This window comes from Pelmatolapia mariae, linkage group LG6, assembly GCF_036321145.2.
Source record: "Pelmatolapia mariae isolate MD_Pm_ZW linkage group LG6, Pm_UMD_F_2, whole genome shotgun sequence".
NCBI classification, from domain to species: domain Eukaryota; kingdom Metazoa; phylum Chordata; class Actinopteri; order Cichliformes; family Cichlidae; genus Pelmatolapia; species Pelmatolapia mariae.
The window spans coordinates 43971046-44038694 of NC_086232.1; the positions used below are offsets into that span (position 1 = coordinate 43971046).

The following is a 67649-nucleotide window of genomic DNA, read 5'->3' on the forward strand; positions in this document are numbered from 1 at the left end:
AATTGCTGCTGATATCCCATCAACAGCAGATGCTGCTGATGTTTTTACAGCGAGTGCTTCTTTACACCCGTCTGATGGGTTCGGTTCATTTTGGGCACTCACATTATTTCAAACACAGACACAGTGTGTACTTTGAAACATTTATCGTTTCTGTTTTAAAAAGCAGAGGCCTCGCACACTCTCCCGCCTCCTCTGCTGTTTATTTATTAATGTGACTGTCATATTTATCAGCGTACAGTGAATAAAGATCATTTGCATGCGTTTTCCATCAGGATGAAAGATTTCCTCGTGCGTGTCTCAGCGTGGCTGCTCTCCGCTCGCTTCTGTTGATGCACTCAAACATTTTGATTCATTTTCCTGCAGCTGCCAAAGAGGCAGATGAATTAAAGCAGCGCGGGGGTGGAAACTCTCCACAGGCGGAGGAATCATCTCTGAATGAAACATAAAACCTGAGGTGGCCTTCCATCTTCTGGCCGAGGGTGTGATTCAGTTGGAGGTTTAACGTTCGGCCTCACTGGAGTGTTTATGTCTGTTTTAAACTCCTAAAGTCACAAAAACCTGAAAACTTTTTAATCTAAACTTAAGATCCACAAGCTTCTTCCTCCAAATGTCAGCTGCATCTTCAGCTCTTCACATCGACGTGTCAGATATGGACGAAGCTTCGGGGCCTGAAAAGTGAACCTGCACTTTTTATGCTGGCCACCAGAGGGCAGTAACGTGGTTGCAAAGCCTATTTGATGTTTCCTGATGAGTTTTTGAGCTCAGTCTTTAGTTTTGGCTCAAATTTAAATCTATGATGATTCTTAGTCAGAAAGGTTCTCCGCCTGCGCTCATTGGTTCAGACCTTCAGGTGTCACACCGGCTTTCCAAACACGGAGACGACCGCGGCAAAAATGCTCGCTGTTGCCAAAACTGACATCACAGCTGCACGGGTACATCTCACCCAGTCTAAGCCACAGCTGTACCGCCGTGTCAGGCACTCAGAGGGAGGAGCTTAAACAGAGGAAGTTGGCAGAACGATGTCCCGACGGCTGCACGACTTCCTGTGACGAGCACTCGTTCTCTGCTCACCTGTTTTCACAGGTTAGAGCACCAGAGCAGTATGACATCACATTTGTCTTCCCTCCCTCGCTAACCTGTTGCATCAGAGGCTGCAGTTCCTCTGATGACCACTTGAGGCTCCAAACTTGAGTCAGTCCACTTGTGATGATGTTTCAATTCCAGGCGTCGAGGTTTCACTTTTACAAGCCAGTGTGTGACTATTTGGTCAAGGTTGCTACCTCCATCTTTTATATACAGGCTGTGCTTCCTACAGGCCCTCAAACAAACGCTCCACGTGTCGCTGTTCTTCAGACGGCGTGCACTGTGAGACCGAACAATAAAATACCAAAAGTCGATCCCGTCACAGCTGACTTACAGCTCTACAGTCCCATAAACCCCTGCAGGCATCTCTGAGGAAATTAACAGCCGACATCACAGGAAGCACTGATGTGCCGACGGCGATCAATAACCCTTCTCTGTTTAGCGACACGACAGACAGGTGGAGGCAGGAAAACAACTGGATGAGAATCTACAAGAACGCCGCACATGTTTAAATCACAGTTTTAATAAAAATCACAACATTGACAGAAACAAGAGGAAGAACTTCTACTTTAAAACCCAGAAAAATCCTGTTCTGCTCATTTCTATCTTAAGGGGTCGGGGTCTCGTCAGCTTCGTCGCAGAAACATCAAAGCAGAGAAAGGTTATCTTAAGGTAAAGCTTTGAACAGCAGCTGGCAAGGCCCGATGACCATATAAGGACAAGAGCTCTGTGACATCATACAGACCCAAGAGTAGAAAAAAACCCTGTAGTTTGAGCCAATCCTCCGTTCTGACACCTGTGCAGTTACAACGCATCTGCATGTTTAACCAGCCGGTGGATGGTGACACAGGTGGCTGAAGCGTCACCTGACCTGAGCGTGTTTGTACTGTTGGAGCCTTTTGAATGACATCATCTGACCAATAATATGGCTGTTGTGAGGTTACTGTACTAACAGAGGCGGAGCTTCAGGTTTGGTGAAACTCTTGGGTTTTAATTGGATGTTGTTGAGGATCAACTGCAACTCGGCTACGACAGAAATAAAACCTGAGGCTTTGCTTTAACAAGGTTTTCATATCCTGAAGACCCGAGACGAGCCGCCAGCGCTGCAGGCGTGAGCCAACCTGTCGGCATGACGACACGAAGCTTTGATCAATAATGTAAAAGCAGCCTGAGGTGAAACGCGGCGAAAACACACAGGCTTGAGTCGTCTCAGCGCTCACGTCTAAAACCACACAGGCTCAAACGCCGACTGGCATCCACGGCAACGCCGGTTGCTAAGGAGAAGAGTGCTCTCTAAACCCTCGTCAGATGACACCGTGACCTCTGAGACCTGTGGGGGTCAGAGCAAAAATGTGAGGCACGTTTATGAAAAATGATTTTATTTTACAAAATCAGGAGCAGCCTGTGGCGTTCCTCTCAGAAAATATACTTAAAAAAACCAAAAACAAACAGACGCCATAAGGCTGCGCACACCGTCAGACGACAGAAATCCCCCAAACCGCCAGCCCCGCCCCCCCTCAGTCTCTGTGTCCCGTCTCTGATTGGACGAGGCGACTACTTCTTGGCGTAGGTGATCTTCATGGCGCAGGTCGCCGTGATCCGGAAGCCCTGCAGCGCGTCCTTGGCCACGCCCGCCTGAGTGTCGCTTTCAAACTCCACGAAGGCGATGTCGTGTTTCCCCGGCACGAGTCGCACTTCTTTGAAACCCGGAAACCTGCAGGCGAAAAACAAATTTCCAAACATCAGGAGGCGGAGCACGTTCAGATCTCCCGTTAAACACTGACGTATGGAAACTCTGCTGGATTTTACCACAAACGTTTGAAATACGGACTTTATAAATACATAAATGAAGAAATGTTCTAACTTTAAACCTTTGATGTTTTCAGCTGAGCATAAATGATCAGATTTGTAAATCACTGCATTTTGTTTTTGTTCACATTTGTTTAATGTCTAAAATCAGGCGCCAAAGAGCTCAGAGCCTCACGGCTCCTGGATGCAGCTGTGTGGGTGGAGCAGCAGGTGTGTGTATGTGGCAGGACTACAGTGAGCTGTGCAGCACTCACTGGTTGAAGAGCATGGACAGCATCATCTCGTTGGTCTCCTCGGGGAGGTTACTGAGGAACAGGATGTAGTTCGGAGGGTTGTCTGGAACCTGCGAAGAGAATGAGAGCCGTATCAGCGCCTGGTCGCAGCACGCCGTTAAAAGCGAGTCACTCATAACTCTGACGTATCCCACAGGTGAGCCAGAGACGGGAAACAGGAGGAGACACGGGCCAGCGTGGGATTTATGTTCACTGCTTTCACTTTTCTATAAATTTTAACAGAAAATTTTAATTTTCTAAAAGTTATCGAGTTATTTTCCTGCTGTTAAAGCAGCAGCTGTTAGATTGCAACACACTGGTGTGGCCAGAAGGTGGCGACGATCCACTGTTTGCAGCCACATTAAAACAATGACAACAGAACGCAGGCTGTAGGCGGTGGGGATCAAACCACCGACGGCCCACAGCCTCCCACTGAGCCACGGCAAACCCAGAGGGGGCCATCACTCAACTTTGTTTCCTTATCAGGAAAACAAAGGTTTTTTCCGGCTCCTGTGGAATAACAGGACAGGCAAAGGCATGACAACGCTCAGATAAAACTTACCTGCACTGCAGGTGTGAGCGCAGGAGGGGCCAATCCCTGCAAACAAGAAAGAGGACAGAGGCGTTAAACTCTGAAACACATTTAAAGGTTTCATCTCCAGAGGAATGACGAGCAGAGCAGAGTCGGAAATGAATAGAGCACCGGGAAAACCGGGAACAACGAGAGGAGAAGTGAGCGCCGAGTGGTTCACAGACTTAGTTAAACGACAGAATAAAGGACCAGAGAACAGCAGCCATCCTGGTTTAAGGCTCGTTTACGTCCGCCGCCCGGCCCCGCTGCTGCCATTTCCTGTCGGAAACCCTGTTAGAGCGGCTGATGAAGAGGAGCCTGGCTGCTTCCACCTGCAGCGGCTGCCGATTTAGCCTGAAATGAGGCGGCTGATTTATATTCACAGTCCAATAAAGACGACTACAATGCAGCAGCTGGAGCGCTGCGACGGTCTCATGAGCTCATAAAGACACGAAGTGCAGCTTCAGCATCATCACAGCTGCAGGAGCATCTGGATGAAGTCGTTTACTGTTTATTGTTTGAAAGTACGCTGTGACCCACGTTAGACGGCATCAGGGGTTCACGCAGGACAGACGGGGTCAGAGTTTGGCCCCGAAGTCCAGGTTATAAACGTACAACATGAAAATGATCCGAGTGAGAGCGAGCACGTACCCACTACAGCCCGGCCCCCCGCGACCAGCCCGGCCCAAACGAGCACTAGTTTATTTACAAATACATTCACATGTGATCATACCCGGTATTACATGAAGGGTTTCTGTACACAGGCCCCGCCCACACACCCTCCCTCATGGTCCTCTCATTGTGGGAGGGCGACGCCATGTCTAACCATAAACAGCTACCCGTTAACGTTGGCGGGGTTGCCACAGCATTTGTGTCTCATAATGAGAACTAAAACGTTAAACGCACTTTTTCAAAATCTTAAAAAAATTTTTTTTTTAAATCTTTCAAAAACCAGAAAAAAAGTCAAACGTCAAAAGAAACGGCGCCCCCGGTGGTAAAAGCATTTTTCAGAGGGAACCGTCGCTCGGATCCACCAGACGAGAGATTTCTGCCATCGCTGGAAATGGCTTCCAACACAAACCGACTGACCAATCACAGCAGCCGTGGGCGAACAGCTCACTTGGGCTGTCAGGTGAAATCGCTGTTTTTGTGAATAGAGTCTGGTGAACAGTAACTTCCTGTCTCACAGCAGGTAAAGAGGTGAAATTGTCCTAAATATGAATGTTTACAGATTTGATGAAGGAGTGAGGGGAGACATTTTATTGGCTCGCTCACCGCCGCCGGTTTCTTCGTGGCGTTAGCCGCCAGCTCCTGAGCCTTCTTCTTCTCCTTCTTCTTCTTCTCCTTGTCGCCATATGATCCTTTGACCTTGGCGATGACCTCAGAGTCGGTCTTGGCGTACTGTATCCTCTGGGAAAAAAACAAAAGGGTTAAAGGCGCAGCTGCTCAGAGGGAGGAAGTCAGCGATGACCAAGACGAAGGTGGCATTCCGGCCTACCATGGGCTTGTTGTAGAAGGGGAAGCCCTGCAGCTGCCTCAGGGCGTTGGTGGCGGCGGCGAGCTCTTTGAAGATGACGAAGGCCTGTCCCCTCATCTTCATCGTCTTCATGGCCACGATGTCGATGACCTGCCCGAACTGGGAGAAGAGCGCGTAGAGCGAGCGCTTCAGCTCTGCGGGAGGAGGATGAGACGAGTTTAAACACCCTCACAAACATCTCGACGTTCATCCTGGAGTATTTTTATTTTTTTATTATAAGGAGGGTCAAAGGTCACAGGCAGCTGGTACTCCATCCTTGGTGATTAATCAGTTAATCAAACTTTAAAGTCTTAAAGAAATGATTCATGGATGAAGCTTCAAGAGAAGAATCAGTTCGAGCTGCATTCACATCAGAAATACCTCTGAGGAATATTATTACTGCGAAATCTAAACATTTGTATCAGTAAAACTTTAACTGTGGAACATTTGTTTTATTTATTTATCTTAAAAATGATTTGAACTGAGAAAATAGGGCTCGGAGTCTGGAACCACATCTGTGCAAGAACTTTCTAAAGTTTACATGATTACAACGTGTTGCTTATCAGAAGATTCCATTTTTAATGATCAGTACTGCCACTTCTGAACCAAATAAAAAAGAAATAAGAAGAAAACTGAAATGAGGAATTCATTTGACAGTTTTTGTCAAAACCTTTATGCTGAAAATGATTAAAACATGTTTTGAAACAAAGTTCAGAGTGAAGCCTGCAGAAAAAAGGCTCCTCGTTTCCTGCAATAAATTCAGCAGCACATACATAATGTTTGTTTTTGTTTTTCCTGCGATTGTTCCATTTCTCTGCACTCAAATAGCACACACACACACACACACACAGGTTTCTGTTTACTGAACTGAAGTTTGGATGTGTTGAGATGCGTTTAAGGTCATTTTATGTGATGTGGACTTTTCTCACTGAATGTCACAGAGATGATGACTTATCCCGACCCCGGCACTACAAAGCTACTACTAAGGTATTGTCCCTGATTTCCCCTGAAGGGGACGCTGCTGGCAGCATCTGACCAATCACAGTTACTGATAAGTGTACTGGCAGCAGATAAGATGACTTTTCAATGAAAGGTGAAACTACACATAATAAAGACTGAAAGTAGAAAAGAGTGACGATATTGTTAAAGTTTAATAAATAGAAAGAAGGACTTTGAGGCAGTCTAAAAGAATCCATGGTTAGTTGTAAAGATGTAATTATAAGGTTAGGGCAAAGTGGGCCGTGGCTACTCTGTCCTGTCTAAGCACCTTGAGGCAACTGTTGCTGAAACTGTTGGAAAGAAAGCCAGTAAAACGCCGACTGTGTGAGCTAACGGTTAAATCAATACCACAGCTCTCTCATTAAAACACGGAGCAGTCTGATGGATTATAATCAGAGTGTTTCATTAAGTTAATGCTTAGTTTTTATTCTTCCAGCCTTTGCGGTGTTTAATGTTTCTGACTGTTAAAATTAGATAATAATCAGCATTGTGATCGTCAGCACAGCAGTCTTTAATGCCGATTTCAGCAGAGACTCGCTGCTGTTAGCCATGCAGAGGAACAGCACCCACCTTCCTTCTTGATTTTATCGTTGATGTTGTTGATGTAGATGGTGTGGTTCGGTCTGATGTCCATGGTGGAGTCTGAGGAGACAACAGGAGAGCAGCTTCAGCTTCTTCAGTGTTCAACTCCACCTTTAAACCTCGTTTACCCGTTTAATACCTGCTAATGTCTCGGTAAACTCACACAACCAGAGCAGCATCAAATCGTTTAAGTTACACTTTAAAACTCGCTGTTTGAGGAGATCTGGCTAAATCAAAAGCTTCAGCTTGAATTCATTCAAAGCTTCCCAGAAACCTCTCTCACTCGGCTAATGTTAGCATGTGTTAGCTTAGCCCAGCTAGCCTTTAAACTAAATGTTTTTTTTCTGGCGTCGCTTCAACGTCAAAAATCACCTTTACAGATTTAACCTCCGCCCGCGCAGCTCCTCCGTTAAACCGCGGTCAGAGGAGCCTCGGATAAACGTTTTTAACATAAATATGGAGCTCACCTCCTCTCGGCTCACACCGCTCATGTAGTTTCCGGAAACACTCCGCTGTGGCGCCGGCTGAAGCTTTAACGACCTCTGCCCTCCGCCGCCACCAGCAGGCCAGGAGGAGAACTGCAGCTACCTGTGAGCTTATTACAACTCATTAAATCTAAACTAAAATCGGAATCAGAATACTTTATTAATCCCCAAGTAAATTATGTGGGTCACAGTTGCTCCAAGACAGTAACAGTAACAGACTAAAGTATTTAAATAATACAACATGTTACAGAGTTTACAAATTTAAGAAATCGCACTAATATATACAAATCGCTCAATTATAAATATTAAGAATATTACAGAGGTGAGAATATTACATGGGTGGAATATATATGGTAGACATTTCACTCTAACCTGTGAACTTTGTCAGTTGCTATTTTACTGTAGAGGGTGTGCAAAAAGGGTGTAACTAATGCAGTGTTTACAGTGTGTTAGATGGAGGAGTTGTACAGGGAGAAGGCCACAGGCAGGAATAATTTCCTGTGTTGTTCAGTGGTGTTTTTGGTAATCTCAGTCTCTCACTGAATGTGCTCCTGTGACTGGACAACATGTCATGGAGTGGGTGGGAGGTATTATCCAGCATTGTCTTTATCTTAAACAATCTCTGCCTCTCAGACACCACCCTAAGGGAGTCCAGCTCCATCCCCACAACATTACTGGCCTTGTTGATCAGTTTATTGAGTCTGTTGGCATCAACCTGCTGCCCCAGCATGCAACAGCAAAAGCTCAGACATGCAAGTGCTCACTGAAATAAAATGTTAGAAATAAAAAAAACAGCCCTTAGAGGTTTCTGCACAGGCCAAACTATTCCATCTTCCAATACAGCACTTATTTTCAGTCAGATAAAAAACAATGCTAAAAAAAAAAAATCTGAAGTTTTCTTAATTTTGCATTTTTCAAACTTTTTTTTTAAACTTGTTTTCGTGATTTTTCGCCAGTCTTCATCTCTTTAGGTAAATATGTGTGTGCAGATTAATTTCAGTCATTTAAAAACCTGTCAGGTATTTTTTTGGGGGGGGGATTTAAATCTATTTCTAAAATTATTATTAATCAGATTTTGCTTTCTGTATACTTATTTTTTCATATAAAACCTCAAATGTGTGTTTTTGTTTACCCCCAGTTATTAAAAGATGTACATTAAAATTTCTCGTGTCCTGTATTTCTTCTCGGGGGATGTTGGATCATTTCCCGTCCTTCCGGAGGTGTGTCCCCTCCTGGCTTCCATACATCCCGATGTTTTTACCACCTGATGCCGGCTAGCAGGCTAACAGCTAGCAGCGACCGCAGGTCTGAGGCAGCGGGACAGCGACTCGGTGTCAGCGGACCCTGATAGCATCCACTCCCTCCCGAGACCCCCTCCGCCCCCACCCGGTCTCCATCTGTGCCCTTTGGACCATTCTCCGCACTCCGCTTTTATCTGTACGACTTTTGCCCCGTTTATCCGCTCGCCTGTTAGCTGATAGCGGCCATAAAGCGGCTCCTCTCCGCGGAGCGGCGGACAGCAGCGGGATGAGCCATGGCGTCGGTCCGGGTGGCTGTGCGGGTCCGGCCCATGAACAGGCGGTGAGTGACTTTAATCTTATCACGGCTCATGTTCACGATTTAAAGGCAGGCTGACATCATCGCCTCACCCGTGTGTACCTGAGAGCCTCCGCGGACTCACCTGGCGGAGTCTGCAGGGATCGGGGGGAGGCCCACAGGGGCCCCAGGTTTACCCTACAGCACATCCGTCCCCGTCTCTGAAGTCAGGGTTAAAATGTGGGCTGGTTTCATTTGATTGTGTTTTATTCCGGGCACAGTCTGAGTATCAGGAGGTTTTTGATGTTTGAGTCTCAGTTTGGTTTATTGTGATCACTGAAGCCTCCTCAGGATGTCAGACAGATCTCAGCAAAGTGCAGTTTTGATTATTGTTGTCTTTGTTGTTCCAGCTGGTTTTATTCTTATTCGGTGGACATGATAACCTCGATCCTGACTCTTTGTGTTATTAGTCAGAGTTATTCTGATTGTGGGGATTATGGGCAGACCCTCCTCTGCAGGTTTGTGCTGACAGATTTGATCAAACAGAGGTTTCCTCTGTGTTTTTAGGTCAGCGTTGCTTTACTTCTTTCCTAAAGCAGAGATATTTTTATTTAGTTCCCACAGCAGCTTGGTTCATGTCTGTTGGCTGTTTTTAGTCGTAGCTGTGACCGTGACCCGTCTGCTGACATTTTGTTTTTGCCTTAGTCAGATTTAATAACCCGGATATCGACTCTCTGGCAGCCTGTCATTGTTCCAGCTTCATATTTTAAGTCTGCGGCTTTGCATGATTTTTGTGTGGGGCTGAAGGGTGCAGCAGGGTGGGGTGAGAAAAATCCACACCTGTCAGACTGCTCATTGAAAGATTACAAAGACACACAGGTCGTCTCTAATGTACGGAGGCCCAGAGGCGCCAAACTGACTGTCCTTTGTTGGAATATTCTCACGCATCCTTTCAGAGTCGTTTAGAAACAGGAAGTGATGTCATCAGTCTCCAGAGAATTTGTCATTCAAAACAAAAACCTCCACCTTCACTGGGAACTGAAGTGTTGTGTGTTATTCACCTCCAGGCATAAATATTTCAGTCAGAGTGTGTTAGTGACGGTGAAACTGAGAGGTCCGTGTGTGTGTGGATATAAAATCATTGTCGAGCTTTAAACTCGTGATTTGTGGTTTTGCTGACGGGCGTCTGAGAAACCTGACATGACACACAGCCACACAAACACACTGACACGCACAGATGTGTGAACCTGGGCTGTGTGCTGGTGTCTCTGACCTCATGACCAGGTACACATTATTAACGTGTTTACCTGAATCGTAACTACGAGAGACTGTGAACGTGTCATTTGGTGCTCGGAGGATAAAGATGCGTTTTAGTTCCAAAGGTTAGAAATAACAGGAGAAGCGTGTGCTGTGCAACGCAGCACAGACTCACAACTTTCATATTTCCAGTTCGTTTCTAACGTGGCATTCATACCTGTGCGTGGTGTATCCGCAGAAACCCGCGCAGGAAGGACCTGACGCCGCACATCTGTCCCCGAGCCGCTCGTCTTCTGGAACTACAGAAACAGATTAATAATAAGCCTTTATTGTTAATATACAGAAAGATTCTGGGAAGTAGTCTGTCCAATGGAAACATTTGGTGGGCGTGACACGTTCACTCTGACCGGCCTGCTCCTCCTGTCTGAGGGCAGCAGGGTGAACGTGTGCAGGCCTGGTTCTGTAGTGCAGGTTTTCAGGTGTTTGTGAAAGGACGACCTTGACGTTAATGTGGGGGGTCCTCGGGGGCCCGCAGCAGGTTACGGCCCTGCTGCTCGCCCTGTTTATTTCACTGCTGCAGCTCCAGGCTGGAAGCTTTAACTCCGAGTTTAAGCCAATAATCAGATTTCTGATCTACGTGCAGTTTAACAAGTATTTCTTCATGTTCGCCGAGTGTGGAATTACATTTCTGAACGGAGTTAGTCGTGGTTCCTGCTGCTGGATCTGCTGTCAGTCTGAGATTACAGCAGAAACGAGAGATTATTGTTTCAGTCTCCTAAGAATGAACCAACATCCTGAACTTCTTACTAATGTGAGCATTTCAAAATAAAATCTGAGTAAGATGAAAATGACATCAGTGTGAGAGCACGAGGTGGACGGAGCGTCCACGCAGAGGAAACATGAGAAAGCAGCCGACACGTTCACGGGAAAAGAAAGCTTCATCCGTGTGAAGTAACCACCGCGCAGGTTAATAACACGTTTCACAGTCTCATGATCCACCCCACTGACCTTTGACCCTTTTTCCTTTTTAGCTCCGGTCTGGTGTGTTTGTGTTAACTCGATCTCCGGTCATGTGACTGCTTCAGTGTGAGAGTAAACAGAGTTACACAACCTGCAGCGATAAAACACACCTGAGTGAGAAAACATCAGGACGTCGCAGCGTGTGTGTGTCTGTGGGAGTGTGTGTGTGTGTGTGAGACACTGTGCGTGTGTGTGTGTGTGACACTGTGCGTGTGTGTGTGACACTGTGCGTGTGTGTGAGACACTGTGCGTGTGTGTGAGACACTGTGCGTGTGTGTGTGTGAGACACTGTGCGTGTGTGTGAGACACTGTGCGTGTGTGTGTGTGAGACACTGTGCGTGTGTGTGTGTGAGACACTGTGCGTGTGTGTGAGACACTGTGCGTGTGTGTGTGTGTGACACTGTGCGTGTGTGTGTGTGAGACACTGTGCGTGCGTGTGTGTGTGTGTGACACTGTGCGTGTGTGTGTGTGTGACACTGTGCGTGTGTGTGTGTGAGACACTGTGCGTGTGTGTGTGTGTGACACTGTGCGTGTGTGTGTGAGACACTGTGCGTGTGTGTGTGAGACACTGTGCGTGTGTGTGTGAGACACTGTGCGTGTGTGTGTGAGACACTGTGCGTGTGTGTGTGTGAGACACTGTGCGTGTGTGAGACACTGTGCGTGTGTGTGTGTGACACTGTGCGTGTGTGTGTGAGACACTGTGCGTGTGTGTGTGAGACACTGTGCGTGTGTGTGTGAGACACTGTGCGTGTGTGAGACACTGTGCGTGTGTGAGACACTGTGCGTGTGTGTGTGTGAGACACTGTGTGTGTGTGAGACACTGTGCGTGTGTGTGTGTGAGACACTATGCGTGTGTGTGACACTGTGCGTGTGTGAGACACTGTGCATGTGTGTGTGTGAGACACTATGCGTGTGTGTGACACTATGCGTGTGTGAGACACTGTGCGTGTGTGTGTGTGACACTGTGCGTGTGTGTGTGTGACACTGCGTGTGTGTGTGAGACACTGCGTGTGTGTGAGACACTGTGCGTGTGTGTGAGACACTGTGCGTGTGTGTGTGTGAGACACTGTGCGTGTGTGTGTGTGAGACACTGTGCGTGTGTGTGAGACACTGTGCGTGTGTGTGTGTGAGACACTGTGCGTGTGTGTGTGTGTGACACTGTGCGTGTGTGTGTGTGTGACACTGTGCGTGTGTGTGTGTGAGACACTGTGCGTGTGTGGTGTTTATCCACAGACCACAGAGAAGCATCTGTGGTCGTATCAGCAAAAAAACAGCACAGAAAAAAATTAAATATCTACATATTCAAACTTATTTAAACAAACAAGCCCCTCCTCCTCTGTTGTTGTTGTTGTTGTTGTCGTGGGCAAACGGCAGATTTTAAAGTGTTTCTAAGCGTTTCTTAGATTATCGGTTCAGTTTCTTCTTTTATATCTGAGTTCAGACGCCGCGTGCTCAGCTCTGCTCTGTGAGGCGTGCAGCAGGTGCAGCAGGTGCAGCAGGTGTAGCAGTGGAGGGTGTACGAGGCCGACCTGGAGGAGATGATGTCATATACGAGCTCTCTAAGTCTGGTTTTCACTGACAGCCTGTTTACATCATCGGTCTCTATGCGGAGTATCATCTGTGTAACTATGGTAACAAACATCTGACAGCGTTGCCGTTGGCAGCGATCTAACTGAAGGTCAAGGGTCGTCCCGCTCCTGTGAAGCTTCGTGGTGTTTTTCAGGGAGAAGGATCTGATGGCAAAGTGCATCATCGAGATGGAAGGAACCAAAACCTCCATCACCAACCTGAAGGTAACGCTCTTATTTGTCAGAATGGCGGGAAAACGGGCTCACCGCTCTGTTTGTAACCTCTGAGCTGTGATTGGTTCAGATCTCCGATGGCGTCCTCGGCGACTCGGTGAGGGAGCACACCAAAACCTTCACGTACGACTTCTCCTACGACTCGATGGACTGTAAGAGCGCCACCTTCGTCTCTCAGGAAAAGGTGAGCGGGTCACGCTCTGCGGCCCGTCGTATTGACTCCGCCTCTGTGATGTCACAAAGAATAAATACAACCTCATTTGTTCTCTTTCACTCGCAGGTTTTCAAAGATTTGGGCTCCGACGTGTTGAAGGCAGCGTTCGAGGGCTACAACGCCTGCGTCTTCGCCTACGGTCAGACGGGCTCCGGGAAGTCCTACACCATGATGGGAGCGCCGGTGAGACTGCCGATAGGACTGTGGATGGTCAGCGGACTCGGACCCGCCTTATCTCGTTTTAAATGATAACGAGGAAAAGCCGAGGTCACGAGTCCGAGTTCCTCAGTCAGAGTGAAACGCCGCCACACTGTGACGTTAATATTCCCGTGCTGGCTGCGGGTGTCTGCTCACAGCTGATTGGTCCTTTGAATTAGAGCTAATGTATTATTGTACAGGCTGCTCACAACAACAGCACCTTCCTGAGTTACCTGAAAACAGATGTGATGAGGTGTGACGTGAGCGATGGTGGCTGAGGCTCGGTCACTGCGACCCTCGCCGGGTTATTGTCCACTTTAAACTGACTTCATGTATTTTATCCAAAAACACCTCGAGCGCTGAGCTGCTGCCGATCGGCAGATTACTCAGTTATTTGCCGGCATCGACACTCTGCCGTTTCTCCAGGATGTTTGAGGAAAGCGATCCAGACGTGCTCCGTGGTTTCTTAATGTTCACCACGAGCTGAACGCTCCGAGCGTGTTGTGACGGAGCACGGCGACGGTGTAGATCAGGGGTGGGGAACTCCAGGCCTCGAGGGCCGGTGTGCTGCAGGTTTTAGATGCGTCCTTGATCCAGCACAGGAGGTTGACGTCTTGAAGTTCTCCAGAGGCCTGGTAATGAACTAATCATGTGACTCAGGATCTAAAACCTGCAGGACGCCGGCCCTCGAGGTGTGGAGTTCCTCACCCCGGTGTAGATGAAAGCTCAGCTGGCTGATCTGATGTCTGTGGTCTCGGTTTAGGGCGACGCCGGTCTGATCCCGAGGATCTGTGAGGGTTTGTTCAGTCGGATCTCGGAGGCCACTCGATGGGACGAAGCTTCGTTTCGCACAGAAGTCAGGTGAGAGTCCGGCTCCAGCACCCGAGGGTCCGAAATGCCGGAAAGGCTGCTTTCACGTTTGTCCTTGTGTCCTCAGCTACCTGGAGATCTACAACGAGAGGGTCAGAGACCTGCTGAGGAGGAAGTCCACTCAGACCTACAACCTGAGGGTCAGGGAGCACCCGAAAGGCGGGCCCTACGTGGAAGGTAAAACCGATATGTCCGGTCCCCCTGAAACGCTGACGCAGAGTTTGGTTCTCTTTCGATGATTCTTGGGGGGTGGGGCTGGGGGTCGAGGTGTTACCCATCAGCCTCACTACGTCCATGTCACACAGCCCGCGCTCGCTCTTCTGATCTTCAATACGATCGTCTTCTCTGAGCTTGGCGTGTTTTCCCTCCTGACCTCAGATCTGTCCAAACACCTGGTGCAGAACTACGGCGACGTGGAGGAGCTGATGGAGGCCGGAAACATCAACCGCACCACCGCCAGCACCGGCATGAACGACGTCAGCAGCCGCTCGCATGCCATCTTCACCATCAACTTCACACAGGTCAGCGACGGTCACGGGTTCCACGTCATCATAAAGAAGTCATAAAAACACAGCAGAGGAAGTACTCAGCTCCACGTCTTTATGTTAATACGAATATTTTTACCAATAATCCGAAACAAGCCGGCCGCGAGCGAGAGGAGAACCACGAGAGCTCTGAAGTGACCTCCGTGCTTCAAAGCGATGGCCGTGGATGTCGTGTAAACGTTCACGGATGATGATTGTTTGTTTTTGCTGCTCCATCCTTGTAGGCCAAGTTCGATGCCGAGATGCCCAGCGAAACCCTCAGTAAGATCCACCTGGTCGATCTGGCCGGCAGCGAGCGAGCTGACGCCACCGGAGCCACCGGCGTCCGACTGAAGGAGGGCGGGAACATCAACAAGTCGCTGGTCACCCTGGGCAACGTCATATCTGCTTTAGGTCAGGAGTGGTTTGTCTTCAGGGGCGGGGTTAACTATTTTTGTTTCTGTTGTGTCATCAGCACTTCAGTTTTTGTTTTCAGGGATGTAATCGAAGTCGGGCGTCTCGCTAACGCCCGCCCGATCGCTCCCCATCCTCATTCTGACTGACGGATGTTTCTCGTTCCAGCCGACATGTCGCAGGGCGGCGTGAACACCAACCTGAAGAAGAAGTCGGTGTTCGTTCCCTACAGAGACTCGGTGCTGACGTGGCTGCTGAAGGACAGCCTGGGCGGAAACTCCAAGACCATCATGATCGCCAGTGAGCAGAAAACACAAAGTGAGCGTATCCGAGTGTCAGAGAGCGCCCCGAGAAAACGCAATCTCCTTCTGTTTCAGCCGTTTCTCCCGCCGACGTAAATTACGGCGAGACGCTCAGCACTCTGCGCTACGCCAACCGAGCCAAGAACATCATCAACAAACCCACCATCAACGAGGACGCCAACGTCAGGCTGATCCGAGAACTGCGGGCTGAAATCGCCCGGCTCAAAGCTCTGTTGGTCCAGGGCAACCAGGTAAGAACTACAAACATGGCGGTTGTTGTGCAGGACTACAGCGTCTTCCTCTGTGCCTTTTAAAGTGATGTGTGTTGCCTGCGGCCTCGGGAACCGGACGGCTTCCTGTTCCCGAGGCCGCAGACTGAGCGCACTCAGTAGCTTGGTGGTTTCTGTTTGTCAGATCGCTCTGCTGGACTCGCCCACCGCTCTGAGCATGGAGGAGAAGCTGCACCAGAATGAAGCCCGGGTGAGTCTCACGCCGTCCGGCAGCTTGACCTCCGTTACGTTTACAGCTGAGAGCAGAAGCAGCTGACGCTCTGCTGTTTGCAGGTCTTGGAGCTGACTAAAGAGTGGACCAACAAATGGAACGAGACTCAAAACATCCTCAAGGTAGCGGCGAGCATTGACCGTCCGGCGCTCCTCGGAGCAGATGTTTGGTTTTTGTGGCTGAAGTTGTAAAATGTTGCAGGAGGAGACGCTCGCTCTGAGGAAAGAGGGCATCGGCGTGGTGCTGGACTCCGAGCTGCCTCACCTCATCGGCATCGACGACGACCTCCTCAGCACCGGCATCATCCTCTACCATTTAAAGGTCAGCGCTCCCGGACTCACCTTTAGATTAGTGATCTCAGATTGGCTGTCAGGCTGCATCCACACACGGATACCTGCCACCCACTAACATCCAATCACAGTGCTTCGTGCATGGTCTGTTAGTACGATTAAACACACAGGAGCCGTATTATTGGTCAGATAATCTCATTAAAGTCCTCTAAACAGCTCAGGTGAGTTGTAAAGGTGTTATGAAGGAGTGAAGACCAAACGGTTTGTGTGTCACGCTGTAAACAGTCTGTGCGGCTGACTCACCGCTGCCCCCGCTGGACGTCAGGGGTGGGTGGAGTGACTGCATGTCTCTGTCTCGTTTCTGCAGGAGGGGCGGACCTACGTGGGCAGAGAGGACGCGTCCACAGAGCAGGACATCAGTGAGTCATAACTGTAATGATGATGAGTGCAGAGGCTGATGGCGTTGCTGACGGTGATCTCGTTCCTCCTGCAGTCCTGCACGGTCTGGACCTGGAGAGCGAGCACTGCATGTTTGAGAACCAGAACGGGACGGTGACTCTGGTGCCGCTCGCCGGAGCTCAGTGTTCGGTCAACGGAGTCCAGGTGACGGAGCCGTCGCAGCTCAACCAGGGTGAGGCCCGTCTCCTGCTTCCAGCTTTCCTCGGTCCCTCAGCTGGTCGCCTGTAGCGTGTTGCTCTGTCACAGATTTTAAGGGGCTGAAGGTAATGGAGGGCGTTGCCACAGTAACGTGATGCTTCAGCACGTGTTCGCTGTGCACAGACAGGCCAGTGTTAGGACACCTGGATCTCCATCCAGAGGCGACACACCTTTACCTGAGAGATGTTCTCTGTTCTGTCGCTCTGATTTGAATCGTCCATTTCTGCGGTTTGGGGTTTTGTCTTCCAGGCGCCGTCATTCTGCTCGGCAGGACCAACATGTTTCGCTTCAACCATCCGAAGGAGGCAGCCAAGCTGCGGGAGAAACGAAAGGTGAGGGCGTGGCCTCAGTTTAGGTGTTGAAAGGTGTTTGAAGGTCTTTGGTGAACCTCACGAGGACGCCGTCTGCCTGTTTCAGAGTGGCCTTCTCCCCACGTTCAGCCTCTCCATGACCGATCTGTCCAAGTCCTGCGAGAACCTCTCCACTGTGATGCTCTACAACCCCGGGTGACTACACACACACACACACACACAGAGGGGGGTGAACCTCAGCTTGAACTTCTCGGCTCCATCAGGAGCTTCATGCAGTGGCTGCTGATGGAGCTCCTCTGTCATCAAACCGGTAAAACGATGATGTCACATACCAGCTGACCTTTAACCTGTCGGCTCGGAGAGCACAGGCTGTGATTTCTGATTGTGCGACTCTGCAAACAGAGCAGTGACTGCATCATGCGCACCTCCTCGCTCTGTCCTCCACACTCAGTGGGAGTCCGTGTGAAGCAGACGGCCGCGCCTCCTCCTGATGGAGGAGCAGCCTCAGCCTTACATCACCAAAATAATCCATCATTATTTCAGTCCATGAACTTAAGTAAAATAATGACACCATCAGGAAGCTGCTCTGCATGAAGCTTCGACCCGTTTCTCCATTATTCAGTCAAACTTCCAGTTTCCAGATCTCTCGCTGCCATCACCACTCGGGCGCTGCACCCACGCTGCCATGTCCGAGCGTCAGGGGAAGTTTCTGAGTTGCTTTTAGACACGAGCCGATGCACGGCGCAGACTTCAAACTGCGTGAGAGCGCTCAGACGACCGCACGAGGTTTGATGAGTCAGCAGGTCATCGGCTGCTCCAGCAGCGAGTTCAGAGCTGCAGATTAGCGCGGCGTGCTTCACGTCGTCTTATTTTACTCATGTCTTATGATGATTAGAGTAATCAAACATTCAGGATCAGCCGTCGTCTGAAGCAAGCTCAGCTCGGTCGGCCACACCTCTCAGAGTCTCCGAGCGTCTCTAATGCAGAGACGTCCGCTGAGCTCGCCGCCCTCGACTGACATCCTCGCTCCGAGATCTGTTTCCTGTGCAGAGGTCTGATCCTTAACCCTGCGACGCGCCGCAGACACCGACCAATCGTTCTTCTCGTTGCTGTGAATAATGGCTGAATATCGACACCCCGCTCTGTACAGTTTGTTACAGTCATTTTATATTTTAAGCAGCTCCAGCGGTTCCAGGAGGGAACGCCCGTTATTTCTAAGTAGTCTGAAGACGTCTCAGACGAAGTCACCTGACACACCTGAGGAGTAGCTAAAGGAGGGCAGGGCGTTTCCTGTCGTGCTGTGATTGAAGGATGTAACTGTGTCCCTGTCCCGTTGACAGTCTCTTCACTGAGAAGGGCCCCGTCTTCCTCAGGTAGACTCAGCCGTGCACTTCCTGTCTAACTGTCCCGTTTTGACCCAAAGACGTGTGTCGACTGGTCCCGTGCCTCCTCACCTCCACCCTCACTGTCTGCTTCATCCATGCTGTTTATTTGCTCACCAGCTTCCTGCTTCTGTGCCGCTGTGAGGTTAGACGTGTCGCTGCCTGCCATCTCATCCCAAGCTGTTTGTCTGACGTGCTGCCGCCGCTCGCTCCGCTCGTCTGTGTGTGTTTGTGCGTTTTGGGCGCTCCGAGGAAGCTGACGGAGGTGTGTTGTTTCCTAGGTTGGAGTTTGAGCGACAGCAGCGAGAAGAGCTGGAGAAGCTGGAGATGAAGAGGTACGTGTCCGTCCACCTGAAGACCAGCTCTCTGATTGGTGGAGCTCGGGCGGCTCAGGTGACGTTTGCTTTGTTTTGTTCCCGCAGGAGGCTGATCAAAGAGATGGAGGCCAAGCAGCAGAGCGAGAAGGCGGAGCTGGAGCGCCTCCAACAGGAGGTGGAGAGTCAGCGCAAGGAGTCCGAGGAGGTGCAGCAGCGGATCCTCCGCCAGGAGGAGAGCCTCCACCGCCGCAGCCAGGACATCGAGAGCCGGCTGCGAGACTTCCTGGCTGAGAAGGAGCGCTTCGAGGAGGAGAGGCGCTCCGAGATCAATGAGGTGGATCTCCAGCGGAGGCGACGGCGGAAGGAGCCGCAGGAGCGTGAGGCAGACCGTGCGGAGGAGCGAGACGAGCAGCAGCGGAGGCACCAGGAGGCGGCAGAGCAGACGGAGATCTACCGCGAGCTGGAGCGGCTGAAGAGGGAGCGCGAGGAGCAGCGGGTGCGTCTGGAGACGGAGCGGCGGCGGCTGGAGGAGCAGGAGCGCGAGCAGCTGAGTCTGGTGGGGCGGCTGGAGGAGCAGCTGAGGGAGAAACACGAAGCCGCCACCGCCCTGCTGACCCGGGAGGACGCCCGCCGCCTGGAGGAGGAGCAGCAGGCGCTGGCAGAGATCAGAGAAGCCCTCCTCCGCGCCAAAGAGGCCGCTGAGCGGCCGGACGTGGAGGATGCTGGCGAGGAGGCGCGGGCCGCCCAGAGCCGCTACGCCGACTTCAAGGCAGCTCAGGTGAAGGAGCTGGACCTGCTGGAGGAGGGGCTGCGGCAGCAGAGGGAGCGTCTGGAGAAGGAGGTTGCCGCCGAGCGCGGCGCCCTGCTGCTCCTCACCCACGGCCTGAGAGAGCGCCAGCAGCACCTGAAGGAGACGCAGGAGAAGGGAGCGCAGGACGCCACCGCTGTCTGCCACGAGGAGCAGCTGCTCCGACAGGCGGAGCACAGGCTGCAACTGAAGGAGCGACAGCTCGCCAACCTCGCCAACGGCCTCCTCCCCGCCCTCGCCGAGGAGAAGCAGAGAGCCTCGGAGCTGCTGGAGCGCAGCGGCGGCGGCAATGGGAACTGCGACCGGCCTCCGGGGCTCGACAACACGCTGTTCCAGGTGGAGAAGGAGCTGGAGGACAAAGAGGAGAAGCTGAGCCTTCATTGGCACAGCGCCCGGCAGCTCCAGCAGCTCCAGGAGACCTACGAGTTCACGGCCAATGTGGCGCGGCAGGAGGAGAAGGTGAGGAGGAAGGAGAAGGAGATCCTGGAGTCAAAGGAGAAGCAGCAGAGGGAGGCGATGGAGCAGGCCGTGGCCCGGCTGGAGAGGAGGCACTCCGCCCTGAGACGAAACGTCTCCCTCGAGCCCGACTCCGAGGAGCAGAGGAGCAAGAGCTCCGTCGCCAGGACCCCGAGGACGGGGGCGGAGCTGGACCAGCAGAGGTTTCTATGGAAACGGATTCCGAAAGGAACCGGTTTAATCCGGCAGTTGCGCATTTTATTTATTTTTGCTGGGGCTTTTATTTTGAAGGCTCACTGTGTGTTTCGTGTCCAGAGTGCAGCGCGAGATCCAGAAGCTGCGGCAGCGGATCAGCGAGGGCGACGACACCAGCCGGACACACTCCATCAGCAGCGACGAGCGTGCGGGTCACGGCGGCTCACCCGCCAGTCACATCCAGGGTCTGAGCACGCTGCTGCCCATGTCCGACGACAGGTACGCCACACCCAGCCCCGCCTCACTCTGCAGGGACCGCCTCCCCGTGTTCACTGTGTGTGTGTGTGTGTGTGTGCGCCCTGCAGGATAAACGCCTACATCGAAGAGGAAGTCCAGCGGCGGCTACGCAAGATGAACCTCCTGAACGGCAGCAGCATGGATCTGTCTCTGTCCACAGAATCACTGCGAGTAAGAGCCGCACCACACTCTTCATCACGGCCCACATTTAACCTGCCGAGTCATCTCAGTCCGAGAACGGCGGTCGACACGTCCTCTGATCGGGTTGTTGGCACAAATCTGATCCAGTTCAATTTTATTTATACAACAGTCACCTCGAGGCGCTTCATCCCCACCGCTGACACTCGTTTTCAGAGTAACCACTGACCTTCAGGCTGATTCATTCAGCTTTTACTCTGAAATTCTGATTGGCAGTGTTATTGATTAATTGTCAGGTTGATCAGAATTCAGCTTTAAAAAGGCTGAAAACTTAAAGGTTTTTAGTCCAGTGGCTTTATTGTCATTCCAACCATGTGCAGTGACACAGCACAGTGAGGCGAGACCGCGATGCAGTCGTGTAGTAGAACAACAACAATGACTGTGTGTGTGTGTGTCTCCAGGAGTGTGACGGCCTCGGTCTCTACAGTGCTCTTCAGCATGTGCTTTCTGTCGTGTGATTAAATATTGACGGATTATGTTGCTGCAGATTTTTTAGTGTTTGCTTCATGTTGTCGTCTCCAGTAAAGATCGGATGAATAAATCCAGGTTTTCTCTGTAGAACTGATGTTTAGCTCTTTAACCCTGCAGGAGGAGGAGGAGGAGGTTAGCGACTGTAGCTCTGTTAGATTGACAGATGAGGTAAGACCAGGATCCTCCAGCCTTCCTTCCCACCATCAGACTTTTCCTGCTCTCTAATCTGCACGAGTCCCCAGATGTGCTTTGATTTCCTCTCTCCCTGGGTTTCATTTATCCTGGGTTTATTTAATCGGTCTCCCTTTTTCCTGTCATCATAAATAATGACTATGAACGAACTTGCTTTTTACTTTGTCCACATTATGTTTGGAGACACTGAAGTTTATTTTCATTGTTTTCAGGAGGATGAAAAGCTCCCAAACATTAATCCGAGGAAGCTCAAGTATCAGGTAAGACCAGGGTTGAATCCTGCCGCGTTATTAAGGCGCGGTTCTTTATCTCTGCATCGTGTTCCAGATGTGCCTCATGCATGCCCTTAATTAAATCAGACTATCCTAACATGATAAATATGCTTTTAATTTGAAAGGAGACAGAGAATGGGCTTTCTCTTTAAATGTTCAATGACAAGCACAGAAGCTCCGAATGTTCCAGCTGCAGCGTTTAACCCCGAGGTTCAGCCGAGGGTTCGAGGGATTAGCTCTTATCTTTTTTAAACCCTGTCGTCAATCAGCTTGGCTTAGTGAAATATAGAAGATCACACGGTGTCGCCAATACTGGGCGTGTCCTCAGAGGTCGGTGTTCCCTGGAAGAATGATCCTTTCACTTTAACTCGAAGCAGGCTTCATGTCAATACAGTTTACCCTCCAAGACACTTCCATTCATACTCACTATAAAAGATGGACAGAGACCACCTCGGTTAGTTTCTAACATTTTTTTTAATGAATTAATGAACGTATTTATTTTTGAGCCTCAGACGGAGCATTCTTGCTGTTTCCATCTCCGTCTTTTGAAACCAGATGTGATGACTGAGCTCGTAGGTTCACAGCTGTCACAGTTTAGACCCGCCCTGAATCAGCCCTGACTGATTCTCAGCGTCTAAAACGAACCTCGTGTTTTATCCAAAAGGACCTGAAACCAGAAACTGAGATGATAAAACCATACAAGTGTAGGAGAAAATTCCAGCTAGACGAGTCGCCCCCTGCTGGCCGCTTTAGCTTTGGCTCATGTGTCAGCTAGCGTTGCTGGCTAAACGGTTTTTTAGAAGACTGCGTTGTGCATGTAATCCTACAGTAGGAGTTGGTACCAGTTAAACCAGTTTCAGCTTAAACATCATAGGGAAACCCTGCAGCTGGTTTATCTTTTGTATTTTTGGAAGACCCAGAAACGGAAAGCTCACTCTCTGCTTTATGATGGTGGTCAACCAAAGCATGGGAAGCAGAAATGATCAGAGTATCCAAACGTCTTTCCTTTCAAACTGTGCAAACTTGGGTAAAACAGTATTTGCAGATGATTTTAGTCAAAGCTGAGATGAGCTGACGACCTTTGCCCCTGGAAGTGAACTGTTTGCAAATGCTTTTCTACCTGTGTTTGAGTTTCAAAGCTTTCAGAAAGAAGTTTTTGTGCACTTGTCAATTTAATTTGCATGACAAACCTTCACCTTATTGATTTAAATCACTTACATCCCACCTGTGCACCTGGTGATTGGAGGAACTGTAATTCTCAGTGGGGTAGGTTATGAACTTCAGCATAATTCCTAGAGCCTCCACTTTAGTCACGGACTCCACTCCCCCCCTTGTGCACACAGAGAGCCAGAGGGTCTAGCTTCCAGCATTCCCTGGAGTTTGAGGCAGTCTGTCCTAATGTCCACAAAAACATGTCAGAGGAACCAGAACGTGGTCTCGTACAGATTCAAAGAGAAGATACGCAAAAATCTACAGAGGAAGTCTTCATTGAAAAACTGGAAGTTCCTAAAAACAATGAGCTCAGCAAAGGAGAAGTGGGCCGAGCAGTTTGTGACCTCAACTGTTTGAACTCTGAACACAAAATTGAGCAAGAAGTGCACCCAGACCAGCACAGCAACAAATCTGATGGAAGTGATTCCGCCTGCTGTGTTGAAGATGATCGTGGTAGAAAGCAGGAGGTTCACGATGGACGCTCGTATTCTAACTCGGAGGAAAAGGTTGAATCCCAAACATGTGATTCAGGAAGAGCAGAAGAGACGAAACCTCCAACTGATCATTCCTCAAAGTCATGCAGCTTTAACAGTGGTTACATCAGTTCAATGATTCAGTGGTTACAAGTAAGTCAGCAGCAGATGATGGGATCCTTTATCGGTCAAACAAAACCAGAACTGGATGCAGAAGCAGAGAAAGTGACAGCCAATAAGAGATTTGTCTTCGGCTACTTTGCTGACAAACTGTCCGAGGTGTATAAAGATGCTGGTAGAAAGCTTCAGGGCACACGGGACATCATTCGAAACGTTCAAGCAGGCGACATGAAGGTTGTCCTCCCTCAGTACGTGAGCATGATATCCAAAGAGCTGCCGCTGATTCATCAAACACGGCTTCACCAAGAGCCAAATCCTTCAATCGCAGCCGAGCACAAAGGCACTTCGGTAGATCTGTCGAAGGATTGTGCGCTGAGGCTTCCACAGAATCGTGGAGCTCCGCCATTCCCGAACATCTCTGGTTGGCCTGAAGGATCCGTGTCCTCTTCGAGAGTTACCAGTCCAGAAGTGTTTCATCAGAGGCTGGTCGAGCTTCCGGCTGTTTTGTCTGAGCTACAGACATTTTCATCCCAGAGGATCCTGGAAAAGTTGGAATCTCTGGCTCCTCGGGAGAATTTTGGCAAGGTTTTGAGTCTGTTTTGGCTCAGAGCAGCTAACTGTAAGAAACCCATCCCAAAACCCGCCTGTCTACTTTTGTCAGAGACGGACTTAATCATTCTCTCAGCGAGGACAGATTCTACCAACATGTTGACTATTTTTCACCGCTTTAAACTCCAAGATATCCGGGAGGTCCAGATAAGTCTGGCAGGGCAGCACATCCGCCTAACAGGCTGCACCGAAGACACCATCCTAGCTATCTTCACGTACAGCAAAGAGCTTACTCAGGACTTCTGCAGGGCTCTACTGAGTGCTCTCTTTCCTGAGAAGATCCCTGAAGAGACTGAACGTCAGCCATTGCTCTCTGGCGACCTAATGGTAATCTCTCTGGATTGGACTTCAAGAGTTCCTGACGTCATCCTTGACAGCGGGCTTCACATCACTTCCAGATTTAAGCGCGTCCTCGCCGACTTGCTCTACATCATCCACGGGAACATGGATGGTCCCGGCAAACCTTCACTTGCTAATGTCTGTCCCCTGCTCTACACCAGCGTCAAAGTCAAGAACTCTACCTGTGTGCACCGGGACACCATCTCCCAGTTCCTCCTGACGGACACCCACGTAGCTCTTCTCCGAGAGGATGGCGTCTTTCATCCAGTGCCGCGGGGATCCAGTCTGGTCCCCGCCCACCCACAGTTTCAAGGAGTCAAACTCCGCAAGCGTTCTGACATCAGGTGCCTGCTCATGAAGAAGACCGACACCTGCGTGGTGGTAGACTTTGTTTTTATGAAGCCCAAACCGCAAACCGTGAAGAGAGAGGTGCAGTTCAGACGTGGCTCGGCTGACCTTCCTTCTGATCGAGGTCCATGTGAATCCTGGAAATTATGTTTTGGCTGCTCCTCAGAAGCTCAGACTCTGATTAATCACCTGTGCACCTGAAGCCCAGCATTACCTGAACACCTGAACACAGTGTGCCTATCTTGTTTGTCCACAGACACCTTATTTATTTTAAGATGTTACATAAATTCTAATTAATAAATTGGACCTTGGCGTCATCTTGAAGCATTTTTCTAATTTTTTTTAAATAAAATTGTAAACTTTTTAACTTTTGATGTTACAGAAATGTAGCTGTTTATGTAATCGTCGAAATGATTTGTTTGTGATCAGTGTGCATGCACCATGTGGACTGTAGAGGAGTGGCTTCCATGTTCATATTACTTCATGTGTAATTTCTTTGCAGAGACATGATGTTGGGATGCTGACAGAGTAATAAAGTTTTTGGTTTGATTTCTGATTTGTTTGGAGGTTTTTGGCTTTTTTTGTAAATGAACAATTTCCTGATTGTAATTTTCCGAGTCAGCCTTTTACCCTCCACTTCTTTTTTCCCTCTCTTTTTCAACGACTTCCTGTCCAGCACTTGGTGTCTCGTCCTCCTGGGACGAGCTGTGGCGGCCTCCAGGAACCTGTTAAAATTAGCATTCCTCGTTACGTTCTCCGCGGGCAGGGGAAGGACGAGCACTTTGAGTTTGAGGTGAAGGTGAGTCCAATCACAGATTCTATCTAAATGCATGTTAAAACTGAGATTTCATGCTTGCGTCTGCACTGCTTGTGCATTTTATTAGGTACACATGTACAGTGTCAGGTTCATGGTTTGGCTGCTTAAACCCTGAAGCTGATTTCATCAGCTGTGACGACCTGTAACCCTCACTGTGTTTATGAAGCAGGTCAGAACGTTTGTTGTTAAGAGTTCGTAGAACATCTTTCAGAAACCAGGGCAGGTGTGTTCTGGTGAATCGGCGTTAGGGTTGGGGCTCACAGGGTGAACCCGGGCGACGGTCATGAGAAACTAAATGCTAAATTGACGGGTTCAGTGACGCACTCAAGGCGCTTTGTATCATTTGCCTCAGTCGCACATGCACTTTGTTTTTGCCTTCTGTCTAACATTCACAGGAGGGCTCACATCTTCAAACCAACAAGTCTGAAGTCCAGATGTGGATAATGTGTCTCTGTTTGCTACCAAAACAAACACACAAACAAAGTGACGCCGAAGACGCTGCCAAAGTCCACAATTTTCATTTCTTACTTTTAGTTTCTTTCTGAAATTTGAACTTTTGAAGAATTTGAGTTACATCTTTGACTTGAACGCGTCACTCTGAGCGTGTTCTTTGAATTACTGCGGTTGGCAACGATGCACGGGGGTGAACCATTGCTCGCAGCAGGTTTGTTAATAACTACATTTCTGATTAAAAGCTCAGCTGTTTACATGAAACCGTCGTTTGATCGCAGTCTGCGCAGCGCCATCGCCACGGGCCAAAGTCGAGACGAGAGCCACCGCCGTGACTAAAGTTGCGTCCACGCTGGAAGCGATTCACTCCTTGCTTTTAGACGTTCCAGGGTCTGGTTGCCTTGGTAACCCTCTAACGTATTTACAGTGTCCTGCACTCTCATTGGTAGTTGCTTCAATCGCTCACCTCGAAGTTGAGCAGAGCTTCTCTCAGGTCACGCCTGCTTGGCTCTGTTGCTCGCCTTCACTTAAAGTGGCGAAATGGCATTGACTTCCTGCAGTCTCCGCTCGCCGCGTGGCTGTGAAGCAGGGTGGGACGCACTTTGTTTGCATCATCAGCCTGTTCCTGTGCGATCGGCGTCGTTAGCGTGTTTCTTAGATAAACAGGATGTGCAGCTAGTTTCAGAGCCCTGTGATGGACTGACGACCTGCCGTTGGGTTTCCCACCTATCGCCCAGTTGTCAGCGGAGTTGGTCTCCCAGCAGACCCAGAGCAGGTTAAGTGGCAGCTGCCATTGAAAGATGTTAAAGTGACGGGGTTCTCAGACGAACACTGGAAGGTTTACTTTCTGTAGAAATGTTCCCATGACAGACTCGTGCACGACTCCAACACATACAAGTCTCCTGCACTTTCTGACTCATGACCAATAAGTCAAGTAAACTGGTGGTTCATCTTCACTGGTATCCAGATGTGTCATTCTTGTAGAACAGGGATTAAACATCTGGCTGAGTAGATCAGCGAGCTCAGATTTGGTGTCTATCATCTCGATGTTCATGTGCTTCTCTTTGGTCAGATCACTGTGATGGACGAGACGTGGACGGTGTTCAGACGCTACAGCCGCTTCCGGGAAATGCACAAGAGCCTGAAGTTAAAATATCCAGAGGTGAGACACGTCATCAGCTTTTACAACAGTTTACAGATCAAAGCAGCAGAAATACGTTTCTGTGTTTGACTCGGAAGAATGACGAGAGACGCCCAGAACGTTACCTAGCTCACGGTTTGGGCTGCGAGTGCTGCGCTCAGACAAATCTAACTCCGAGTCGAAGCCCCAAAGCTTTCTCAAATCCTTTATCTCAGTTCAGCCTCTGTCTGCTTTAGCTCCACCCACTTCAAGCCAGCTCTCAGTGACATCATCCAGATCCCAGAGTAGAAAAAAACTGTGTTTCAAGCAGCCTGAGCTTAGTGCACGCTGAGTTCATCATCAGAAACTGTGACCACGGTTAATGAGAAGGGTGAAAACCTTCAGCTCTGCAGCGTAGCCCACAGGACACTGACGCTACATCAGTAGCAGAGGATGCATCTGGCTCGTAACTTAATACTGTAACGCAGATCAATAAAGTCTGAAAGTTGCAGGTTTGAGTCTTTGTGGTGAGGGACTCGTGCAGCAGCAGGAACACACCTGAAGGACCAAACGGTGCTCCACAGTCACCTGAACTCACCTGGTCTCAGTCCAGGTTCCTCTCAGCCTTACAGATTTGTCCGTCACAGAAACGTCCTGATGAAGAGGCTAGCTTATACTTTTATACTCCTGGCGCCAGGTGATCGTCTCTGAACTCTGTCTGTTTCAGCTCGCCGCTCTCGATTTCCCGCCAAAGAAGCTGTTTGGAAACCGGGACGAGCGAATGGTCGCCGAGCGGCGGAATCACCTGGAGGTACGTGGAGGAACATTTGGGGCTGATTAAGGAGATTTCTGGGAGAACAGCGTTACAGTAATCTGAACGAGAGGTGACCAGGACGTGTGTGCTTTAGTTTGAGCTGATTGGCTGTGGTCCGTGTGGGAGTGGCCTGTAGGCAGCATAGCATTAAAACCATAACGAGGGCAGGTATTCTCAGAGGACGGAGAGGGAGTCAAAGAGCACTGATGATGGTGAGGAGGATGATGAGGACGTCTGATAAGAGCCAGCTGCACTTAACCTGTGAGTGTTCTTAATGTTTTGGCTCACTAACACAGGCGACTTTCTTCTTCTGTGGTTCATTGCAGCGTTATCTGAGGAACTTGTTCCGGGTGATGCTGTCGTCCTCCAGCTCGCCCCTCCGAGCGGACGAAGACGGCCTTTTCCATCTGTCCAAACGAGACGTCTGCGACTTCTCCTCGTTCTTCAAGAAAGGCGTCTTCGAGTACAGTAGCCACGGCACCGGCTGACCGCCGCGCCGCATCAGAGGGCGGCGGAAACCTCTGACAAACCAAAACATAAACAGAACTGCTCGGTGCCTTTTTCCCGGCGCCTCAGCGGGTCAGGAGCAGAGAAAACGTGCAGGTCAGCTTTTCCTCTCCGGCTCCCTGCTGCCGTCAGACTCGACCAATCAGGTGCTGCTCAGCACGAGTGTTTGTCCAGAGGCAGGTGGGACTCTGCACGATCCGTGGTCTGTATGTAACGCGCTCAGTGGGTCTGAGCGTTTTTAGAATCACTTCATTAAACCTTCACTCGTTTCAGAAGAGCTGCTCCTCCTCTGTTTGTCACAGCGACGCTTTCTCTGGGTTTGCACTGCGATCATCAGGAGGTGGATCTCTGTATCGTTGAGCGCCGCGCTGTCACGACAGGTGATGGTCACACCTCAGTTAACAGCAGCCACACTGAACCTGGACAGTTACTGTGAGGCGTCTACATTATATATAATTCAATTCAGCTTTATTTACACAGCGCCAAATCACACAGTCGCCTCAACGTGCTTTATATTGTAAAGTAGACCCTACAATAATCCATACAGAGAAAAACCCAACAATCATATGACCCCCTATGAGCAAGCACTTTGGCGACAGTGGGAAGGAAAAACTCCCTTTTAACAGGAAGAAACCTCCGGCAGAACCAGGCTCAGGGAGGGGCGGGGCCATCTGCTGTGATTGGTTGAGGTGAGAGAAGGAAGACAGGATAAAGACATGCTGTGGAAGAGAGACAGAGATTAATAACAGATATGATTCAATGCAGAGAGGTCTGTTAACACATAGTGAGTGAAGAAGAAACACCCAGTGCATCATGGGAGTCCCCCAGCAGCCTACACCTATTGCAGCATAACTAAGGCTACGTTCACACTGCAGGCGAAAGCGCATCAAATCCGACTTTTTTGACCCTATGCGACTCATATCCGATCATGGTATGACAGTGTGCACAAATCCGATACTTTCAAATCCGACCTGGGTCACTTTCGTATATGTTGGTACTGAATCCGATACATATCCGATGTTTTAGAAAGCGACTGCTGTTTGAATGCTTAGGTCACATTAAATCTGTCTTTTACGTCACTGACACGAGACAGACGCCAGTTATCAGCGCGGGAGAAGACATCGCGAACGCTTCCTGGCCATCCTGTGTAGATGTCAGTGAAACTGTTGGGAAGACAACGTTGGAGAAACGTGAACATTTTATTTGTACTGTATAATCTGCAGATTCTGACAGAAATCTGCAGATTATCCTTTGAAGCACCGCTCCTCTAAAACAGCAATAAGGATCATTATTAGGCCAAATGTAAATAACAAAATAACTTTATAACTAAAAGCAAAATTGGGAAACGAAAAGTCCGAAACAAGTCTTTATATTAAGGCCATCAGTCAAACAATACTGTTTGGTCTGGGTCTAAACAGAGCGCGTTGTGTGTGACGTCTTCTTTTGCGCATGCGGGCCGCTTTGAGCGTTCACACTAGAGCGCGTTTGCTGTCGCATTTTATTTGTAGTGTGAACAAGCAGACAAAAAAATCGGATTTGATCAAAAAATCGGAATTGAGCATTAAGACCTGCAGTGTGAACGTAGCCTTAAAGAGGATTCAGGGTCACCTGGTCCAGCCCTAACTATATGCTTTAGCAAAAAGGAAAGTTTGAAGCCTAATCTAAAAAGTAGAGATAGTGTCTGTCTCCTGAATCCAAACTGGAAGCTGGTTCCACAGAAGAGGGGCCTGAAAACTGAAGGCTCTGCCTCCCATTCTACTTTTAAATACTCTAGGAACAACAAGTAAGCCTGCAGTGTGAGAGCCAAGTGCTCTAATAGGGTGATATGGTACTACAAGGTCATTAAGATAAGATGGGGCCTGATTATTTAAGACCTTGTATGTGAGGAGCAGGATTTTGAATTCTGGATTTAACGGGAAGCCAATGAAGGGAAGCCAAAACAGGAGAAATCTGCTCTCTCTTTCTAGTCCCTGTCAGGACTCTTGCTGCAGCATTTTGGATTAACTGAAGACTTTTCAGGGAGTTTTTAGGACTTCCTGATAATAATGAATTACAGTAGTCCAGCCTGGAAGTAATAAATGCATGAACTAGTTTTTCAGCGTCACTCTGAGACAGGATATTTCTAACTTTAGAGATGTTGCACAAATGGAAGAAAGCAGTCTTACATATTTGTTTAATATGTGCGTTGAAGAACATGTCCTGGTCAAAAAAATAAATAAAAAATATAAAAACTACTTTTACAGAATCACTGGGAAAAACTTTAACTTCTGGGCTTAAAATAAGAAGTGAATCACACAGTTTTACAGCCTGATACACAAACTGGTTTCTCTCTGGACCGTTTCCTCCTCCATAACACCTGAGGATGTTTAAATTGTATTAAAGCTTAAAGTTTTAATGATTAGGGGCGTGGCCTCTGACTGACAGGTGGATGGTGACACAGGCAGCTGTAGCTGCTAACTTCACCTGAGCTGGACCTCTGGACGTGTTTCTGCTGTTGGGGTGTTTTTAGCTGCTGTGAGGTTACCGTAGTAACAGACCAATTAAGAAGGCGGAGCTCCAGGTTTGGTGCTCAGTGAAGCAAAAACATAAAACAGTGACGGCGGCGTTTCTAATAACTGACTTTTCTACATTGACCATGTATTTAAATAAAAGCTGACATGTGGATCCTGTTGTTTCTCTGTTCCTTGTTGTCGGTCTCGTGTTTCACAGCTGCACATTCATCACTTTCATGTTAAGCGTGCAGCGATCGTGCTCCGCCCTCATGCTCCGCCCTCGTGTCGGAGTGAATCCCTGCTGTTTGTCTTTAAGGGAAAAGAACCAAACATTTCAGTGCAGACCAATAAAAATTCAAAATCCAACCAAAAGAAGTTTTATTTTGTTTGTTTTGGTAGATCAGCAGTGAGGTCTGTAAACAATAACAGTAGAAAATCAGTCAAAATGATAAAGTTTCATTTTCTTTCCACATTATTGGAGAAACTTCGTGGAACGATTCAGAGTCCGTCACATCTTCAGGAGGAAATGCGTTTTATTTTGAAAGAGTTTAACTTCTTTTCAAATCCGAGTGGAGGCCGCTCCCTCCAGGATCTGCTGCGCAGGTTCAAGTCTTCAGCCCCTCCCTCTGCTCGTCGTACCCCTGCAGAAAAACGCTCAGTCAGTCACCACCTGAGCTGCTGACAGGTGAGCCGTGCACCGCCCACTACCGCTCACCTTACGCTGCTGAGCCAGGTCCTCCTTTAAGGCCGCGATGGTGTTGTGCTTCTGCTCCACGATGGCCTACAAAGGTCAGACATGTGAGTGCTCGGATCTAATTGGATGTGGAGACGTTTATCTGCACGTCTTCGTGTTAACGATTGGCCTCCTGTAAACGTGCGAGCGCCATCTTTACCTCCAGCCTGCTGGCGGCGCTGCCTGCTGCTGTCGGATCGGCGCTGGAGGCCGAGAGCGCGGCGCACAGCTGAGCCTCCTTCTTCTCCAAGGTTTCGGTGAGCGCTGCCAGCTTCCTCTCCAACATCATCGCCTTCAGCTCGCTCCTCTGCTGCACGTCCATGATGGCGTCCCTCTGCTTCTTCAGCAGCTCGTCGCGCTCCTGCTGCACCTGCGGGACGCCGACATGGTCACAACCGTCAACATCATGGATGGAGGCAGGAGAGGAGATGATGCGGGCGGGTTACCTTCTCAGAGGCCTGCAGCAGCAGATCGTGCTCCAGTGTCAGATCTCTCAGTTCCCTCTCCACGACCTTCATCTGAGCCCGGCTCTCCTGTCAGTGATGACATCATCAGTTACATACAGTGGTATGCAAAGGTTTGGGCACCTCTGATCATTTTCAGGATTTTTCTTCATGAATCATCTGTTGTTTGGATCAGCAATTTCATTTAAATATGTCACACAGCAGACGAACATGATGATGTTTGAGAGGTGAAATAAAGTTTACACAGCGTGAGTTAATCTGAGTTAGGCAGGTGCAGAAATTCAGGCACCTTTGTCGTTTTATTGATTCAATACCTTTCGCACTAATTATTGGAACAGAGTTTGTTTGGTGAGCTCAGTCACACTTGACCTACATGCAGGTGAATCCAACAGAACAGGTATTTAAGGTGGCCAATTGCAAGTTTTTCTCCTCTTTGCATCTTCTCAGTGGCAACATGGGAGCCTCAAACAACTGGAAACAGCCGTCAAATGAGCTGAAAACAAAGACTGTTCAACATCATGGTTTAGGGGAGGGATACAGAAGGCTATCTGAGAGATTTCAGCTGTCAGTTTCCACTGAGGAAACATCTTAGATAAGCCGAGGTGAAGGATGGTGAGAACAGTCAACCCACAGAGCAGCTCCAAAGACCTACAACACCATCTGGCTGCAGATGGTGTCACTGTGCACAAAGAGATGCTGTGTGGGAGAGTAATGCAGAAGAAGCCTGAGGTATGCTACAGTACGACTGGACACGCCAGCTGCAATTTGGAATAAACTGCTGTGGACTCATGAAACTAAAATTGAGCTTTCTGGACATAACAGGAGGTGGCGTGCATGGTGGAAACAGAACACAGCAGGCCAAGAGAAACACTACCCACAGTACAATTTGGTGGCGGTCCAATCATGCTGTGGGGCCATGGGCCCAGTGCCGGTACTGGGAATCTCATTAAAGTTGAGGGTCGCATGGATTCCAGTACCTTCAACCAGAATCCAGACTCTCATTGGAAGCTACAGGAAGCCTTTAGAGGCTGTTAATGCTGCAAAGGTCGGATCTACTAAATACTGATGACATTTTTCTGTTGGGCTGCCCAAATTTCTGCATCTGCCTAATTTAGATTAACTGTTGCACACTTTCTGTGACTCCTATAAACTTCATTTCACCTCTCAAACATCGTTCGTCTGCAGTGTGACATATTTAAATGAGACCGCTGATCCAAACAACCGATGATTTATGAAGAGACGCCTCCAGGTGCTTAAAGCTCCCGCTCAGCTTTCATGTTCCTGAGTCACCTGTTTGGTCATAAATCTGTTTTCTGTACTGGCTTAGTTTAATATTGATCTCATCTGCTTCTAGTTATTACATTTATGTTTATAATAATAATAATAACTATTATTATTATTATAATAGACTGATGTCGGTCGTCCGTATTAAATGTAAGTTGAAAGTGGGAGGAGCTAAAGCAGCTTGTTTCAGAGGATGAGATAAAGAAGGATTATTCTGAGCTGTGACTGGAAGCTGTGGTCACATGATCTCCATTAAAGACATAAACAAACTGATCAGAATTTATGTCACGTGTCTCCTGAATGATATCAGCCATGAGCAGAAATATTGTTTTGTTATCCAGGTTCTGCTCTGATAAGGGCGAGCTTCCCGGGCCTCTGGAACTACTTCCACCTGCAAACTCGTAGCTAAGCGACAGTTGGGCCACGAGGGGCGTGAGGTCACGACCATGTGACCTGATGGTGCTTTCTCCCAATGAGCCGCAATCTATAAAGTTATTAACAGGAAAAATGCTCTGCATCACCATTCTAGTAATGCTAGCAGCCTCAGGAGCAGGGGTGGGGCCTATCAACGCCACAGTGGGGGGAGGCGGAGCTTTTAGAAACGCACCAGCATCTGGGCCTTGCAGCGGTTGTGCTCCTCCAGCCGGCGGCGCAGCTCAGCCAGCTCCCGCTGGGCCTCCGGCAGAGCCTCCTTCAGGCTTCTGCTCTCCTCCTGAGCCTTGGAGAACTCTCGGGACACCCGAGCCTGCTGCGTCTGCGCCTCCGTGAGCTCCTCCTACCAAACACAGGAAACACAGCGTGAAGACAGACAACCACACCGCTGGCAGGTCTCAGCTTTATCGAGCAGTGAGCCCCAAACAAAAAGCAGCATTATGGGAAATGTAGGATCCAGAATTTAACAGCAAGTTTCCTTTCATTTCAGTTTCTGCAGCAAACACGTAAGAAGATATTTTACCTCATAAAGAACTTGCTCTAAAAAGACCTGATATATAACTCATATCCAGAGCAGGAAGTGAGTCACAATGAGACAGCTTGGACAGAAGTTTCAGATCTGTGAAGATGTTCTGGTCAAACATCTCAGAAACGAGTGAGCGGCCGTTCTCGAAGAGCTCTTCTTCGGTGCCCTAACCCTGCAGGCAGCTGTAAACTCTTTGAACTCTCATCAGACCAGCTGTCGCCAACTTTCAGTCCTGTTCTTGTGTAAAAATGCTATTTCATGTCCAACTGTGTTACCTTTGACCTTTTGAAGCTGGAGAAGGACTGCTCTTCAAACAAACACAAAGTCTGTGAAAATTAAAGTTTCTAAATATTATTTTATGTGTAAAAACCTTGAATCTGTGTCCCTGTGCTCCACCCACCGCACAGCCTTGAAGTCTCCGTCCCGGCTCACGGGTCTCACCTTGAGCGTCCTCTGGTCTGTCAGCAGTCTCTCCCGAGTGGACGTGAAATGCTCCTCAACTCTCCGCAGAGCTCGGTCGTGCTCCTCAATCAGAGCCGCCTCTCGACTCTTCATCCTCTCGTCGAGCTCGGCGACCGCCACCTGACGCTTCTTCTTCTCCTCCTGGATCATCATCTGCATCTTCTTATGATACTTCACCTCGATGTCTGCGCAGGGAGGGAAACAGCAGCAGAGGTTATGAAGGAAGATGAACGGAGAGGAAGGAGTGGGAAAAGAATAGGAAGGAAGTAGTACACGTGGAGGAAAGGAAAGGAAACGAGGAGATCAGTGTCCCAGGGCTGAAAGGTCACCTGATTGGCGCCGAGCTCACAGGTGTTCTTACCTCTGATCCTGTGCTCGTAGTGGTTGGTGAGCTCCATCAGCTCCGTCTGATGTTTCTGTCAAGGAGGAAGTGACATCACCGAGGTGTCCAGGTGTAAAAATCAAGTGTTAAATCGATTTACGGGCAGCGACTCACCAGCTGCAGCGCTTTGATGTGGCTCTCGATGTGGAACTTCTTCTCCGTGAGCTCCGCCTGCAGACCCTGAACGTTTCTGTGGAGCGCGATCTCAGACTGCACGTGCTTCTTCTCGACCAGCGAGGACGCAGAGACGGCCTCCATCTTCAGCTCAGTGATGCCATTGTGCTGCTCAGACAGGACGTGCTTCAGCTTCCGCTTATAGACCTGGACAGTGACCAAGGACGGGTCAGGACTAAAATTAGGTTGAGATAAAGTCAGGATTAGGGTACAGTAAACCTCCAGGATCGCGTGCGCAGCTCACTTCGATCTCGACTCGGTGGCGCTCCTCGGCCTCATCTCTCTCCCGGCTCCTGTTCCTCAGCTCGGCCTTCGTCTTGTCCAGGTTCCTCTTGGAGATCTCCCAGAAGGCCTGGATCTTGTCTCTCTCCAGCTGGAAGTAGCTCTTCTCCTCTTGCTCGCGGTCCAGCTCCTCCCGCAGGTGGATGATGTGGTCCTCCAGCTGGAGGTCAGACACAGGTCACTGAAACGTAACGCTTAAAACTGCAGTTTGCAGGAAATACACAGAGCCTCAAACTTCATCTGATTGTGGTGTTTCAGGTAAATGTATTTTCTCAGGCTGAGGTTACAGGTGTACCTAATGAAGTGGACAGTGTACTTGTTATTTTACGATCACAATCGGGCCTGTTACGTGTTGGACTGTGGGGCCGGGCCGGGCCGCGGACCCCCTGATGGACCCCCTCACACTGTGAGAGGCTAACGTTAGCACCGTTAGCAGCTCTGACCTGATCCTTGGACATGTCCTCCGTGGACAGACCGTCCACCACCGTGGAAGACTTCACATTCCCGCCCTTCTTCTTGCTTTTAGCCTTCGGCGGCTGAGGACAGAAGGGTAAGAGGCGCGTGACGTTCCGCTCATCGGGATAACAGTTACTGCCAGGCTAGGGCTAAGCTAACATGCTAACAACAACATGACTGAAACAAACACCGGTTAAAGTAAAACTTTACTCACCATCGTGACACACTGCGCAGACTCACAGCGCCCCGGAAACTTTAATTATACTGTCAGAAAACTGCGGCTGGAGTCAAACACGTTAGCTGTTAGCTATCTGAGCCTCAGCTCCACTATCAACAAAAGACGCTGTCATGGCAACGCAGGACCGTATCACGTGTGTGTGTGTGTGTGTGGGTATTAACATCTTCGTAGGGACCAAAGATTCGAGGTTTACTATACTCTTGGGGACCAACAGCCCCAATTTTGAAAGTCAAAATGTGGTTTTCGTGTCAGGGTTAGGCATTCATTTTAGATGGTTAGAGAAAGCTTTGTGTCAATTAGATGCCCCCACAAGACATGAATAACCCACGTGTGTGTGTGTGTGTTTTTTGTGCCTTGTACAATTTTCTCTTATAAATTATATTTAAAGTCTTAAACTGATGCTTTTTTTGTCCACAGCTGAACTGACGAGGCCGATGGTCATTGGGCCTCCGAGAGAAAATTCTAATTAGAGAACAAATTTTTATTTGAATCATTTGTAAGCAGAAAAAACTTGCGAGCTTTTAAAGCATGAATATTTCTTCCTGGTTTAGTTTATTATCAGCTGCGTGAACATGTTTGCAAACACTGGAATATGTTTATTTGCTTTCTGAAGAGCAGTGATTCTGAAATAAACTGACATCCTTTATTTAAAGATCACTTTTATAAATTCACACAATATTAAAAATCTGCACCTGCTGCTCCAGCCTGTTCGTCATATTTTAAGACGTTTCGTATATAAACTGATTCAGCAACGTGAAAATAATTAGACTGTATATAAAAGATGGAAGTGGCCTCTCCAGGACGTGTGGGAGGGGCTCCTGTGTTCTGATTGGATAGAAGTCGCTGAGGAAAGAGCTGATCTCAGTAAACTGCTTCCTGATTGGTTCATGGTCTCAGTCACAGCCTTCAGGTCTGACTGAATGAAAGTTCATTTTTGGAGGTGATGGTCCTTCGATAGTAAGGGAGGAGCAGGACGCGGGGGAGGAGTCTCAGTCAGACCCACCCCTCACCCACGATAATTGGTTTAAAGAAGTCAGGAGGAGCTCTGGCAGCTGCTTCCTATCTGCAGAGGATTCTGGGTAAGGTAATACACGCAGGTGTCGGAGGCGTGTCCTTCAGGTTGGGGCCTGCACAGGTTGCTGTACAGAGGAGCAGTCGGTGTTGTGGAGGTGTTTGACTGGTTGCTGACGTCGGAGCAGCAGTACGGGGTTTCCACCTCGGACTCAAGGGCTGGGCCGGGCTCCACGTCGGCGTGTCCGATCTCCTCATAAACCACCTCACTCAGCACCGCCCTCGTGTCCCTCGCTGCTTTCTCGGCTTTCCACAGTCTCAGAGTCAACATGGACAACAGCACCAGTGCAGCTCCTGCCAGCACGCCAACAGGAACTTTCCACAAGTCTGAGGGGGGCGCCGTGTCTGCACCTGCAGCCGTCACCTTCCGGTCAGGGTCGTCCTTTCTCCCCGTGACTGTTTGATCAACCACGCTGGGGTCTGTGGTCACGTTCAGATAGGCTGTCTTCCTCTCATTGCACAGATACATCGAAGTATCAGACTCTACAACATTCCTGATAAGCAGCTCGTTGTTGTTACGGGAACCGAAGCGCTCCGAACTGCTGCTCACGCGACCGTTACTGACGGTGAGAAGAGTCACCCGGGTGCCTCCTTTAGCTCGGCTCCAGGTTACATCTCCCTGAGCATGAGGACAGGTGAGCACAGCGTCCGTGTGCTGCTGTGTGCTGACTGTGGGGATTCCTGTCAAGTAAAAAGCAGAAATGATGATGTCACATGTCTGAATCTGTATCGGATGCTTCCTGATTCACGCCACGCTGACCGGCCTTCCTTCCCTCCAGTTATTTTCATCTTTTAAACATTTAAAGGACATTTCCCCTTTGTCTATCTTTAGTCTGCTGTTTCATGTTATGCTTTATTTAAATAAAAATCTTGGAGCATCTGTTGTTGAGATTCAGGAGCCTGAGGAACCAACAAACTGCTCTCTGACAGGAAGCAGCCTCCAGAGCGCCGTACGAACCTGATGGACGGCTCTGCGATGTGGTTTAAAATAAACATCTTTACTTTAAATATAAATATTTGCATTTTATTCATTTTGCTTCTGAAGGCGACAGACTTGAGTTTTCTGGACGTGTTGACCTGATAATAAAAATGATGAATGCTTGTTTGATTTGTCATTTAGTTCAGTCTCCATGACTCTGCTGTGACAGCTGCATTGTCAGTCATGCATGTCACGTATATATCAGGGGTATTAAAGGACCATTGGCAGACATCCTTTCAGCAGAGCTGATCGTAAAACCTACAACCTGAATTTATCTCATATAATAAGAAATGAAGTGTGTTTAGTTTGCTTTAATAGGTTTGTGTGAATTGTGCCAGTGAAGTGATCCACAGTCAGAGTCAGCAGGTATAAGCTGGCCTCTTTGATGATGTCATTATGGTTCTGGGGTTCAAACCAGCGTGAGCTGCAGCTCCTTCCAGGAGTGGAGGTGTCCCCAGCCTCCCAGTGCCTGTGGACATCGTTATGGTCATTATGGACAAACTGTGATTTGCATGTAAGTCCAGAAACAGAGCACCCCTCGAGTTCAGATCAGGCAGGCCCCTCCCAACTATGTCAATGCCCACCTGAGCGTTGAAGTCTCCCAGCAGAACGATGGAGTCCCACCCCACCAGGTGACTCTACGTAGGTAATCTGAACTGCATTTGGCATGAAGCAGTCAGGACCCTGACCCAGAGCTGCAGGGAAGCAACTCTCTCATGGACTGAGGGGATACAGGAACACCAGCCCCACGCCTCGTGCCCAGGGCGACTGCAGGAAATTGGTTCCATTGCCCGGCTGTATCTAGCTGCTATCTCTCAGCCACCTACAGTTGGGCCATGGGCGGAGCCCCACAGGAGGACTGACTCCATTGGCTCCTCTGCTCAGACTCCTGCCCTGCAACCTGAACCCGGTAAGCAGTGGAAAAATGAACGGCCGGAGTTATGTTTCTTTTCATTTTTCTTTTTTAAATTAAAACCACTTCATCAGCTGAAGCCTTTTAAACCTGCATTCTTAGCACTGCCAGCCGGGGGCGATAGATTCAAGTCTGTGAGAACAGGACAGCTCTGCTCTGCTGATGTCTGAGCTTAGTCAACACCTCCCCGATGAGTTTATGGTCTCAGCCGCTGCTTTCAGGTCTGTGTGAAGAAAACATGAAGTTTATTTCGGAAGTTTTGGTCCCGGCCGAGGGTTCGGGGCAGGGCTGTAAGTGTGGTTATGTATGTGTGCTTAGGCTCAGCGCTTGGTGCAGAGTCAGTTTCTCAGTCAGACTGACTCATGGTTAAAAACACAGCGAGCCCCACAGAGAGGAGACACATGAACGGCAAATAAAGTGAAACCTGCACGTGGATCAAACAGCTCCAGAAACAGCGTATATACTTTCATATTCATTCTCTTAACACTGACTCTAGCTTCTGTCCTTTTGTTCTGCTTCATATAATCATCATATAACAGCCTTTATCTTCCTTAGATAACCAGAGGAAACAGAGAGGAGTGTTACATTGTTGCAGCTGTAATCGTGATAAAATGCTGACGGAGGCGTTCTTACCTGCAGCGCTGTGACAGACGTGGACACACAGGAGAAGGCAGGCGTAGAGCAGCATCTCTGCAGACGTCTGAGCGACGGCAGCAGCGTTTCTATGAAAGAGGAACTTCTGAGTGAGGCTCGTGATGGGTGGGTACTTATGGCGCGGGCTGCGAACACTCGTTCCTAATTTGCTGACATCACACAGAGTGATTTTAAGAACAGAAATAATGTTTTTAAAACACTTATTTTAAAAAATCTTCTCTAGTCTAGTCTAGCCAAACCCATATTCAGGTATTAAAGTTCCTCATTTACATATTTTTATCATCTTAAGTTATTTCAAATGGGACCAGTTAAACAGCAGGTAGGCGGGACTCATCGCCCTGGCGCTCTCCACCCTGCAGCCGTGTCGCTGCAGCGACCCTCATGAACGCCGTTTTGGGATCAACCTGATCTGTCTGGTCTTGAGGTTCTTGATTTGCAGATACAGTCCTGATCAAAAGTTTCAGACCATTTGAAAAATGACAAAAATCATATTGTGGTTGGTTGGATCTTAACAGGGTTCCAGAGCCGATCCAGGCAGGATGGATCCTCTTTAAACTCTGAGCAGATCTTTCTCCATCTTCTGCTGGTCAGGTCTGTCAGTGTGAGCCTCAGCTTCCTGTTCTCACTGACAGGAGTGATACCAGTGCCACGTTCAGTCACTCTAACCACCTTTCTTCATCATTCTGATGCTCAGTTTGGACTTCAGCTGCTCGCCTTCACCACGTCTACACGTCTGCATGCACCGAGCTGCTGCTGTGTGTCTGATGTTTGAGTGAACATGACTTCGAGTGTTTCGATCCCACTTGAACCGTTTGGTTTCTCTCATGTTTCAGCCACGTGAACAGATGTGTCAGCTTTTATTTTTAGATTTCTAAAAGACAACTTCCTGTCAAAGACAAACTCTTACAACATCATATTTGTCTTCTGTACATCAGAGTTCATGTTTCTTGCCTCTAAAACATTTTATTTTCATTAAATATGGCGTCTACAGTCGGCTCCGAGGCTCTACGGTTGGTCCGTGCCGCTCGGTCGGCCGGTCTTTGATAAATCTCCAAACGACACGGTGGCCGAGCCTCGCTTCGCCGGTTTGGCCTGAAAGAGAAAAAACGCTGAAGTCATGGATCTAAAATCAGGTTTTTCTAAAACCAGAAGCTGTTTGTTAACAAACGGTGATTATTCTGCTACGCTCACGTCCTAAAGGTGGAGATTGCTCCACCGTGAACGCAGCAGAAACAGGCTGAAGCGCACGGAGCGATCAGGTGTTCTCACCTGAGACTCGTGAGGCTTCCAGCCAATCATGTAGAGGATCTCAAAGGTGGCGGGAATGGAGCCGTCCTCACTGCCGTACATCTCTGAAACATTTGAAAAACACAGTGACACATGAACCGCCGCGCTGTGACTAAAGCTTCAGCCTGACGCGTCACTGATGAGCAAACAACAGCCGGCCAGCAAAGAACACGAGTGGAAAGCAGAAGTGTCAGAAACACAGTAACACTCTGACTGGCTTTACTGTTTATTCAACTATTGTTCATTACAAGGACAATAACAGTTTGTTTGTTAGCAGAGACGCAGATTCAAACCCAGAACCTTCTTCAGTAGAACGCGTGCTGCACGTGCTCGTGAGAACAATGTCAACCTCATTCAAACTGAGGCCACACCTCCACCTCTGAGCTGATGACCCTCTGCTTACCTGTTACCTACACCGCTGCCTGTGCTCACTCTCAGAAGTGCTTTATCCCTTTAAACCCTCACCTAGCATCAGGTTAGGGTCTAAAGCAGAGGTGTCGGACTCCATCCTCGAGGGCCGGCATCCTGCAGGTTTTAGATCTCACCCTGGGTCAGCACACCTGAATCAAATAATTAGTTCATTAGCAGGCCTCTGGAGAACTTCAAGACATGTTGCGGAGGTCATTTATCCATTTAAATCAGCTGTGTTGGATGAAGGACACATCTAAACCTGCAGGACACCGGCCCTCGAGGCCTGGAGTTGGACACCCCTGGGTTAGAGTTCAAAGGGTTATACTCTGTGATCAGGTGTTCTTCATCCTCTGTTCCTCTTTTCAGCCCGACCACGTCTCCTCATCCCTCCGCTTTGTACTCGTGCACCTTTTCTGGCTTCCTGCTCAGACGAGGTGAACATGGAGCAGACTGCACCAAGCTGTTGCTTTAGACCGATTCCCTCGCGTGCACCGGGCGGTACGAACAAAATCGGCCAGTCCACACTAATACTCATCAGTGTATCACATGTCATTTAGCACCAATCAGACAGCAGCTCAGACTCACCTTTGTAAATCGCTGCTGCTGCTAAGATGGTGTCTCTGTGCAGCAGCGACTTCCTGTTCCACGCACAGTTACTCTCACCCATACCTGCACAGAGCACATCACAAACACTGCACTTTTAAACTTTGACCTTTAATCTAAAGTTTGTTTAAACTAACAGCCTCACGAATGACCTCAGATCCGAAACTGGTTCAGGAATCAAACCGCAGTGAGGTCATCAAACTGTTTTAGCTTAAACAGCGAATCCTGAAATGCGCTCTTATTCAGGAGGAGCCTCTGCAGCTCAGTTTGAAGCCTGTTTGCAGGTAAATGAAAGGAGGAATAAAAACAGCACGTTCACTCAGGGACTCGGTCACCTAAAGCTCTGTGCTGACGACTCTGAGCGTCGCTGTCATCTACATAATCAAACTGAAGTCGTTGAGGTGCAGATCCTCAGCGTGCAGTTCGCTTTCCTTTGCTTCCACGTGAAGAGGACGACTGTAGAGCCGTGTTTGAATGTTTCAGGAACGACATGATTCAAACGAACGGTTCCCAGCTCGTACCTTGTAAATCCGTCATGACTTCCATGATTCCTGGATAATGAACCTGAATGTCATCGATGTCCTGGAACAAAGAGGCGGAGGGGTCAGAGGTCACCGTGAGCTGATGTTAAACATTCTGTGTGTTCAACAAATGCAGCCATGCTGACTCACCACAGTGAGCATGTTGAAGCCAGCTTGGCCCAGCAGGTTTCCCAGGTCGGTGACGGCGGTGTAGGGGGAGATGTGGGGCGAGAACCCGCCCTCCCGCTCCGTCTCGGCCAGCTGCAGGGAACAGCGCAGCTCGTAGAGCGTCTCGCCGCCCACCATCGCTCCGATGAACACCCCGTCCGGCTTCAGCACCTGGTGAATCTGAGAGGACGGCGCACAGTAAAACGTTAACGGGCGAGCTGCAGTCAGGACCGTCGCTGATAATTATGGTATCGCGACAGGTTCATCTCACCTGTCTGAGAGCTCCAGGCAGGTCGTTGATCCAGTGCAGACTGAAAAACACAGACGTGACTTTCATGAAGCTCAGCTGCAGTTTTAATGAGCACACATGTTATTCATAACAAAACCTGGTCCTCTCAGTCTAGACAAACTTTATTTCATACATTTGATTTTTTTAACCTTAAAATCACTCGTTGCATTTCTGGACATAAAAATCTAACGACATGATTAACCTGCAACTTTTAGGTCATTATTATTTACGATGTCCTTCAGTTCTATTAGCAACGATTTAAAAATATATGATGAATTTAATCTTTTCAAACTGTGACTGAGATAATCAGCACAAATCACATGATTAATATATTTGACTTCATTTATATTAAACAGTGTAAAAAAAAACATAAACAGGAAGTTATTAAAAAGCTGTGAAAGGAAATGAAACAGGCACAGAGACTCAGAATGAGCAGGTAAGACGTTAGAACGAGGTTCAAACTGAAAACAACCACAAAGACACACAAATTATAAAAAAGACACAAAAAACAAGAAAACATGAACCTGACATAAAACACTACTGTAGGAAACCATTAAAAAAGCTCAGACGCCATCTCGTGGCTGAAGTTGGTACTGCAGCAAACAGTCGGTCACTCAAACCTTTTCTGTTAAATGAGCTGCAGTGAAACGAGCTGCACTGAAACGAGCAGCAGTGAAACGAGCTGCTGTGAAACGAGCAGCAATGAAACGAGCAGCACTGAAACGAGCAGCAATAAACGAGATGCAGTGAAACGAGCTGCACTGAAACGAGCTGCAGTGAAACGAGATGCAGTGAAACGAGATGCACTGAAACGAGCTGCAGCGAAACGAGCTGCAGCGAAACGAGCTGCAGTGAAACGAGCTGCACTGAAACGAGCTGCAGTGAAACGAGCTGCACTGAAACGAGATGCAGTGAAACGAGCTGCAGTGAAACGAGCTGCAGTGAAACGAGATGCAGTGAAACGAGCTGCACTGAAACGAGATGCAGTGAAACGAGCTGCACTGAAACGAGCTGCAGTGAAACGAGCAGCAGTGAAACGAGATGCAGTGAAACGAGCTGCACTGAAACGAGCTGCACTGAAACGAGATGCAGTGAAACGAGATGCAGTGAAACGAGCTGCACTGAAACGAGCAGCAGTGAAACGAGCTGCTGTGAAACGAGCAGCAGTGAAACGAGCTGCAGTGAAACGAGCTGCACTGAAACGAGCTGCAGTGAAACGAGCTGCAGTGAAACGAGCTGCACTGAAACGAGCTGCAGTGAAACGAGCAGCAGTGAAACGAGATGCAGTGAAACGAGCTGCACTGAAATGAGCTGCAGTGAAACGAGCTGCACTGAAACGAGCAGCAGTGAAACGAGCTGCTGTGAAACGAGCTGCTGTGAAACGAGCAGCAGTGAAACGAGCTGCAGTGAAACGAGCTGCTGTGAAACGAGCAGCAGTGAAACGAGCTGCAGTGAAATTAGCTGCTGTGAAACGAGCAGCAGTGAAACGAGCTGCAGTGAAACGAGCTCTGGTACTCACGCCAAGCTGCTCACTACCAGGTCGAAGGTGTTTTCTTTGAACGGCAGAAACTCCTCGTCAGCCAGGACGCAGTGAGTCGGGATCTCGCTCGGCCTCCTCCGTCTCTGATCAGAAAACAACATTCACATATGAAATTACAGCAGTCTGTTTCAAACTCCTGCCACCATCTTTGATATCTGAGTACGAGTCTAAGGACCCACCAGAGACTGATGGGAAACTTCTGTCAGGCAGAAACGCTCCACCACCTCCTGCAGGACACATCGTCAGCACAGAGGTCATCATAACAGCAGTGAAACTCGTGCAGCGCACACATACACAGGCAACAAACATCTGAGCTCATGATTAACGTTCTGCTCATCTCCCGCTCTCTGGTTTTATTCTTTGACTCTGAGAGCAGCTTTGCATGATTCACAGCTCAGAATAATCCGTCTTTTTCTGATTCTGTTTGAAATGTTTTAGCTCCTGTATCCACTTTGTGCTGATTGACCGACTCTGGGAAGCCTACAGAGGGGCAGCACCCAGAGCCGAAAGCTATACGTCTGTACCGGAGCTGTTATACATTCAGTTTTATTTCCGTTTTGAATTGTGTTCAGTTTTACTCTCAGTGTTTTTATTACTGTGGTGTCGTCTCTGCAGCTGTCAAAGCTGCTGACTCCGAGTCTCATATTCACCTAAAACCTCCTCAGACAGTCTGTGATCGCACAAATCCAAAACTATAAATAAGAGTTCCTCTATAACTTTATTTAATTTGGTTTCCCAAACTCACAAAATGATTTCAGGTTTTCTATTTGATTGTTTTGGTGAACTACAGTTTGTGGAGATGACCATATAAGGAGATCTAAATGACATCAGCTCGTTACCGAGGTAACAAAGACTCGTCTGAGGCCTTTTCTGCACACTGAGCTCGTGACTTTATGTTTATCGTGTTTAATATGAGCAACAGTGTGACGTCATAACAGAAACAGCAGCGCTTTAACTTGAGCTCATCAGTTCATCTCTGATCAGGAAATCCGATCCGTCTGTAGCTGCTGAATACATGTGATGATGTCACAGTGGTGACCTCAGACAATGGGTGTTGCGCACACAGACACATGCACACGCACACACACACTGTACTTTGCTTAAATGCTCTGCGATGTGACTTCTTCCTCCGCCGATGTCCAGCGCCAGAGGAAACGTCCTGAGGAGACAGGAAGACAAACGGTGACTTTTTTTTTTATCCTGTCTTCCTTCTCTCACCCCAACCAATCACAGCAGATGGCCCCGCCCCTCCCTGAGCCTGGTTCTGCCGGAGGTTTCTTCCTGTTAAAAGGGAGTTTTTTCTTCCCACTGTCGCCAAAGTGCTTGCTCATAGGGGGTCATATGATTGTTGGGTTTTTCTCTGCATGTATTATCGTAGGGTCTACCTTACAATATAAAGCGCCTTGAGGCGACTGCTGTTGTGATCGTTGCTATAGAAACAAAACTGCATTGGAGTAATCTGGCTGTGTGAACGTTTCCTGGTCTTTGACCTCCTCAGATGATTTCTATGACTTTTGAAGCAGACGTGTCTCTCTGTGGTTAAACTGTGTGAAACGTGGGTCCAGCTGCCTCGTCATGAACTCACCGTGCGATGTCGTAAACCCGATCGGCCACTCGACTCCCGACCTGCAAACCAACAGCACAGGACGTCTGATCAGCGTGGCCGGGTCTGGTTGTTATAATGAAATCATTTCCCCCCCTTTAGACAAAACAACAGGAACAACGTGTGATTCATTCAGTGAGATCATCACTGATGGTGACGTCAAACCCAGCTGCAAATTCTGATCTCATTCTCTATGATCCAGATGTTTGACGAGGCTGAGGACCAGCTGAAGATGGACACGAGTCCATCAGAGGGACCGCTCAGGGTCAGAGAGGCTGACCTGGTCTGAGCGTGTGCAGAGGAGGGAGGGTGGAGGATGAAGATGGAGCTGCAGGCAGGAGGAGAGGAGGAAGAGGAGGACATTTTTGGTGTACGTCAGTCAGGACATCTCTAATTACCTGCATAACTACACGCGTGCAGGGCACACAGAAAACTCTGTTGATAAATTGTTATTTCATTTTCTGTGGAAAAACAAAATTGACCACGTCCTCAGATCTGTAGTTATGAACAATTGTAACAATGGTGGCTTAAATTTGATAGATTTCAGTTCCCTAAATGATGCTTTCAAAAAAGTGGATTAAAAGCATCCATCTGGACTTCCTCTCTCATCACGTCTTTTCACATTTGGGTGGCTGGGACTTACAAAAGTCAGAAAATCCCAATGAGACTCAAACTTTCATCAGCAGACTCTTTGATCTGTAAACATCACTGTTCTCCACAAAGATGTTATATTTGGAACATCTGTAACATTCTTTACAAGAATAAATCGCTCTTCTTTGAAAACTGGTTTAATGATGGTATTCTTCAATAACACTGGCTCTTCCTTCCAGGTGTAACATCCCGGTATCCCCACGCCTGTCCATGCTCCGCCCTGTCCTGACAGAGTCTCCTTCAGGTCAGATGTGTTTCTCCTCTTGTAGATTAGGTCTCTTATCTCTGTTCCTCCTTCCATTTCTTTCTGGACTCATGTTGTCGAGGACGCTGACTGGATAAAGGTTTGGTCTTTGCCACAAAAAATCCTCCTTACTAACAAAGTGAAGGAGATTTCATTTAAGCTCATTCATAGATTTGATCCTGTTAAAGCTTTACCACATTTACCTTTACTCAGGTTTTATGAAACATATCGTTAGTTTCATCTCTGACAGCATCTGATCAGAATTTGTACTTTTGTACCAAAACCTGTTATTTGGTTTTACTGACTTTAGTGAGAAAGACTCTCATGCTTTTCCCTCATCGATCAAACTCCACATCTGTAAATGTAAGCTCTCCACTCTCAGGACAGAAACACAACAGTTTGTTCCTGTCACAACAAGAAAGCTTTAAAAACATGAATATTTGTAATATTTTAATGTCCTTCTTTAATTATTCAGTGTGTCTGTGTCACTTTCCCCCGTTTAATCTGTATTTCTATCCTGTGTGTTTACTTATACACACTCTTCCACTGTGTTATAATTTTGAATACAGTTGCACAGCGTGTTCTCCGTGTGTTGTGTTTGTTGTTAAAGTTTCTGTTGAAATAAAGTTGGAGAAACAAAGACACAGAAAACCGGGCAGGTGTGTGGGTCGGGCTCACCTCCTCCCTCAGGTAGTCGTACTGCTGGCTGTCCTGCAGCTGGGCGGCCCAGTCCTTCTGCCTCTGCTTCATCTCCCTGCTGAACACGTTCATGCGGCCTCCGCCCGACAGCCCGGAGCGCCCGGCCCCCGGTGGCCCGGTACCGTTGAGACCGGCCCCGGAGAGCCGGCTCCAGCTGCCCGCGGAGCTCGCAGGGCAGCCGAGCCGCAGGAGCCTCCGACACAGCCTGCCGCTCATCCCGCGGAACACACTCACAGACACCAACACGGAGACGTCCGATCCTCCACACCGGGTCACCTCCGAGGGGAGAGACCCAAAACCCGGACCGGCCTCAGCTGAGCTCACCGGAAACCCCGGAAACGGATCACAGCCTGAGAACGGAAGTAAAATTGAATAAAATAAAATTAAAATGACTTAAATGAAAACAAATAAATAAAATAATATATAAACAATACAGTGATAATTAAATTAATAAAATAATTTGCGTTTGTTGTTTGCTGCGTCACTCTCTGTGTTTAAACCGCGTTTCGCTCCTGTTTGTCCCACTTCGCTCGCCTTAGAGAAAGGGGCGGGGCGGAGCAGATGATGCTACAGCGTTGCATGCTGGGTAAACACGTGTGAGAGATCGCGGAGGAGCGGACGCTGTGTCGGTAAAGTTTCACCAGTTTCTGAGTTTAATTTAAAGCTCACGTTGTTTCAGGTGTTTCAAGCGTAGACGTGCTGTTTCCGGTCCTCTCAAGTGTTTCCTGTACTCTCCGCTATTTCCGGTGTCTCCAGGTTGTAAACATGAAAACAGAAAACCAGGCTGAGGTGCGCGGCACAAACTGAGCAATGATTTCAAACCTGCTCGTCTTTAAAACCTCCAAAAGTTTCAGAGGATGAAACAGACAAGAGCACAGAGAACGATTCAAAACCGTCAGATCGATAATAATAACGGTGAGATCGATAATAACCGTCTCGGCGCTGCAGTCTGAGCTCATCGCGGCTCAACGACACTGATACCTGTGAGGTCATCACCGGTTGCTGCGTCGGTTCGCACGTCTGTGATGACAGTGAGAAATAAAGGGCGTGTTTACGCGCGGCTGACCTCTCATGACCTCAGCTGGACCTCAGCTCCTGCCTCCTCGGACGATCACAGCCTGGAAGCCTGGAGCCTGTCCCAGCGCTCACACAGCGAGAGGCGGGTCCACCCGGGCAGGTCGCCGGTCTGTCAGCCACAGAGAAACACTCACACCTGAGGCAACACTAGAGTCACCTGTAAACGCAGCATGTAGGAGGAAGCTGGAGAACTCAGAGAGAACCCAGGCAGGAGCCGGGAGAACCAGCAGGTTCTAACCCAGAGCTGTGAGGCAGCCGTTCCGTCCACTGGACCGGCCTGCTGTACAGACTGTCTCCACACTGCTCCTGCACGGGGGGACAAACTGTGGTCGGCCTGGAGCTCGGAGGAGGCAGGAGCGAGTCTCCGTCCTTCAGGACCAGAAGATCCAGCGGAGGTCATGAAGAAGAAGGACCGGCGCTGTACACACTGACATCACAGAGTTCATGTTGTCATTGTTGTTGGCATTAAAATTATGTTTTAAAACGTGAGCATTTTTAGTTCTACGACCTCATAAGTCCTACACGAGCCGGTGATTGTAGTAATGAGGTTTACTGAATGACCCTGAATGCCACACTTGTGTCCATCACGAGGCTCGGGGTTGGGTTTGACGTCCGAGCAGAAACCAGCTCGGTGTGAAACGTGGTTTTTAACTGGTTTCTGTTCTGCAGGTGACGCTGGGATTTTACCGCCATGTCGTCCGAAAAACGCCCAGACGGGGACGAGCGCTTCCTCCGGGTCCAGAAGGACCCGCGGTTCTGGGAGATGCCAGAGAGGGAGCGCAAAGTCAAGATCGACAAACGCTTTCAGTCCATGTTCCACGACGAGCGCTTCAAGGTCAAGTACATGGTGGACAAGCGAGGGCGGCCCATCAACCACACCTCCGCTGAGGACCTGAAGCGCTTTTACAAACTGTCCGACTCGGAGGAGGAGGAAGCTGGCGAGGGCAAGAAAGCGGCAGAGGGGAAGAAGAAGAAGAAGGATGGCGGCGGCACCAAAGCAGAGCAGCCTAAAGCAGCAGCGAGTCTCTCTGAAGGTCAGGAGATGTTTTCATGTTAATGAACTTCAGGTAAAAACACTGAAACGGAGACAAGCCGTTACCATAGCAACACTGAGGCTGCTAACCCAACGCAGCGCTCTGTGTGGATGATTGGGGGTGTGTTCAGGTGACCTTTGACCCTGCTCAGGTAAGCGTGTCAGAAATGATTTGACCGTCTCTCTTCTGTTCGATGCTGATGCAGGTGATGAAGATGATGACGAGCAGCGGTCTGCAGAGGAGGATGAAGATGACCTAAGCGTCTCTGATGGCAGTGAGGAGGAGGAGGCGCAGAGCGACGAGGCGAGTGGATCTGATGAAGAGGAGTCGGGCCTGGATTCGGGGGACGACAGCGACAGCGGGCCGGATCTGGCCCGGGGGAAGGGCAACGTCGAGACGAGCTCGGACGAAGACGACGAGGATGACGTGGACGCCATCCTGAGGAAAGAGGAAGAGGAGCTCGAACACGACTGGGGGGAGCTGTGCAAAGACGCGCCGCGGAGCGACGAGGTGATGCTGCGTGCGGTAAAGGCTGAAGGTCAAAGGTTAGTCTGCGCCACCGGGAAACGTTGCTAACACGATCTCACCGTGTCAGGTGTCGGCGCGGCTTGCCGTCTGCAACATGGACTGGGACCGGCTGAAGGCCCGAGACCTGCTGGCTCTGCTCCAATCCTTCACGCCGAAAGGCGGCGCCGTGCTCTCTGTGAAGGTAAGGAGACCTGCGTGGGTTTGTCTGTGTGTGGGCGGAGCCAGGAAGTGCTGATGATCAGCACAGTGCATGCTGGGTTATGTTTGCAGATCTACCCGTCAGAGTTTGGGAAGGAGAGGCTGAAGGCGGAGGAGAGTCAGGGACCGATGGAGCTGAAGGCGCTGCCCGACGACTCGGAGGACGACACGGAGGAGGAGAGGTAATGATGATGTCACAGAGAGGCGGGATTTAGATGCAGTGTTCAGCCAGACTTTGTTAGTCGAGCAGCTTGTAGGAAGGTTTCTGTCACGAGGCTGCGTCGGCTCTCTGATGGTTCGGCACCGGCAGGACGTTTGTTGGCTTTTCAACAAAAAAGGTGGATTACATCAATATGCAGGCCACTTCATTAGGTACACCTTGCTGGTAATGGGGGGGACTCTTAATTCTTCATGCATCAGATTCAACATCTGCTGGAAACGTTCCTCAGAGATTTTGGTTCACGCTGAAGTGACATCATCATCGCACAGGTGCTGTAGTGAGTCTGCGGAAGCCATGAGTGCAGCGAACTCATCGTGGTGTTCTAGAAACCGTCTGAGATGACCTGAGCTTTGCTGGAGCAGCACGCCACACCATCACAGCAGCAGCGCCGTGGTCTTCTGCCGCTTCAAGCTTTAGATATGCTCTGCCCTCTGCTAGCAGGGGAGCCGCTGCTCGCTGCAGATGTTTGGAGGGAAAACAACCGTGACACTTTCATGGTCTCTGAAACCTCCTTTCTTCATCAGTCGGGTCCTCAGTTTAAACTTCAGCATGTCTGCAGCTGAGCTGCTGCCCTGTGATTGGCTGATCAGGTATTTGCATTAACAAGCAGATGCACAGGTGTACCTAATGAAGTGGCTGGAGAGTAACTGTAACCTTATTGCTTTGAAACAAGCTGCATTTGAACACCAGTGATTCTGTGTACGCTTAAAAACAGCTGTGGAGTATCAGGTGGGCGGGGCTCCCTGCTGACCTGTCAGACGGTCATGTGTGTTGTGTGCTCTCAGGGTTTACAGGGAGAAGCTGCGGGACTACCAGTTCAAGCGTCTGAAGTATTTCTACGCCGTGGCGGAGTGCGACTCGGCCGAGACGGCGGCGAAGATCTACGAGGAGTGCGACGGCTACGAGTACGAGAGCAGCTGCTCCGTCCTCGACCTGCGGTACGTCAGCAAACAGCATCGAAGCGACGCGCACACGTCAGGCTCACGTTAGCGAAAACTGATCCGAGCGCAGCGAGTGGACTTTAGCTGCGCTCGGACCTGCGTGTCACTGAGCAGCCTAACAACAAGTGATTCATGTGTTCCTGTTGATAAACTTCCAGCTTTCCCAGTTTCAGTTAATCCATAATGAAGGTTTTTAGATGTAGTCGTTCCTGAATCGGACGTCTGCAGGGAAGCCAGGAGACTCCGTGTTTTGGGATCCAGGATCTGAGTATTTACTTAATTCCCGGGTCCCCAGCTGAGCTTCGATCAATGAACTTTAGTCCAGTCAAAGGTCAGAGTGCACGCGCTGCAGGGTCACCATGATGACGCGCGTTAATCATCCAATAGTTACACAGATTTGTTCCAGCTTGTTAATAAAAGCCAAACGCGTCACGTTGTTCAACTTTAATGTTGATTATCGACTTTAGAAGGTCGTTAAAGGATCTCACGGCTCGTCTTCTTCTCCTTACGTGAGCAGCTTCGTTCCCGATGACGTGAAGTTTGACGAGGAGCCCAAAGACGCGGCGACGGACGTAAACCTGTCGGCCTACACACCCAAGCTCTTCACCTCGTCTGCGACCGCCACCTCGAAGGTAAGCGCTTCCCCGACACTCGCAGGTTCACCTGTGTGAATGAAGTTTGTTACTCAGAGCTGACGTCAGGGCAGGAGCTCAGATCCATGCAGCAGGCGGTGACGTGTTTGTGTCGACCCGATCAGGTGCAGCTGACGTGGGATGAAACCGATCACGAGCGCGTGACGGCCCTAAACAGGAAGCTCAACAAAGACGAGTTGCTGGACATGGACTTCAGAGCCTACCTGGCCTCCTCCAGCGAAGAGGAGGAGGAAGGTGGTGGTGACGGAGCCTTTGAAGAGGACGTGAAGACGGCGGCAGGTGAGAAACACGAGAACATGAAGGTTTTCTGACTGCTGAAATGTGAAAGCGGCGCCGAGCAGGTATGCTGTGTTTGTGTCGGACAGACGAGCGCGTCGTGGAGGCGGAGGAGAAGAAGAAGAAGAAGAGCGAGGAGCAGATCTCCAAGTACAGAGAGCTGCTGAAAGGCATCCAGGAGAAAGAGAAGAAGGTGCAGGAGGACAAAGACATGGAGATGGAGGTCACCTGGGTGCCAGGTACGAGCACGCAGCCTCACTTCCTGCTTTCTTAACATGAGGAGAGGTCGGGCCTGAAGGCGGGGCTTGTTTTAAAAGTGTTTTTCTCCACGCCGCAGGCCTGAAGGAGACGACGGAGCAGCTGGTGAAGAAGAAGCTGGAGGCCAAAGACGCGCTGACGCCCTGGGAGGAGTTCCTGCAGAAGAAGAGAGAGAAGAAGAAGCAGAAGAAGTGTGAGAGGAAACAGGTGAGGGCGTGGCCTGCAGACGCAAACGGCGTCTTTGTTAGATGGAACGTTCCAGCCTTTGTTAGTAGCAGCATTCTTACATCATCTCACTCGATGTCGGCCTTCAGTCCTGAATAAATCGATGAGTTTATGACGCTCTGCTGTGAGAGCTGCTGCTTTTACTTTGACATCTCGGATCAATTTCCTGAATCAGTTTTGGAAAACCGAACGTCCTGAATTATCCATCAGGAGTTCGCTGAGTGAGGCTAACACTGCAGGAACGCCAAATTATCTGTGATTAGCTGTAATTATAAACAAGCCCTGAGCTTCTGGTCCCGGTCCTGGTCCCGGATAATGCAGGTTATTGGAGCAGGAGCAGTTCAGACGCTGCTTGAATCTTCCTGCAGACAGGCCGGCTGAGAATTCCAGTTTGTTCTGGTTTCAGTACAACACGTGTTGCTTACATCATCCTGAGGCTGCAGCCTGATTGGCCACTGACGAACGCCTCTGAGCCTCTTTATGCTGAGCCTGAGACGTTTGTATTCACGCCGATCATATCCAAGTGTGATGATGTCACTGACCTGTCTGATGGTTTCTCTTCATCAGGGAGGCGAGGGAGCGCTCAGCGACGACGAGCTTCCTTCAGACGTTGACCTCAGCGACCCCTTCTTCTCCGAGGAGCTCGGTGCTGCAGGTGCGTGTGTGCATATGTGTTTGTGTGTGTGTGTGCATGTGTGCGTGCGTGTGTGTGTGTCCGTGTCCACCAACAGAGTTTCAGGGTCTCTGATTTTGTCTCTGCAGACATGAAGAAGAAACAGAAAGGGAAGAAAAAGAAGAAGCAGGAGGAAGAGCGACGGACAGCCGAGGAGGAGGAGGAGCTGCAGAAACAGAAGGTCAGAGGTCGCGCCTCGGCCGGGCTGGTTCTGGATCTGATCGTTTCGGCCCGTCCCACATAAACTGTGTGTGTGTTTCCAGGCTGAGATGGCTCTGCTGATGGACGACGACGACAAACACAAACACTTCAACTACGACAAGATCGTGGAGCAGCAGAACCTGAGCAAGAAGAAGAGGAAGAAGCTGCTGAAGAAAGGGGAGGAGCTGCCAGAGGACGACGACTTCCAGGTGAGCATACTCTCAACGGCTGCTGGCTGAAAACTGTAGAGAGGCGCCAGCTTAACCTTTGACCTCTGTGATTCTGTGGTTGCCTGAACTGAACAGGATTCAAATGAAAGTGAACAACGTGCTGATGTGAACACGCGAGGCCGGCGTGCTCTTATTTTAGGCAGAGAACAGCTGAACTCACATATGAGTTGATGAGATGCAGTGATGCAGGCTCACTGTTAGCCACAGTAGAAGAGAAGTTCAACAACATTCAGGCTCCCTGCTTTTACAGACAATAACAGCAGTGATAAATAAACGATTAACCTTAGTGATTAAGTTAGAGTGCAGTGATGGAGTTATTCTGCATGTAGCACTGGGTGGGTGGGTGGGGGTGATGGAGGTCACGCTCGGGGGAAACGGCTGCTCCTCAGTCTGTTTGTGCAGGATTGGTTGGTCTGCATCGTTTGGCTGATGGCAGCAGGTCACATGATGTGACCGCGGTGGGAAACGATGGCGCTGACCTTCAGACACGTCTGGACCAATCCAGGCTCAGGTGTACGTGAAACTCATCCTGATCTCTCCCTCTCTGCAGGTGGACGTTAAAGACCCTCGTTTCCAGGCCATGTTCACCTCCCATCTCTTCAACCTGGACCCCTCCCACCCCAGCTACAAGAAGACCAAAGCCACGCAGAGCATCGTAGCCGAGAAGCAGCGCCAGCGGGAGGAGGAGCAGCGGCGCCTGGAGGGTGCTCAGGAGGTCACGCCCACGCAGGCGGAGAGCGACGGGAAAAGTCGGGAAGCAGACTGTGACGCTCGGGTGACAACGAAGCAGATGGACCCGAGTCTGTCGCTGCTCGTCAGATCCATCAAAAGCAAAACGCAGCAGTTTCAGGCTCGCAAGAAGCAGAAGCTGGTGTAGCTCCAGACGTTAGCCACGTCCATCAGGTGCTGTGAACTGATCACGCAGGATCTACTTCCTGGACTGCCCTTGGGTTTTGTGTTAATATTTTTGTGTGCAGCAGGATCCTGACAGCAGGACGAACGTGGAAAAGTTTTATTATTGATGTTTCACAGAAATGAGATTAAAAGGATTAAAAACACAGTCATTCGTCTGGATCGCTCCTTCGCTATAATGCTGTAATATCGTTCTGTTCAGGCCGCGGGCAGCTGCAGCCGCCAGCGTCGCCATCCACCCGTCAGTCAAAGAGGCCACGCCTCTAATCAGCAAGCTTTAATGCAGCCTTCCATCCTGGCCGGGGGTTAATAATCAGGTTCCAGAAATCCGTCCAAAACCCATCAGTTCAAGCCGAGTTTTCCACGGAAAGGTGACGAGAACTCAGCCTCCCTCTAAAAATGCTGAACTTGGCATTTATGTGATATTCCTGCTGTTTGATTGGCTGAGAATCACCGACAGTGACATCATGTTAAACGACTGACAAAATCAGCCTTTTCTATAAACATCAGACAAGATAAGAGTTCAGATCAGCTGTAACTGCTGCACTGTGTGCTGTGCATTAGATGGAGTTGTGCAGAGATCCACCGGCAGGAAGGATTTTCTGTGTCGTTCAGTGGTGCATTATGGGTAATCTCAGCCTTTCAATGAACGTGCTCCTGTGACCCAAAACTGTAATATTACAGTAATAGAAATACCACACTGTCTGCTTAAGCGGAGGTTTGAAATGTTGCCAGGATTTCAGAGAACCATTAAAAACAATCAAAACTACAACATAAATCAAACAAATGAAGTATTTTCTCTGTCCTGTTATACATAATCCTCTAAATGTCTGCAGGACCTGAACAGTTAGAGCTGAAAGTCTGCACTCCCCAAATAAAACCCTATCCAAAAAAAACCAAGTGCTGATAAAAACATTTATCAGTACTTGCTCCTCTTAAACTGAATAAACAGCTGCGTCAGCTGTTGTCTGTGTGACGTCACAGAGCCGGCTGCCTGCAGGCGCTGGGAGTCGTCGACATGTGTCCAAATCCAGGTGCTGCATTTATTTATTTGTATTCTGTGTCATTTCTAACTTTTGACTGTCTGACAGACAAATATTAATATACAATGCCCACTGTGTGAAAGCTTTATTTTTGGGATATTGCCCTTAAATATAACTAAAGTAAAAAGATTTGATCCTCAGATACAATGAAAGACAAACAGATGCAGTAAATATTCTTTTATTGATGAGAAAACTGTGCAGTATAATTTATTTATGGTGAAGATATGAGAGCATTAAACAGGCTGATGTTTGGAGGCTCTAACAGGAGAGAGACGATACAGAAACATGACATCCTTATAAAATACTGACACACTTTATGAAGGGACAACTTTGTATTTAAATGAGCTGCATACTCTTCCCACTGAAACCAGCACAATCCCACTGTGATGAAAACAATATTTGAACTAAATATATTCTGGATAAATCAAAGCATTATCAAAGTTGTCCGTGGTTCCCTTATTTTTCCTTCTTTCCCTGTCAGATCCTGTCCTGCAGGATAAACAGCAGTGAGTGGTTCCCTGTGTGCAGCTGTTACAGTTTGTGTTGGAGATACTTCTGCAGATACAGGAAGCAAATATCGAGAAAGTGTTTTCAATGTTTTTAGCAGTCCCTCAACTGCAGAGAGCTGTCTGCTCTCCTCTGCATCTCTCAGCTGCTGCTGGCTCCTCTTCCTCCTCCTCTTCCTCACACACTGTCCTGGATCTGTCCTGGTGTCTCATCAGGGGTGGAGAGCCTCCGTCTCCTCTCACCTTCTCCGTCTCTTCTGACTCTGGACACCTGCAGAAGGAAATCAACCACGGCAGTTAGCAACAAAAGCAGCAGAAGTTTATCAAATAAACTTGCAGGATGAAAACACCGTTTTCTCTTAGAATCACAAAGACACACTTTATGCGTTTTAATGAGAGAAAGGAGAAACAGGACAGGATCCTGCAGAGTGTTGGTCTTTATAACAAAGGTGACAGACTCAGGTTGTTTGATATAAGCAGGACAAAAACCGCAGAGAAACAGGAGGAGGACTTCTCCATCTACTGTCTGTCTCATTATTAGTGCTTTGTACAGGATGAGAAGGACAAACTGCAGCACAGCATGCTTGAGTCTGCGTCCTCACCGCAGTTCGCGGGCCAGATATTTGCTCAACCGTCTGCTCGGTGTTTCCTGAACCGTTTAAGTACGTTTGGCTTCACACCGACAAACAGACGCAGCGTCGGCAGAAACCTGAACTAACTAACCGACCAAAGAGCCGCGTTAAACGGCGATATCACCAACGTCACGTAGCTTAGCCGAAGGTTCGCTAAATGTGACTTTTTAAGACTTTTCATTACGCTAACATTTGTTCCGCGGTATATTTGAAGTGAGATAAAAGCGCAGCGCTTACTTTGAAGACTTTATTTCTGGACCGCTTCACTTCGGCCGTCCGCCATTTTTCTTCAACCGTTGACTCGCAGTGAATCCAGGGATATGGTGAGCGCTCGGCTTCTATCCGTGTGCGCGTGCGTTCTTTGTGACGTCACTGGCAGATCAAAGGAATTCGCTTTTGCGTTGATCGTCACAGCCACATCAAAGGCAGGAAAGTCCTTAAATAGCGGCTCTCACACATAAACGTTACTGCTCATCTGTTTGCAAATGTCCAACAGTCGGCGTTCTCCAAAACAAGGAAATTATCCCGCGGTTCCCTCAAACCCAGAAAATCTAATGTGCGATACAAACATGTCAACGCGCAGCGAAAATCAAACTTCAGTCCTGGTCACACCAGACCAGATTATGCCACCAATCAACCGGTGCTTCGAAAGGCTCTCTGAAGTTCAGTGGAGCGTGATCGAAAATGGCACGTGCGACTCGGGCGTCCAGGCGGTGTTCGCTGATATGATTTCTGAAATCATTCAGGTCGCCTCTGCCACAATCCTTAAAATAATGCTTCCTGTTATTCAGGATAACATGACAAAGGAAGATCCGGAGGCTTTAGGTGCGGGGAAAATAAGCCCGTCCCTCGGAGACTCGATCTCAGCCGCCATCGCCAGCGCTCTTAACGTCCCGGAACAGCGACATGAGAGCGCTGACGAGCTGACACGGATGGTTGAGGAAGAGATCTCTGAAAAGGTCAGCTCAACAGTTGCCCTGATCGCAGAAAGCCCTGATTTGCCGCAAGACCCCGCCGTTTATGTTAGCGGCAAATGTGGTAATATTAAAAAGCTGCAGCGCATGGTTAGTCACACTGCCTCGTTCCTTAAAAGGCATGTACCACGTAAGCTGCGCTGCCGGTGCGGGTCTGATTCCGGTTCAGAAAGCACGGATTTAAAGATGTCAGTGCAATCAGCAATCACAGAGATTTCTGTGATTCTGTCATCAAGGAGCTCAGATGGAGAGATGACAGAAAAAGGTTCAGATGATGAGGAGAAAGAAACTGAGCTCCCAGACCAATCAGCTGTAACAGAACAAGGCGAAATAAAACCCACTGCAGAGAGCCACAGTATCCGAGCTCCAACCCCAGTAGAACAGGTTGCAGCTGACATTGTAAATGAGATACTTGGAAACATGGATTCAAGCAGTGAAGAGCTCTGTGACAGCTGTAGCTTACCCAAACCTGCCTTTAATGCAGGACTCATTATCAACAAGGTGAGAGACTTCTTTTCCAAATGTGTGCCGTCCTCTCACTCCGGGCTCAAAGCACGCAAACATCGCTTTGCCATGTTTGCGAAAAAACAATTTGAAAATATGAAAAACGAGCTGAGACAAGAAATAAAGACAAACAGGAAATTTTTGATTTGTCTAAAAAACGTTTGCAAGCACCCCAAGAGTGACACAGTGCCCTCCGATGAAAGCATAGCTGTCAGCCTCCCAGGGTCAGAGCCTCATAGTCCTCGTCCCCAGAGCGCAAATCAAGGCCCTTCCCGAAATATGCTTCTACGGTACATTCGTTTTTCTCCGGTCGACTTTGACGCCATTAGATCTCACGTTAATCGGTTGTTTGACAAATTAACTAAGCAAGAAGAGCTCTCCATTGAAAAAACCTTTGAGAACTTTAGAAATAGTGGGGCAACCCGAGACTTTACTGTGGAGTTAACGGCAAAAGTGTTTGATCTACTTATGACGGATCGAATGTATCAAATCCCCGAACCTCTAATGGGTAGATCCCTCTCAGACACCGTCATCTCCAGGACTCCACGACAAACACAAGGCTCAAAGCGTCCCTATTCTGCTGAAGTCCTCTATGTCCTCGTAGAAGACGCAGTAGAAAAGTTTCTACAGAAGCTGTTACTCTGGCTGGACAACGAAGACAAAGATCAGGTGATTCAAATGGACAAGGTGTCTGGGGCTGTGAATGACATCCAAAACGTTATAAAAAGAACACAGACCCCAAAGCAGGACACAAGCACAGATTCAGCGAGCAGTGGTGAGGAATCGGTACCATCACCTCTAACGCCAAAATCTGAGAGCGTTTCTCCAGAAAAATGCTCTCAGCCATCTGAAAAGTCAACCCCAAGGCCAAAATCTGGCGTTGCACCTGCAGAGCATCCAGAAAAATGCTCTCAGCCATCTGAAAAGTCAACCCCAAGGCCAAAATCTGGCGTTGCACCTGCAGAGCATCCAGAAAAATGCTCTCAGCCATCTGAAAAGTCAACCCCAAGGCCAAAATCTGGCGTTGCACCTGCAGAGCATCCAGAAAAATGCTCTCAGCCATCTGAAAAGTCAACCCCAAGGCCAAAATCTGGCGTTGCACCTGCAGAGCATCCAGAAAAATGCTCTCAGCCATCTGAAAAGTCAACCCCAAGGCCAAAATCTGGCGTTGCACCTGCAGAGCATCCAGAAAAATGCTCTCAGCCATCTGAAAAGTCAACCCCAAGGCCAAAATCTGGCGTTGCACCTGCAGAGCATCCAGAAAAATGCTCTCAGCCATCTGAAAAGTCACCCCCAAGGCCAAAATCTGGCGTTGCACCTGCAGAGCATCCAGAAAAATGCTCTCAGCCATCTGAAAAGTCAACCCCAAGGCCAAAATCTGGCGTTGCACCTGCAGAGCATCCAGAAAAATGCTCTGCAGGTGTTTCAGGCTCTCTCGTGGTTTCCTCTAAAATGTCAGAGAATGGTTCTGTGTCAGTGCCATCTTGCGAGGTTGAGAAAACATCCGATGACCTCGCCTTCTTCTTCTTTGCGAGAGTTGTTGCAAAATCTAAATCTAAGACCAAAGTGTCTGTGTCTCTGTCAGCAGAACTAGACATGGCCATCAAGCGTCTGAGAGATCTGATCAAGCCTGAACTCAGCAGCACAGAGTCCACCACGAGTCTCATGAATGACCAGAAACAGTTCATGAAGAAAATAGCCAAATCCCTCATCAAGGAGTTTGGCTCCCCAGAACGTGTCTTACATGCTGCGATGGAAAGTAATTCATCTTTTGATGAGGCTGTGATAAGGCATCTAAAAATCAGCCTCGGAGTCATCCCCAGTCCTCCAAAGAAATCCAAGATTTGCAGGTTCTTTTCAGCAGTGGGAAAAGCTCTGCGAAAGCCTTTTATGTGGTGCATTAAAGCCAGCGATGATTAAAAACACCATCCTGGCTTCCACCACTGCCCTGCTTCTTTTAACATCTTGAGGCAGAATTTTAGCACTAAATCAAAATTTAAACCATAACACTTCAGGGCTCGCAAAATCGCTAGCCCGACGTCCCGGGGATAGCGATATCTCCGGTCGGGCAACCAAAATCTATCTCAGCCACGCCCATCGGGCTATATGATAGCTCATTGGGCTATATGATAGCCCATCGGGCTATATGATAGCTCGACAGGCGGGGCTGAGATAGATTTTGGTCGCCAGACCGGAGATATCGCTAGTCCTGGGACGTCGGGCTAGCGATTTTGCGAGCCCTGCATTTTTAGATTGGCCCTCAAATCCAAATTCTAACAACTGTAGTTCACGCCATCTCGTCTCCTTTTGATTTCCATCCCCCCAACCGGTCGCAGCGGATGGCCGTCCCTTCTGAGCCCGGTTCCGTTGGAAGTTTCTTCCTGTTAAAGGGAGTTTTTCTTCCCCACAGTCGCCTCGTGCTTGCTCAGAGGGGGGATCATTTGATTGTTGGGGTTCTCTATAGTACTGTAGGCTTTTGACCTTACAGTACAAACAGGGAGGAGACTTTGTGATTTGGCGCTTGATTTTTAAAATATCTAATTTGGCATGAAATAAAAAAAATCTAAATGAAAATACATTCCGACTTTGTTTGTGTTTTTCTTCTGTTGTCAAATATGTAGATAGTGTTGCACGTGTGATTTCAGTCATTTTGCATCAACATGTAGCCAACATGTGTCTGTTTGTGATCATGCTGCATCTATTTTTGTCTGATTTGTGTCTTACTTTAGTCAGTTTACATCTATTCTGTGGACCAATGTAGTTGTCTTGCATGTATTTGTGGCAGAATGTGTGGATCCTGTTTGACAGTTTTGTCTTAATGCTTCACTTTGGTTGTTGGTGTTTGTGCTCATTTTGCTTGTAGATGTAGACCTGCCATCTGAAAATCAGCACCTCGCCCACTTGGACCATTTCCTTTTAGTCCAGGGGTTAGCACCTTTGTTCTTTCACTGACCTTGTGGAGTAACATGAAAACAAGCACAAAGCAGTAAAAGCATCGTCAGTTTCATTGACCTGTAGACCCTTCTGCCCCCGCTCTTTTATTACCAACATGAATTTATCTCAACTTTTCTCACTTAGATTTTCTCCCACGGACACCCTCCTGTCCGAGTCCCACGATCTCACTCTGTAAGCCTCAATATTCTAACTCTTGAGTAGCTGTGACTCCCTGCAGCCCTGCACACTAGTAATTGTTGCCCTTTCTCTTGCAGCTCCCCACGGTCCCGATCAAGGCTTCCCAGGGCGCTTCTGTTCCCGGTTTCTTCGGCTTTAAGTTAGATTCTCGTCTCCCCGGTTGTTCCTGATCTTCTCTGTTAAATTAATAAATCTGTACATAGTTCCAGAAAAAATTCGTATTGAGTGGTCCCCACAGTGTGTGTGCACCTTGGTTCATGACGATTTATGGACATTTACACTCTGTTTATAAACGTATTTATTGTAGCATAATGCAGCCAACATTCCTACTTCTAGTCCTTCCTCTTACTCAATGCGCACTACCACCGATCACATTGCCCCTGCTCTTTTATATGGCATATATAACTTGTTTATAACTGGTACATATCTGTGTAGATACTTACGTTATGACATACAATCCCTATGTAGGTACCGCTTTAACTTTAAATCTATTTTTTGGTTTCTCTTTTTTCTCTTATTCTAAAGGAATTAGAATAAGAATTATCTAATGTAAAAATCTACATATTACTAACGCAGAGATGCCAAACTGTGTTTCATCTTCAATGCCCTGTACCAACACAAGGCAGAGCAGCTACCTGAACGCTACTCCAACAGAGGTCGATCATCTTGTTAATAATTTTACCTCCTCACTACGTACGACTCTGGATACTGTAGCTCCTGTGAAAACTAAGGTCTCAAATCAGAAGTACCTGACTCCGTGGTATGATTAGGTATTACAGGTACTGTGCTGCAGTGGTTTGTATCATATCTATCTAATAGACTCCAATCTGTTCATGTAAATGGAGAGTCCTCTTCACACACTGAGGTTAATTATGGAGTTCCACAGGGTTCGGTGCTAGGACCAATTCTGTTTACATTATACATGCTTCCCTTAGGCAGCATCATTAGAAGACATAGCATATATTTACACTGCTATGCAGATGACACCCAGCTCTATCTGTCCATGAAGCCAGATAACACACAACAATTAGTTAAACTGCAGGAATGTCTTAAAGACATAAAGACCTGGATGGCCGCTAACTTTCTGCTTCTTAATTCAGATCAAACTGAAACCCTCTATGAATGGGACTCATGGCCATTGATCAGTGGTTGTTGATCAATGGTCATGAGAATTTGCATAATTATGATTAAGGAACTGACCTCCCAGCCCATTGTTCCTTCAGTGGGCTGGTTTCAGTCATTATGCAAATGTACTGTTTATAAGATTGAAACCTGCAGTCAGCTGAGACTGAAGACGTCACCTGGATGATGATGAAACGTTTCTCCCACTGAAAATGTCCAGATGAACTGAATCAACTTTTGGAGACTGATTGATTGATTGATTGATTGATTGATTGATTGATTGATTGATTGATTGATTGATTGATTGATTGATTGAAAGTTCACGTTCAGTTGGACTGCTGAAGGTCATTACTTCATGCCTTCTTCTCTCTTGTGCGCTGCCCATTGCTTTGCTGGATGATTGCAGGTATTTATCCAGCCTCACTGCCTATTGGAAATACACACTTATGTTGTCTCAATAACAGCTGGAAGCCTGAGCTGTAAAAGCTCCTTTCCTTCTTGCACTGGAAGCACAAAGCAGTCAGGCAGAAACCCACCTGTGGCTGGTTGGAGTACACTCCTGCAGGTGAGGCTCTGTGCTGAAGGTAAAACACCTCAGCGCCTTTATTTCTGTGTCTGACAAGTAGAAACATGAGAAGTGTAAAGCCAGAATGCAACAATGTGTAACCCGTTCGTGTGCGTTACACCTGTCGATGCTTTGTGTTCTGAGGCAGGAGACAGCGCTGGATCTCTGGGCTCTTTATTGTCAATCACTGTAATATACAGAAATACAGAAACCCATGAGTGGTGTGCAGTGTTGGGACTAACGCGTTATTAAGTAACGCGTTACAGTAACTACATTATTATTGTGGTAACGAGCACGGTAACTAGTTATTATGCCACAACCAGGAACGCGTTACTCGTTACTGGGATTTAGATAGGCTCGTTATTCGTTACTTCGTGTGGTGGATATCGCGGAGCTTCCACAGATTCAGTAACATTAGCAAGTGGTGGAAGCCAGCAGGTGGATGAAGGAAAAGGGAGGCAAGAGGAGAGAGCCGAGGCGGCCACCGGTCCGAGTGTCAGGTGAACTGAACTTCAGGTAAGAAGTTATGACCTGCAGTCTATCGGAGTCAGATATAAACCAAGTTTAGGTGCAGTTTATTTTCGGTATGCTGACATTTTCGTACTGCGTGCTAGCTAGCATGACGGAGTTTCTATACAGCTGGGTGGTGCTATGTTACTGATGTTGAACTTTATTTTGTTCATACGGTTAATTATTAGAGTTTCCAACCGTCCCCTAAAAAACAGAATCGTCTGGTATTCAGAGAAAATATTAAGCGTTTCGTATTGAGGTGAAAAGGAACACAGTTTGTCCCGGACTTCAGCTACAATGAAAAAGACACAAAGCTGGAGCTGCACAGCTGCCTCTTCTTCTCTCATTCTCTCCCGTTTCTACTTCAATCACGAAACTGATCAATGATCAGCTGATCGGCTTTTCTCTCTTGTTTGTTTATCGCTCACTTTGCGCCAGAAAGAGGAAACCAGCGGATGTCGCGCTAAACAACAGCAGCACGTTTAAGCTTGATCAGCTGTTGTTAGAATTTATTTAATATTAATTTCTAGTATCAGCTGATGTTTGCTGGAGCCACAGCTGTAAAGCTGCTGGTCATGATATCAGTTTGGTTATCTGGTGAGAGGGAAACATGAAGATGAAACCAGGAGATGTCCTTACTGAATCATCAGAGCTGAACAGGTGATGGAGAAACAGGTTTACCTTTTAGGTGACATGAAGGAGTTGAAGGGAAGTTATGAGCTGTTTCTGAGAGACAAATAACACCAGGATCCTTTTCTACGTAGCTGACAGCTGGTAACTGTGCAGGGGCGGGTCTAGCAAAGTGTTGCCAGGGGGCCAGGTAGGGCATTAACAGGGAAAGGGGGGGACAAGGAAATACTTTTCTTTATTATTCTCATTTAAAATGTCTCGCTTTTAAAAAAATAATTATCTGAGTCTTACAACAAACAATTGATAGAATGATACATATATACCACCAGAACAGTCTACATCACTGTCACAACAGTGTTTGTTTTCATTCAAAGGCTTTATGATTTTTCCTATAATGGTGGGCCGGTCTCTAGTCAAAATGCCCGGGACGATTTTTTTTGTCCCAGTCCAGCTCTGTATGCAGCTCATCTGCAGCCTGGTGTTACCTACATCGTCCTATTCAGAAGGCAGAATTTCCAAGTTCTGAGTACAATCAAAAGCACCACGACTGCAGTTTTTGTGTTGGATGTAAAAAGCAGGCTAGAATCATGGCGGCGGTCAACGACGGTCCAGGCGTGGGATTTCTCTCGTGGAAATGTGCACATTATTTTTTCGTTTCTATTGGTAGGTGGCACAGTGCACTTGTGGCAAGTAAGCAAGCTAGAAGACTGGCAATCTTGCTGGGTATCCAGTTACGGAAGCAACACATTAACAAGAGAATTCTGAGTAAAACCAAAGTTACTTTCCCTAGTAACTAGTTACTTTGAAAGTAACGAGTAACTGAAGTAACTGAGTTACTTTTTTAGAGAAGTAACTAGTAATGTAACTAAGTTACTAATTTAAAGTAACTTAACCAACACTGGTGGTGTGTGCTGTGCATCTCCTCCGGCCATGCTGGAAGGAGCTGTGCATTTTATAGCCTTAGAGACTCTACAATGATGTAATAAATCAAGTGCAATGAATTGTTTTAAAATTTCAACGGAAGCGCTCAAAGGTCAACAAAAATTGTAAAATTATCCACATATCTCACTGATCTTAACTGCACTACTGTAAATGCTGTATAGACAATCATTCTGTACAGTACGGTAATTATAATTCTACAACTGTTTATATAACCGCTGGAGGGTCCGAGGGGCCTGTCCCGCCTTCGTCCGTCTCCGCTGGAGGGGTCCAAGGGGCCTGTCCAGCCAACATTCGTCTTCGCTGGAGGGTCCGAGGGGCCTGTCCAGCCTTCGTCCGTCTCCGCTGGAGGGGTCCAAGGGGCCTGTCCAGCCAACATTCTTCTTAGCTGGAGGGTCCGTGGGGCCTGTCCAGCCTTCGTCCGTCTTCGCTGGAGGGTCCAAGGGGCCTGTCCAGCCAACATTCGTCTCCGCTGGAGGGGTCCAAGGGGCCTGTCCAGCCAACATTCGTCTTAGCTGGAGGGTCCGTGGGGCCTGTCCAGCCTTCGTCCGTCTCCGCTGGAGGGTCCGAGGGGCCTGTCCAGCCTTCGTCCGTCTCCGCTGGAGGGGTCCAAGGGGCCTGTCCAGCCAACATTCGTCTTCGCTGGAGGGTCCGAGGGGCCTGTCCAGCCTTCGTCCGTCTTCGCTGGAGGGTCCGGAGGACCGCTTCAGCATTCCATCTGCCTGCAGAATAGCGGCCAGTGCCTTGTGCACTGGTCCTCCAGGACTACAGCATTCATGGCTCTCTAGGTCATGAATCAAACATTTTCATTTGGGGTTAAATGTTTGATTTTTGGGTGGGGGGAAATGTTACGATTTAATGTTGTCAGTGTTTTGTTTTATGTTATGTTTAAGGATTTGTTCTTGTTTCCTGTTTTATTGTGAAGGTCTGCGTCTCATGTGAGTGTGTTCAGTTTTACCTCTGTCTCGTCTTGTTGATTATTCCCAGCTGTGTTCCCCACCTGTGCGCAATCTCCCTGTGTTTCCCTGTGTGTATTTAAGTCGCGTCCTCTGTCTTTGTAGTTTGGCCGGTCTGTCTGTGTCTCCACCATGTCTCGTCCGTGTGTTTCCCTGCTGCCCAACCGTCATCTGTTTTCTGCTCGTTGTCATTCGTGTTCAGGTTTGTGTTTCTGTTCACGGTTAGTAGTTTAGTTTTCCCAGTATAGTTTAGTTCTCCGTTCACCATTTTGACCATCACTTTTGTTGTGTTTGCCAGCCATTTTTTAGCCAACCTGGTTGTCCATTTTAAGATAAAGCCTCTTCTCATCCCACAAACTGGTATTCATCTTCTTTTATGTTGCGGCTATGAGCCGGGTCGTAACAGAATTGGGTAACAACTTGCATAGTTCATATTTCATATTTCTGTATAGTTTTCATATTTATATATCCTGTTCATAGCCTGTACATAATTATAGTTATAGCATGTTCATAACATACCTTCATACCGTGTACATTGTAAC

General features: G+C 48.5%; 7 protein-coding genes across 14 annotated transcripts; 4 read left to right on the top strand and 3 right to left on the bottom strand.

Moving 5' to 3' along the window:
• Window positions 1–1603: 1603 nt before the first annotated feature.
• snrpb2 (small nuclear ribonucleoprotein polypeptide B2) lies at window positions 1604–7396 on the bottom strand. Of its 2 annotated transcripts, none has more exons than XM_063477118.1 (7): window positions 7300–7396; window positions 6821–6892; window positions 5234–5406; window positions 5011–5145; window positions 3727–3762; window positions 3147–3235; window positions 1604–2797 (listed from the first exon to the last, which is right to left on the bottom strand). In XM_063477118.1, exons 2-7 carry the CDS (start codon window positions 6882–6884, stop codon window positions 2638–2640), a joined length of 657 nt encoding a protein of 218 aa, XP_063333188.1. In that variant the 5' UTR covers window positions 6885–6892; window positions 7300–7396; the 3' UTR covers window positions 1604–2637. The 2 variants fall into 2 exon arrangements, with proteins under 2 accessions (XP_063333188.1, XP_063333189.1); XM_063477119.1 differs by lacking the exon at window positions 7300–7396 and adding an exon at window positions 7205–7282.
• Window positions 7397–8572: 1176 nt separating this feature from the next.
• On the top strand, window positions 8573–31463 carry kif16ba (kinesin family member 16Ba). 6 transcript variants are annotated; one of them, XM_063477055.1, is made up of 28 exons: window positions 8575–8898; window positions 12854–12923; window positions 13003–13116; window positions 13213–13329; window positions 14108–14205; window positions 14282–14391; window positions 14593–14735; window positions 14984–15152; window positions 15321–15452; window positions 15530–15705; window positions 15869–15934; window positions 16018–16077; window positions 16157–16276; window positions 16613–16664; window positions 16739–16876; window positions 17152–17234; window positions 17320–17408; window positions 18554–18586; window positions 18877–18930; window positions 19018–20379; window positions 20492–20650; window positions 20737–20839; window positions 21455–21505; window positions 21742–21789; window positions 25579–25701; window positions 27242–27331; window positions 28017–28100; window positions 28430–31463. In XM_063477055.1, the coding sequence occupies exons 1-28, from the start codon at window positions 8852–8854 to the stop codon at window positions 28589–28591; spliced, it is 4053 nt and encodes a 1350-aa protein (XP_063333125.1). In that variant the 5' UTR covers window positions 8575–8851; the 3' UTR covers window positions 28592–31463. The 6 variants fall into 6 exon arrangements, with proteins under 6 accessions (XP_063333130.1, XP_063333129.1, XP_063333125.1 ...); XM_063477057.1 differs by lacking the exon at window positions 21455–21505; XM_063477056.1 differs by lacking the exon at window positions 18554–18586.
• On the top strand, window positions 21807–25561 carry LOC134629603 (uncharacterized). The gene has a single exon (XM_063477092.1). It carries the CDS (start codon window positions 23214–23216, stop codon window positions 25101–25103), a length of 1890 nt encoding a protein of 629 aa, XP_063333162.1. The 5' UTR covers window positions 21807–23213; the 3' UTR covers window positions 25104–25561.
• Window positions 31464–31475: 12 nt separating the features above from the next.
• Window positions 31476–36499, bottom strand: LOC134629612 (dynein regulatory complex subunit 4-like). The gene is made up of 9 exons (XM_063477106.1): window positions 36285–36499; window positions 35804–36001; window positions 35500–35706; window positions 35365–35419; window positions 34983–35188; window positions 34191–34358; window positions 32282–32368; window positions 31996–32205; window positions 31476–31883 (listed from the first exon to the last, which is right to left on the bottom strand). Exons 1-9 carry the CDS (start codon window positions 36297–36299, stop codon window positions 31758–31760), a joined length of 1272 nt encoding a protein of 423 aa, XP_063333176.1. The 5' UTR covers window positions 36300–36499; the 3' UTR covers window positions 31476–31757.
• Window positions 36500–40992: 4493 nt separating this feature from the next.
• Window positions 40993–49256, bottom strand: ndufaf5 (NADH:ubiquinone oxidoreductase complex assembly factor 5). Its single transcript, XM_063477108.1, has 12 exons — window positions 49235–49256; window positions 48148–48518; window positions 46557–46597; window positions 46067–46130; window positions 45151–45198; window positions 44951–45054; window positions 43414–43453; window positions 43125–43322; window positions 42975–43035; window positions 42436–42519; window positions 41422–41504; window positions 40993–41244 (listed from the first exon to the last, which is right to left on the bottom strand). Exons 1-12 carry the CDS (start codon window positions 49239–49241, stop codon window positions 41158–41160), a joined length of 1188 nt encoding a protein of 395 aa, XP_063333178.1. The 5' UTR covers window positions 49242–49256; the 3' UTR covers window positions 40993–41157.
• On the top strand, window positions 43860–44923 carry LOC135933188 (keratin-associated protein 9-1-like; the record flags this gene model as incomplete). Its single annotated transcript, XM_065471177.1, has 2 exons — window positions 43860–43867; window positions 44179–44923. Coding segments are annotated over exons 1-2 (753 nt in total), but the record flags the coding sequence as incomplete, so codon positions are not given.
• esf1 (ESF1, nucleolar pre-rRNA processing protein, homolog (S. cerevisiae)) lies at window positions 47455–55560 on the top strand. Of its 2 annotated transcripts, none has more exons than XM_063477086.1 (14): window positions 47455–47469; window positions 49915–50279; window positions 50485–50789; window positions 50875–50988; window positions 51078–51187; window positions 52011–52163; window positions 52684–52798; window positions 52924–53098; window positions 53185–53334; window positions 53433–53560; window positions 54146–54233; window positions 54341–54432; window positions 54515–54661; window positions 55233–55560. In XM_063477086.1, exons 2-14 carry the CDS (start codon window positions 49937–49939, stop codon window positions 55557–55559), a joined length of 2247 nt encoding a protein of 748 aa, XP_063333156.1. In that variant the 5' UTR covers window positions 47455–47469; window positions 49915–49936; the 3' UTR covers window position 55560. The 2 variants fall into 2 exon arrangements, with proteins under 2 accessions (XP_063333156.1, XP_063333155.1); XM_063477085.1 differs by lacking the exon at window positions 47455–47469 and adding an exon at window positions 48726–48797.
• The last annotated feature ends 12089 nt before the right edge of the window (window positions 55561–67649 follow it).

What these genes read in the sequence shown, in the direction of transcription:
- LOC134629603 (XM_063477092.1), top strand. Translation starts at nt 23,214, where the DNA reads ATGTCAGAGGAACCAGAACGTGGTCTCGTACAGATTCAAAGAGAAGAT.
- esf1 (XM_063477086.1), top strand. Translation starts at nt 49,937, where the DNA reads ATGTCGTCCGAAAAACGCCCAGACGGGGACGAGCGCTTCCTCCGGGTC. An exon ending in TGCTCCGTCCTCGACCTGCG is followed by an intron (nt 52,164 to 52,683) that starts GTACGTCAGCAA and finishes TTACGTGAGCAG; the next exon opens with CTTCGTTCCCGATGACGTGA. An exon ending in CAGAGGACGACGACTTCCAG is followed by an intron (nt 54,662 to 55,232) that starts GTGAGCATACTC and finishes CCCTCTCTGCAG; the next exon opens with GTGGACGTTAAAGACCCTCG.
- kif16ba (XM_063477055.1), top strand. Translation starts at nt 8,852, where the DNA reads ATGGCGTCGGTCCGGGTGGCTGTGCGGGTCCGGCCCATGAACAGGCG. An exon ending in TGCACCAGAATGAAGCCCGG is followed by an intron (nt 15,935 to 16,017) that starts GTGAGTCTCACG and finishes TGCTGTTTGCAG; the next exon opens with GTCTTGGAGCTGACTAAAGA. An exon ending in GCCGTCGCAGCTCAACCAGG is followed by an intron (nt 16,877 to 17,151) that starts GTGAGGCCCGTC and finishes TTTGTCTTCCAG; the next exon opens with GCGCCGTCATTCTGCTCGGC.
- ndufaf5 (XM_063477108.1), bottom strand. An exon ending in TGCCTGGAGCTCTCAGACAG is followed by an intron (nt 43,323 to 43,413) that starts GTGAGATGAACC and finishes CCGTCCTCTCAG; the next exon opens with ATTCACCAGGTGCTGAAGCC. An exon ending in GCTTCAACATGCTCACTGTG is followed by an intron (nt 43,036 to 43,124) that starts GTGAGTCAGCAT and finishes TCTTTGTTCCAG; the next exon opens with GACATCGATGACATTCAGGT.
- snrpb2 (XM_063477118.1), bottom strand. Translation starts at nt 6,884, where the DNA reads ATGGACATCAGACCGAACCACACCATCTACATCAACAACATCAACGAT. An exon ending in CCTTCTACAACAAGCCCATG is followed by an intron (nt 5,146 to 5,233) that starts GTAGGCCGGAAT and finishes TTTTTTTCCCAG; the next exon opens with AGGATACAGTACGCCAAGAC. An exon ending in CTGTCCATGCTCTTCAACCA is followed by an intron (nt 2,798 to 3,146) that starts GTGAGTGCTGCA and finishes TTTCGCCTGCAG; the next exon opens with GTTTCCGGGTTTCAAAGAAG.
- LOC134629612 (XM_063477106.1), bottom strand. An exon ending in CAGACCAGAGGACGCTCAAG is followed by an intron (nt 34,359 to 34,982) that starts GTGAGACCCGTG and finishes TGTGTTTGGTAG; the next exon opens with GAGGAGCTCACGGAGGCGCA. An exon ending in TGCTGCAGGCCTCTGAGAAG is followed by an intron (nt 32,206 to 32,281) that starts GTAACCCGCCCG and finishes GGCGTCCCGCAG; the next exon opens with GTGCAGCAGGAGCGCGACGA.